The 72,089-nt window shown below is 42.2% G+C and overlaps 1 protein-coding gene across 1 annotated transcript; it reads left to right on the forward strand.

The window, feature by feature from the left end:
• Positions 1-24,305: 24,305 nt before the first annotated feature.
• Positions 24,306-40,385, forward strand: LOC124619715 (cuticle protein 64-like). Its single transcript, XM_047146275.1, has 2 exons — positions 24,306-24,433; positions 40,068-40,385. The coding sequence occupies exons 1-2, from the start codon at positions 24,422-24,424 to the stop codon at positions 40,305-40,307; spliced, it is 252 nt and encodes an 83-aa protein (XP_047002231.1). The 5' UTR covers positions 24,306-24,421; the 3' UTR covers positions 40,308-40,385.
• The last annotated feature ends 31,704 nt before the right edge of the window (positions 40,386-72,089 follow it).

Consider the following 72,089-nt stretch of genomic DNA (forward strand, 5'->3'; position numbering starts at 1 on the left):
TCTAGAAGATGTTAGAAATCAGCAAAAAATTATAACCATGACACTGCTCCAGTTAGATACCGTTAGTTGGTTCAAATGGCTCTGAGCACTATGGGACTTAACATCTGAGGTCATCAGTCCCCTAGAACTTGCAACTACTTAAACCTAACTAACCTAAGGACATCACACACATCCATGCCCGAGGCAGGATTCGAACCTGCGGCCGTAGCAGTCCCGCGGTTCCGGACTGCAGCGCCTAGAACCGCACGGCCACCGCGGCCGGCTACCGTTAGTCATAGTTAAGTTCTGTGCAAATTCAGTACTGTGAGAGCTATGCTTAGGGCCGTAATATTTGCGTTATCCATTTAATTTTGGGTACAAAGATATGGAGTTTAGTTCTTAAAGAGGTGGCTTGCCCGCAGTCGGATTTGGTGGTTTAAGAGAAATTTTACACAGCGGGTTTTTGAAAAAAAAATTGCTATTTAGATATCCAGTGAGATGGAAGAGGATCAGTGTTTAACGAAGTGTTATCCTAGAATGCAACTAATATTCTCCAACTTATATTGTGGTTAATTTCCCAGTTTTGACAGCACAGTGACTGTTTCACGTCTCGGTTGAAGGAACAAAATAAAGAGACGATATTCTGATCTTGTATGTGTTAGAAATGTTGACGTCGTAAACTTGTTATTAACACGTTTAACACTTTTGATCCCCTGGCCATTATTTTATAATCTGCAGAATATGTCGACGAGGTCAAAGGTGCGCACTGGAGATGATATTATGCCATTTGGTCTCACAGCATTTTAAATCTCAAATGGTGTAAATGTGGGGATAACTAGAGAACACACAGCGGCCTTACAACACTGAATCGCTTCCGATGGACAGCACCTCAGTTTTCTTCGGTGAATAGCCATATATGGTTCGCTCTTAGAACATTTATATATAAACTGGTGGGAAACGAAGAGCGTTTTGTTACACATATTGCATGTTCTTCCAACATGTCATTTGTTTAATATCCTGTGGTCCGTATTGCAGAGAGAAACACTGTGAATAGCACGGGAGTTGCGACGACTGTGTATACTGAACAGCACGATACCAACAGTTTCGCATACACAATGGACACAGCTGCGTCCTAAAAGTTGAGCGGATAAATTGCTTTCCGCATACACCGCCTGATGAACACTGGTATCCACAAAAAGTGATAATCCGTGGTAACTGCTGGTTAACCGGTACATTAATCTATCCTAACTAGTGATTATGTCTTTGACGATTAATATAGCCAACAGAATTGCGTTCGTGAACTATACGGAGGCCAACAGTGACGGAAGACTTGATATCCTTAGACTGTGAATAGAAAGACGTGAGATTAAGTTTTCGCGTTCCTTTGACGATGAGGTTACAAGAACGGAGTACAACTCTGGATAGGCAAGGGATAGGAAGGAAATCAACCATGTTCCTGTCGAAGGTAATCTCGACATTTACCTGAAACGATGTACCCAAACAGGGACGACTGGACGGAGAACTGAACCTCTGTCCACCAGAACGCTAGTACAGTGTTGTGATCACCGCGCTCGATAACGATGAATCGAGGTGAATCAGATATTGTGTTTTTTTCTTCATAATACGATGGGAAAATACGAATTCTGTCACTGGCAGGTAAATACAAAATAAGGTAAGTGTTGGACAGTTACTTTCTTCTGTAAATTTTACGTTTTGGCCATAGAAAAAGCCAGTGTTCCTTATCTGTGGATTCCATTTCTTGTGCGAACTACTGAGTCAGCGTTTCAGTGAACTTACTTTTAAAGTCCTGTAATGTGTGAAGTTGCTCGAACGGTTTCCACTTTTCTTGATTCTTTCCTCTCTCTGTCCTGCCTACAGATCTCATACACTCAGCCAAGTGTATAACTGATCTCGTGGATCGCCGCCAACGGAAATCTGGCGTCCACGACGGTGAATTATTCATGAGCCCAGTGAAAGTCTATGCGGTCAGCCTTCCCGGTCGGTCATGACTTCACAAGCAGCCTTACTTCCGGTTTAATTCCATCTCTAGACTTTCAGGCAGCGATAAACAATAAATAAATAAATAAATATATATATGGATTCGAAACATTCATTCGCGTGACGTCTATGGATTCGATGTCCTGATTTCGAAGGGTTATGCACTTTTGCAATTGTGAAACATTTTCGATATCCATCGTTGTTGATGTCTTCTTGTTCTACACTTCATAAATTAAGCATTAAGCGTGCTCCGTTTTCATAAATTGTCTCCCAACTCTTCTTTGGTCTAACAATATCACTTCTTCCAAGCAGTTTATAAGCTAAGGCTAGTTTGAGAAGTCTTTTACCGTTTATCTTTTGCTCATCTTCGCATCAGGTTTCGCGTTATTTGGATATTATGCTTTCAATGTGGATCTACTTGTAGTTCTTGTCGCACTGTTTCGTTTTTAATGTGATCTGTTCTTGAGTAACCTTTTGTTCTTCGTAGAAATTTCGTTACTGCACGTTGTATTGGTATTTTTTCGTATGTACCCAGCATTTACTCCCATCAAGGAGTATTGGAACAGCAACAGATTTATAAAATTTTTCTATCGGTCTTATGGACGGCGGCATATATATTTTCAAATCTAGCCAGTTTTTCATTTATATTTACGCCATTTTGATACCCCAGATAAGTGAAGGACGACACTTTTCTAAAATAAGATTACCCTTAATGATATTAAATCGGATCTGATCTTTGTCACAGAAAGCCATCACTTTCGTCTTTGCTTTAGAAATCTCAACAACGTATGTTAAAAAAGATGATTCGGATGGTACGGGGCACATTGTATATCGTCATATTTTTCTTGCAAAATCCACACGTCGTCTGCATAAAGTAAAGCATTTAACCTTGTGTCTTGTGATATTTTAATTCTTTCTCCTACGTGTTGTCTCCATTTTAGGGTAATAGTTTAATATGGATATTAAAAACAGTTGGTGATATTGGGCATGCTTATCGTACTTCCGCATACGCCCGTCGACTGAATGAAACGGTTTGTCTCGTTCGCCAGAAGTTCGATACCTTCCACTTCCGATTTCAGAATACATTCTCTTTCTTTCAGTTCCATTTTCTCTTTCGATTAACACAGTTTTCTTCTCCATGCTTGTATATGCTTTTCTTCGTACAAAATTCATTATTTTCTTTTTATGTACACGAAAAAAAAATTATGTGTCTCATTAATAGAATAGCCGGCCACGGTGACCGAGCGTTTCTAGGCGCTTCAGTCCGGAATCGCGCGACTGCTACGGTCGCAGTTTCGAATCCTGCCGTGGGCATGGATGTGTGTGATGTCCTTAGGTTAGTTAGGTTTAAGTAGTTCTAAGTTCTAGGGGACTGATGACCTCAGACGTTAAGTCACATAGTGCTCAGAGCCATTTGAACCATTAATAGAATACTCCTTTATGTGTCATATTTTCTGTTATATCATACTTCTGTTAAATATTATTTTATTCTTGGTAGCTCCTGCCTGTCCACTCTTCCAGACAATAAATTTAAAAATTTCATTATTCTACAGAATTATGTGTTCGAACGGTAAGTGGGGAAGGTGGATTTAATTTATTATATTACTGTTACTGTACTGAGACAATCTTCATAATCAATTAAACCGTGTAACAACTTCAAAAAAATGTTGGGAACAGGCCCTATTGTGTAAACAGAGAGATGGGCCTGAAGGAATCTAAAAACAAAATAAATAAATAAATTGAATCCCTTCCAGCAATTCAGATGTAGCCTTTCTGCGGCTTCCCTGAACATGCTGTATCTTTGCTCTCATACGTCGCCCGCGAAAAGAATGAGGCCCATTTTCTTCTGCATTCATTCACCAGTAAGCTTTAGTGGTTATTCCCTGACAACAGTGCCGTTAGCTCAAGTCTTACTTCCCATCCCACTTCGTTCCGTCACTCACCCACAAAGGTACCCATAAAGTTTTACTTTTCATGTCGAAAACATAAACTTAAAGATTAAACTAATGTTTAGCTGCAGATACGGGTTAGACGCCTGGCCACATTGCACTTACCGCTCCAAATTATCGTTTTACGCCGTTAGAGGAGGCAAAACCAATTTCCGCACTGTGCTATTGAACTGGAGGTTCGTGTGGTGAGTCGTTTTATCCATCTGGGGCGATAAAAACCTGCAACAATCCATCTCTAGTTGGTGGAAGGATATGGCGACAGTTCACCTTTGTATAGGAGGCGTGGTTAAGGGGCAGTGTCTTTGACCAGTAACTAACGTCCTGGATCACGAGTTTGAACACAGAGGCTGCTTAACTTAGGAATAAAAATCGTCGACAGTGGTAAACGAAGACTTCCAGCACAAGAACTCGCCTTGTTCTGCCAACGGCATTGTCAAACAGGACGGAGAAGGAGACAGAGGTTTAGAGAACTGTCTTGCAAATGGGACGGGAAACTGCTGTAACAGGCTGAAGAATCAGCAATCATCAACGACATGAGGATTCGGAAGTCAACGGAAACCACTGCCTTGAAATCACGTAATATGTTTCTATAGGACATACGGCCTGTAATTGAAACAGCATCATGATCTCTCCATTGTTAAAAGATTTCGCATTACCCCACCATTGGATAACCGCGAGGGCTACAAAGGGGAAGTGACCGTGAGTGAAAGATGGAATTTCCAACGAAAGGGCAACATTTTACGAGTCGAAGCATATAACGTCAGAAGTTTGAACGTGGTACGAAAGATAGAAAATCTGCGAAAGGAAATACAAAAGAAACAGAAAGGCTCAATCCACATATAGCTGGGGCCACTGAAGAGAAATGGGGAGAAGATAAGGATATCTGATGAGAAGAATATGGAGTGATATCAACAGCAGCGGAAAATGCTATAACATTACGAATAGAAAGGAAGGCCAGGGAGTGAGTTTCTGTGAACAGTTCGGTGGCAGAATTGTTCAGATTCGACAGGAAACCAACGCCGGCAACCGTAGATCAGGAATACATGCCGACATCACAAGTGTATGTTGAAGAATATGCGAATACTGGACGGGTAATACAGTATGTAAAGGGAGATGATAATTTAATAGTGATAGGGACTGGAATGTGGTTGTAGGGGAATGAGTAGAAGAAAGGTTCATAGGGAAATATGATCTGGCAGCTGAAATGAGAAGGAAGAAAGGTTTATAGAGTTCTGCAATAAATTTCAGCTATTAATGGCGCATACTGCGTTCATAAATCACTGTAGGAGAAGTTTTTCTGAGAAAAGGCACAGACACACTGGAAAATTCCAGCTGAATTACGTCTTGGCCAGACAGAAATTCGGAAAATAGAGACTGGATTGTAAGCTGACTTATGTCACAATTTGGTAATGATGGAAGGGAAATTGAAGGTCAAGAGCATCGTTCGGAAGAAAGTGCGGTAAAAACTCGGATACTGAAATACTGAGGAATGATGAGATGCATTTGAAATTCGCTAAGGACGAGAATACTGCGATGGGGAAAAACGCAGTAGTCATTTCAGTTTAATGGATGTAGACACTCTTAAGAGAGGAGTCACATGTTTCATAGGTAGATGTACGTGCAAAGAAAGTACGTGAGAGGAAACACCGATTAACAGCAGATTACTTCATCTGATTGACGAAATAAGAGAGTACAAAAACATTCAGGAAATGACAGAAACACAGAAATAAATCACTTAGGAGTAAACTAAATAGGAAGCGCAGGGAAGCCCAGGCGACATGGCTGCAGGAAAAGTGTGAAGAAATTGAAAAAGAAGTGTTCGTCGGAGAGACTGATTCAGCATACAGTAAAGTCAAAATAACAGTCAGTGAAATGAAAAGCAAATGTGGCAACATTAAGAATACAATGGAAATTCCACTCTTCAACGCAGAGGAAAGAGCTGAAAAATGGAAAGAGTACATCAGAGGCCTACATGAGGAAGCGAAATCGTATGGTGATGAGATAAAAGAAGAAATTTGTGTAGCTTTGGAAGAGATAGGGGATATAGGATCAGAGTCAGAATTTAACAGAGCTACGGAAATCGAATAGCCACGCGCTGTTCGAGGGTGCGCGGTAGAGAAACCGTGCGAAATTCGTTCGATGAACCCTCTGTCAGGCACTTAGTGTGAGTTGCAGAGTACTGATATGGATCGGGATTTCTGGAAGCACTGGGGTAAGTGGTAACCCAGCAACAATTCCAGATGGTCTGAAGAAACAGCTCCAATTTATTTGATACTTGGTTTCAGAAAACGTCGTTCTTGTGAAACGCTACTAGTTCTTCAAGCACACGAAGTAATGAATGTTAACCAAAGGGAATCTGAAATTGAGTCCATATTTCTTGACTACCAGAGAGCTTTTGACACTGGTCCTCACACGTGACGTCTAAACAATTTGCATGCCTATTGATTGTTCCCTCACTTGTGCGACTGGATTCGTAATTCCCTGTCAGAAATGTCACAGGACACAAGTACTTTCGTTGTCTTTACCTATTTTGAGAGACTTTTAGAACTGCAAAAATCATTTTGTATGTGTCTTTGTGTGCGTGTTTCTGATCAGCCTTATGTTTTTTGATAAATAATACAGATCTCTTACACATGGAATTACTGTAAGTCACATCAGAATTTTAAATATTTTTACACGTCTTCGAGTGATATTTTAGACATGGAAATAAGATTGTGACATATGACATAAGCAGATGCGTTTGTGTATCTTTCATAAACAATACATACAATTTAGTTGTGGAAGTACTCTAACTTACGCAAGTACTCTCAACATCTTTAAATATTTTTATCACATTTCAGATATGGAAGTAACATTGCGATACTTGATATTAGCATTTTGTGTGATGAAGCTTTTGTATTTTTGATAAATAATAGAGATATTTGAAATTAGATGATACTGTGACACCGGTATTATCAATATCTTTACGATTTTTAAAATAATGTAGACAATTTTTAGTTTCCTTAAGATGTGATACAGTGATCAAACTGTAATAATTTCCAAATGCAACTTAATCTGTAAGAGAGGGTATTAGTGCCAGAATGAAAATCGTGTGTACTTTTTAGTGTTATAGAAAAATTAATTCACAACAGTAATGTTATATGTATTTGTACTACTACAGAACAAATCTTTACATCTTTTTGATAAAGTATAGAAATATTTTTATTTTGTATTAAAAAACTAGAAACCCGCCTCGATTGCGAAAAAAGCATCTAGTGTTAACCTAGGTTTCGGCGGAGATAACTACACCTTCTTCAGAACAATAAACCCACAAGTTCTTAAGAAGACCTTTGTCAATTATTAAAAGAACGTCATAGCTATACATTTATAAACGAAAAAAAGGAAAACACAAACAGTACATATGTACAAAGTCTAAACCGTTACTTAACTTAATGGTGTAACCTCCACCTCACACCGGCCTATGTTCGATGGGCCATGACCCGCCATAAACTGCAGTTTATCGAACATAGGCCGGTTGAGGTGGAGGTTACACCATTAAGTTAAGTTCAAAAATGGCTCAAATGGCTCTGAGCACCATGGGACTTAACTTCTAAGTTCATCAGTCCCCTAGAACTTAGAACTACGTAAACCTAACTAAGCTAAGGACATCACACACATCCATGCCCGAGGCAGGATTCGAACCTGCGACCGTAGCGATTATGTTAAGTAACGGTTTAGTAACGGTTTAGACTTTGTACATATGTACTGTTTGTGTTTTCCTTTTTTCGTTTATAAATGTATAGCTATGGTGTTCTTTTAATCATTGACAAAGATCTTTTTAGGCACTTGTGGGTTTTATTGTTTTGAAGAAGGTGTAGTTATCTACGCCGAAACCTAGGTTAACACTAGGTGCTTTTTTCGCAATCGAAGGGGGTTTCTAGTTTTTTAATATATTAACCAGGGATTGCTGACGCGCTGCGATGTTGAAGGTTCTTATATTTTTATTTTGGTATAAAGGTTGAATTGTCGAGAGATCAAGTTTCTTCTGTGTGAAACGTTGTCCATGACTGTCTCTGAGTGAACAGTGTTTACAAGAACGTATTTGGGGCATTTTGAAGTTCTACTTGCATATTATGACAATTCTGAGTTTGAGTAATACAACACATTTAAGATCTCACAAAATGCCCTATTTTGAATACGGTTTATTGCGCTGAAATGTCGAAAAATATAACATAGATGGATAAATATGGTGGTGTTAGGTATTAGTTGACTATGGAGATACACCTGAAGCGACATTTTAGATAGCCTTGTACCATGTTTCTGAGCCGTAAATATCGCACCTTTCATTGAAAGTTAGTTTTTATACACATGTGGAACGTAACGACAGCTGGGTACAAGATGAGAACTAATAAGAACCATATTAGCTTGTCAATAACGTTCATTATATTTTTCTTAATCTGTTATCTTCTTCCTCCCTAAATGGTGACTGGTCTACTCGTTTCTGTTTCACCAGCAACATAGCTTTATTTAATTAAACTCTTACTGCATTGCCTGTATACAATGATTTTAGCTGCATGTGGCTTTTCCTTTTACAGAACAGGAATGTGGTGAGTGTACTGTAAGACCTTCGATGCACACACCATCAGATTATTTGACTTGTCGCTCTATGCGAGTGTCAGCAATATGTCTCGTGGTCTTATCGTGGCGTGTTTATCTTCTGCCGTTAGGTCAGAGATAGAAATGCCACTTGCACACTTACAGTAGCAGATTGACGAAGACCAACTTTAAACAGAACTTGATTAATTTTCACACATATTTATTAAAATAATAAAAAGCATATTACCAAACTTGATTTTGGATGCTGTTTACAATTGACAATCTGAAGTCTTGGTACGTTAATCTTATTCTCACATATCTCTGATACTTGACAAAGTGTCTATACATTTATCTTCATGGCTATGTACAGGAATGTGATAATCTTATTAGGCGCAGACTGAAACTTGACTATAGACTGGTACAGGCAAATGCAGACTAATGCAGACTGACTAATCGGAGGTCTGTACACTCGTTATAATACCTCGTGCATTCATGTATCACTGCGCGAGTGTGATCCACGAGGAGAAAAGGTTCTACATTAGCAGCAATCTCATTGGCTGCGTTACATATTAATACGCCGATCGGCGGAAGCAGAATTTGGTCCGTCTCTAAGACAGCGCCATCTCACAGTGCGGAGACGGACGAGCGCTGCGCCTGCGCTGTTGTGCTTAGCGGGGCGCGCTCTATTGGGAAAGTTGTGTACGTGCTGACTACGCGGAACTATGTACACAACAAGGAATAATCAAAATTTTGACGTGACAGTACTGTTGTGCAATTAATTTAAAAATCCATAAACCTGTTAAATTACACATTAATTGCATTCTCCCTGTAGCAGACATATTATTATACCTAATGTGTACTTTGCAGAACAAAAATACAAACAATTAAGATGGGAAAACATTTATTTTGGGTTTTCATTGAGTTTTGGACAAGCTGTGGTACCACGATCGAAAGACACACACTGTCCAGTACAGCTTCATCTCTATGCTAAATCAGCAGTGTCACATGTATTTTGACAGATGTACTAGACATGGAATTACTGTAAGTTACACATGTATTATCAGCTTCTATACATATTTTTGTTACATTTGCGGGTTGGAAATAGCATCTTGATGTTTGATACTCACACGGTATTTGACGAAGTTTATGCGTGTTTGATAAATAGCTCAGACATTTTGCATGTATAAATACTGCAAGCTACATGACCATCGGTAATGTATTTACGATTTTGAAAAAATACTACAGACAGTTATTTTCTTTATTTAGACTGTGGCACGGTAATCGAAGATTATTCATTGCCAAGTGCAGCTTCGCTTGTAATTTGGATGTGTAGTTCCATTTGTGTTTTGTGTAAAGAGCAAATGTTTTAGGACTTTGGCAAATAACAATACAGTCCACTTTCGGTTTTTCTTAAGTGCAGCGCAATGATCGAACTTTGATTACTGCCATATGGGAGATAACAGAAAATAATGGCGATTGGTGGTTGCATTTTAAAGCGAAGTAGATTTCTGATATGTTATTGGCTTTTTATTTCAGTGAGTGTTAAAATACTGGTACGTTATTGGGACAGCTGGTGTAGTCGCTAGAGTTTTAGGTTAGCATGCAGATGGTGGAGGGCTCGATCCTGGGTTGGGGGTGAATTTTATTTTTTGATTTTTTTTTGTTAATTTTATTCTGACATTTCATACTGTAATATACACCGTTTCTTAGGTCATATGTATCCTAAATTTACATCATTTTGTAATGCTAAATACAAGAAATACGTGGTTAGATAAATAAGAAATAGTTGTAACAAATGACCTGCCATCGAATAGAATAACTACAGAAACAATATCAGTTTCCAGATGCTGAAGATGATAGCACAGTACAACAACACAACATCTACTTGTCACTTATACTACGTGTAATACGAGCGCTCAGACGTAGCACGTTAGCAGGCAGTGACAATAATAAGGTCCGTATTAATGACCACATGAGCTTCACAGCAGAATACATTGTCCTCTGAACAACAGACGCACAAAGCGACCTCCCTGCACGTCCAAAAATTGCGCAACCTGCCGGAACATACAGCTCTGGACCCTTCGCAGCAAAGCTGCGTGCACAGTAACAAGAGCAGCATGAAGAAGCGCTACGAATTCTTCCACATTCGTCGGCGAAGCAGAGTACATGCGCTCTTTCAGGTGTCCCCACAGGAAGAAGTCCTGGGGATTTAGGTCAGGTGAACGCGGAGGCCATACGACTGGACATCCACGTCAGAGCCAGTTCCCTGGAAATGTTGTGTACAAATACTGTCTCACATTAATTCGAAAGTGTGGAGGTGCATCATCCTGCTGGGACCATATCGTCTGCCAAACATGTAGTGGAACATCTTCCAGCGGATCAGGCAGATAGTTTGAGAGGAATGCATGATACCTTCGTGCAGTCAGCCGATCAGGCAATATGTAGGGGCCCAAACAGCTGTCGCCCAATATTCCGGCCCAGAAGTTGATACCAATGCGAACTTCATGGTCGCGGTGATACGCGGGTTAACCTCTCACCAATGGTGGGCATTGTGCATATTGAAGACACCGTCACGGGTGAATGCTGCTTCATCCGACCATATTAGGGTGTTCACGAAGTCATCGTTGGCTTCCCGTTGTTGTTGGAACCATTCACAGAACTGAATCCGCTGATGGCGATCTGCAGGATGCAGGTGTTGAATGAAAGAATAATAGTAGGGGTGAAGTCCATGCTCATGCAGCACGTCAACGATCGTGCATTGTGAGTCACGCAACTGCCTTGCTACGCTACGTGTACTTGGCTAAGGTTCGTGGTTTATGACCTCCAGAGTAGCTTCCACAGTAGCTGGAGTACCAAGAGTCTGTGGACGACCTCTGTCGCGTGATGGTGGAAGGAGAGAGTCTGACTCCCAAACGTTCAGCTCCAAACGTAGAAACACATTTTTATCTGGATGGCGTCGACGAGGATATCTATCAGCACATTCACGAGGGGCAACACCAGCCCGGTTATCAGATGCACCAAGGACCAGAAGCGTATCGACATATTCATCGTTTATGTATGCCTTACGTCTGCTACACTGGTTTAGAGGCTTACAATGAGAAAATTCGATACGTGTAAGCAAGTATATTGGGGTCTGTCACGGTCGCGTTATTACGCTCGAAACTAGTCCCTGTCTGGTGGACACCGAATACAGTATAAACACGCCGTGAGGCCTGTGCGTTGTTCCACCTAACGCGCATTACCCCTCTGACAGATATTGTTCCGCCTGATTCATCATGACACCGTTAATTGTGAAATGTTCGGTTTTAAGTTACACTGGTTCCTTAACGGTAATAAACGTGATGTTTCCACAATACCTTCGATAGAGTAATAATAATACACTCCTGGAAATGGAAAAAAGAACACATTGACACCGGTGTGTCAGACCCACCATACTTGCTCTGGACACTGCGAGAGGGCTGTACAAGCAATGATCACACGCACGGCACAGCGGACACACCAGGAACCGCGGTGTTGGCCGTCGAATGGCGCTAGCTGCGCAGCATTTGTGCACCGCCGCCGTCAGTGTCAGCCAGTTTGCCGTGGCATACGGAGCTCCATCGCAGTCTTTAACACTGGTAGCATACCGCGACAGCGTGGACGTGAACCGTATGTGCAGTTGACGGACTTTGAGAGAGGGCGTATAGTGGGCATGCGGGAGGCCGGGTGGACGTACCGCCGAATTGCTCAACACGTGGGGCGTGAGGTCTCCACAGTACATCGATGTTGTCGCCAGTGGTCGGCGGAAGGTGCACGTGCCCGTCGACCTGGGACCGGACCGCAGCGACGCACGGATGCACCCCAAGACCGTAGGATCCTACGCAGTGCCGTAGGGGACCGCACCGCCAATTCCCAGCAAATTAGGGACACTGTTGCTCCTGGGGTATCGCGCGAGGACCATTCGCAACCGTCTCCATGAAGCTGGGCTACGGTCCCGCACACCGTTAGGCCGTCTTCCGCTCACGCCCCAACATCGTGCAGCCCGCCTCCAGTAGTGTCGCGACAGGCGTGAATGGAGGGACGAATGGAGACGTGTCGTCTTCAGCGATAAGAGTCGCTTCTGCCTTGGTGCCAATGATGGTCGTATGCGTGTTTGGCGCCGTGCAGGTGAGCGCCACAATCAGGACTGCATACGACCGAGGCACACAGGGCCAACACCCGGCATCATGGTGTGGGGAGCGATCTCCTACACTGGCCGTACACCACTGGTGATCGTCGAGGGGACACTGAATAGTGCACGGTACATCCAAACCGTCATCGAACCCATCGTTCTACCATTCCTAGACCGGCAAGGGAACTTGCTGTTCCAACAGGACAATGCACGTCCGCATGTATCCCGTGCCACCCAACGTGCTCTAGAAGGTGTAAGTCAACTACCCTGGCCAGCAAGATCTCCGGATCTGTCCCCCATTGAGCATGTTTGGGACTGGATGAAGCGTCGTCTCACGCGGTCTGCACGTCCAGCACGAACGCTGGTCCAACTGAGGCGCCAGGTGGAAATGGCATGGCAAGCCGTTCCACAGGACTACATCCAGCATCTCTACGATCGTCTCCATGGGAGAATAGCAGCCTGCATTGCTGCGAAAGGTGGATACACACTGTACTAGTGCCGACATTGTGCATGCTCTGTTGCCTGTGTCTATATGCCTGTGGTTCTGTCAGTGTGATCATGTGATGTATCTGACCCCAGGAATGTGTCAATAAAGTTTCCCCTTCCTGGGACAATGAATTCACGGTGTTCTTATTTCAATTTCCAGGAGTGTAATAATAATGCATTGAGATAGATACTAAACAGCATGCGGTTACCAGACTCAATGTTGAAAGACATAATTAGTGGGACCATGGTGGTAACACATACAAATACTAACCGAGTTTAGACATTATTGGCAAAAAATGTTGCTAGTACTACTGGTAACGTAAGGCCCTAACGAAATGTAATGGACCTGAACGCGGCAAGAATAACAGTTGACACTAATCTGTGGGACCAGTGGAGGAGCGTACAAAGAAAACATGTTTCGCATCTAGTAGATGAAGTGGGGCAACGTGGAAAGGGCTTCTCTCAATTTCTTTCCATTTCTACGACTGTAATATGAAGGGCTTATTTCAATAGTGTACAAGTCCATTACCTCCACTTTTCTACCTATAATGCTTCTGAAATTAATTATCCAAACAAACAGATAGAAAGGTTCATCTCTTGCAAGAAGCCATATGCTTGAATATTTCTGGTATCTCAGCTGCAGATTTTTCAGCGCTCATTTAATTTAAGGACTCTGTATCTCCCGATGAACAAAAATGGACTTGTACCACTACTGAAATAAGTCCTTCATATGTAAGTTCAAATGTTTTCTAGAGGACCCCCTGCAATCGCTGTTAACGTTTAAGATTCCAGATACCGTACCACCTGGACTATATTTACCAAATAAGAAACATATGCCTGAAACAACGATCGAACCTTCTACCTCCAGGATGCTAACTGAAAACTCTGTCCAATCCACCAACTGTACAGCACGACTAACAACATGCTGATAGAGGTAGTTCCCATACATACAGTTTCAGTGTTGCCAGACTGCCACTCTTTGATGTCCTTTTTCTGCCGGATGTACTCGTGAGACGAAATTTTGTGATAGACATTTATTTATCGCAGGCTTCTGAGGAATCGGGCTGTGAAGCCCAAGTGCAGTGCTCTGTCTTGCATTCTTTCACTATTTATTTATTTTCTGCTCTTTTCTCGTTGTGTTTTTGTTTAAGTTTATGGTTCTTTATGATGTTCCTGAACTGTTCTCTTTTGTTTATATTGTCTTGTGTGATTCCCAGCGCGGTAATGTCTTCTTCTGTTTCAGTGATCCGCTGTGACTTGCTCTTCCTAGTGTTTGCTATGTCAAAGATTTTGTTTGTGAGCCTGTTGTTGTTCTTCCTGCTGATATGTCCATAAAATTTCATCCTTCTCTTTCTGAATGTGTCTGTTATTGTTTCTATGTCTTTGTAGATCTCTCTTGTTGGCCTCATATCCAAATTCATTCACGAAACACTGGTAAAAAATTTTTTTTCTTAATTTTTCTTTCTTGCTTATCAATTTCTGTAATTTTGATTTGATCATGAATCACTTTATTTTCTGCAGCGTAGAGTGCTTCTGGTAGAACCACTGTGATACAATACTTAGTTTTGCATTGACAGAAATAGATTTTTATTGTAGTTATTCCAAATGACCTTAAATGTTTTCTGTAATTTGGGGATTCTTTCTTGATTGGCTGTGGAGTTCAATCCTGATGGATGGATTATCTCTTCCAGATATTTGAAGTGTGCAATTCGTACCACTTACAGGTACTGAGTTGTAATGGGGAGATTATCTTCAGGCATGCTTTCCATGTATTGTGTTCTCTTGTAGCAAATTTGTAGGCCAGTTTTCTCTGAGATTTCGTGAAGCTACTCCAGTGTAAGATTTGCTTCTTCTCTATTGTTGGTTAGAAGGGCAAGATCGCCAGCGAAAGCCAGATACTTCACATTGATTCTCTGCTCCTTTTCACTCCTTGGTTTAGTTCCCTTTATTTCCTTTCCCCTCATACTCACGTTTTTCTCCAGAACCATGTTAAATAACAGGAGGGAGAGATCTTCTCCTTGGCGAACACCAATATCAATATGAAGTGCTTCTGACGTTTGTCCCATGAATTTAACTCTGGAGGTTGTGCTTATTAATGTCTGTTTTATAACTGATCTTGTTTTGCTGTCAGTATTAAATTCCTGTAAAATGTGGAATAATGTTTGCCTACCTATTGAATGATAAGCATTTTCACAGTCGACGAAAGTTACCACATTATTGTCTTTCGGTTCCATATCTGTTCAATGCAAGATCGACCTTTGCAAAACCTTGCCTGATGCTCTCCTTTTACAGGGCTATTACAAATGATTGAAGCGATTTCATAAATTCACAATAGCTCCATTCATTGACATATGGTCACGACACACTACAGATACGTAGAAAAACTCACAAAGTTTTGTTCGGCTGAAGCCGCACTTCAGGTTTCTGCCGTCAGACCGCTCGAGAGCGCAGTGAGACAAAATGGCGACAGGAGCCGAGAAAGCATATGTCGTGCTTGAAATGCACTCACATCAGTCAGTCATAACAGTGCAACGACACTTCAGGACGAAGTTCAACAAAGATCCACCAACTGCTAACTGCATTCGGCGATGGTATGCGCAGTTTAAAGCTTCTGGATGCCTCTGTAAGGGGAAATCAACGGGTCGGCCTGCAGTGAGCGAAGAAACGGTTGAACGCGTGCGTGCTAGTTTCACGCGTAGCCCGCGGACATGCTGGAAAATTGGCTCATGCTACAACTGGCGATCGACAGCGCCGACTTCATCTTTCAACAGGATGGTGCTCCACCGCACTTCCATCATGATGTTCGGCATTTCTTAAACAGGAGATTGGAAAACCGATGAATCGGTCGTGGTGGAGATCATGATCAGCAACTCATGTCATGGCCTCCACGCTCTCCCGACTTAACCCCATGCGATTTCGTTCTGTGGGGTTATGTGAAAGATTCAGTGTTTAAAACTCCTCTACCAAGAAACGTGCCAGAACTGCGAGCTCGCATCAACGATGCTTTCGAACTCATTGATGGGGACATGCTGCGCCGAGTGTGGGAGGAACTTGATTATCGGCTTGCTGTCTGCCGAATCACTAAAGGGGCACATATCGAACATTTGTGAATGCCTAAAAAAACTTTTTGAGTTTTTGTATGTGTGTGCAAAGCATTGTGAAAATATCTCAAATAATAAAGTTATTGTAGAGCTGTGAAATCGCTTCAATCATTTGTAATAACCCTGTATTTGGTCCGCCTTTTCTTCTAGTCGACTTAACAGGGCTTTTGAAACAATTTTGTATCCTATAAGGACCAGTGAAATTCTCCGTAGTTATTTGGATCGGTTTTCGTTCCTTTCTTTGGAAAAGATGAATTAATACACATTTTCACTCTGCAGGTATTTGTTCAGTTTCCCAAATGTTGACATAACTTGGTGAGTTGCTTGTGCAAGATTACTCTCATGTAATTTCCATATTTCTGCTATGATTCCGTCTTCCCTGGGATACTTGTTGTTCTTCTTCAAAGAGTTGATTATTTCCTTTACTTCTTTAAGAGATTGTGGTTTAGAATCAGGCTTAGATGGGGGATTTTCAATACCTAGTTGTTCTATCGGAGGTTCACAGTTGAGAAGTGAGTGAAAATACTTAGCTAAAATCTGACCGTTACATCTTTTGTTGGTTTTCAGTAGTCTGTCAAGTCGGCAAAAGCACAGATTATGTGGTTCATATCCTATCATGTTTTACCTGAAAATTTTGTAAGAATTTCTGGTGTTGTTCTTTGTAAACTGTTGTTCAGATTCTTTATATCACATCTGAATTTTTCTCTTCGTATTGTTTTAGATGAACTTTTCTGCATTCTCAAAAATTTCTGCCATTTTCTGGAGCTTTGTTGCTACTGAAAGCTTTGCATGCCTGTATTCTCTCTTTTGTTGCTTGATCACATGCACTGTTCCACCACCAGTGTTTTCTCATACTGTTTTTCAGTACGTCTTGAAGTCCCTTGCCATTCATTGCGTTCGATTGCCTAATTTTCTAAGGAATTTACCTTCTTGTTGAGTTTCAGGTAATCTGGATCAAATCTGAATGTTTTATTCATTTGTTTTCTTGCGTTAGGTTTAAATCTAATCTTTATTTAGAGCAAATGGTGGTCTGACTCAAAAAGTCTTTTTCTTGTTCGTACGTTGAGTGTTTCTTTGGTATTCTTGTTGGATATAGCGACATGGCTTATCTGAGATTCGCCAAAAGTCGAGTTTGCCTATTCTCATTTTGTAAGTTTGTTTGCAGGTTTAAGGAATTGTGTGGACCTGATTTTAAGATCAAAGTTTTCGCAGAATTTGATTAGTCTTCCACCATTTTTATTTGTTCTCTTGTGATCCGCATGAATCCTAATTATTTCCCTTATTTTTTTCTCTTTACCGAGTTGTCGACTGATATCTCCTAATAGAATTTTCACATGACGAGTAGGGATTTTGTTTAAGGTTTCCTCCAGTAGTTCCCAGAAGTCGTCTATTGTAGTCATTTGTGACAGCATTTGCATTTAGCAGTGTATATGCCTACTATCCAGATTTTATTGAGATTGTAGAGATTCTTTCTGATGTTTGGTGGAAGTTTATTCCTAAATCTATACTTCATTTCTGCATAACAAAAGCGGAATTTTCCTAAATCAAAACGATTTTCACCTGTAAGCCGTGCTTTTTGAATCGCAAGGATTTTATGTGGAATTTTTCCGTCGTGTTCGTGAGCAGTTTTAGTTTACCTACTCTGGAGAGAGTGTTTGTGTTGAGGGGGCCTATGAAGTTGTTCTGTTTTGGTTTTAGAGAATTTGAGAAGCTTCGACTTTTCTGCGCATGACGTTTCTGGTACCCCAGCATCGGATGACCAGGAAAATTCAGGCTAGAGACTCATGCCTGGGGTAGTGGAGTTATTTCCTTTTGTTCCATCATACCTATTCAAACTGAAACTTGTTCTGTGGTGTTCTTCTGTCTTGCTGAGATCAACAGGGGCACATATTAATCGAACCAACTAGGTGAATAGACGCTGACCACTAACAACTGGATTCCAGAACAGACGCTAGTGGATTTTGGCCGTTTCTTCTGCCAGTTCCGCTGTACTAATGATCTTCATCTCCATATTCACTGCCGTTGAAGTCTTCATCGCTATCCCTGGCAAGCGGCCCTCATGAGGTATTGTCAACGGGAACCTGGGTTTTTATATATATATATATATATATATATATATATATATATATATATATATATATATATATATATCTGTGTGTGTGTGTGTGTGTGTGTGTGTGTGTGTGTTCGTTAACTTAGTACACTTTCACTAACGGAGCGGCTAGGCTTAAGATGGATCTGTCGACCAAAGAGTATCACTTAAGATGATGCTGAAAAACGGTGATCAATCTCGAATATGTTGTACAGTGTGTGTCGGCTTTAAAGAGTTCTGACTTATCTATTTCCAAGAAAGGAGGCGTAACTTAAGAGAAGGGAGAGGCGTGAAGATATCATACATGTGGTTGTCACTTGGATGTCGTGGCTACTGTATGAATACGTCTATGGTCGATATTTATGCTCTCAGTGCTGTTCCAGGAGCAGCTTAGTTATGCTAATAACAATATACACTCCTGGAAATTGAAATAAGAACACCGTGAATTCATTGTCCCAGGAAGGGGAAACTTTATTGACACATTCCTGGGGTCAGATACATCACATGATCACACTGACAGAACCACAGGCATAAAGACACAGGCAACAGAGCATGCACAATGTCGGCACTAGTACAGTGTATATCCACCTTTCGCAGCAATGCAGGCTGCTATTCTCCCATGGAGACGATCGTAGAGATGCTGCATGTAGTCCTGTGGAACGGCTTGCCATGCCATTTCCACCTGGCGCCTCAGTTGGACCAGCGTTCGTGCTGGATGTGCAGACCGCGTGAGACGACGCTTCATCCAGTCCCAAACATGCTCAATGGGGGACAGATCCGGAGATCTTGCTGGCCAGGGTAGTTGACTTACACCTTCTAGAGCACGTTGGGTGGCACGGGATACACGCGGATGTGCATTGTCCTGTTGGAACAGCAAGTTCCCTTGCCGGTCTAGGAATGGTAGAACGATGGGTTCGATGACGGTTTGGATGTACCGTGCACTATTCAGTGTCCCCTCGACGATCACCAGTGGTGTACCTCCAGCGTAGGAGATCGCTCCCCACACCATGATGCCGGGTGTTGGCCCTGTGTGCCTCGGTCGTATGCAGTCCTGATTGTGGCGCTCACCTGCACGGCGCCAAACACGCATACGACCATCATTGGCACCAAGGCAGAAGCGACTCTCATCGCTGAAGACGACACGTCTCCATTCGTCCCTCCATTCACGCCTGTCGCGACACCACTGGAGGCGGGCTGCACGATGTTGGGGCGTGAGCGGAAGACGGCCTAACGGTGTGCGGGACCGTAGCCCAGCTTCATGGAGACGGTTGCGAATGGTCCTCGCCGATACCCCAGGAGCAACAGTGTCCCTAATTTGCTGGGAAGTGGCGGTGCGGTCCCCTACGGCACTGCGTAGGATCCTACGGTCTTGGCGTGCATCCGTGCGTCGCTGCGGTCCGGTCCCAGGTCGACGGGCACGTGCACCTTCCGCCGACCACTGTCGACAACATCGATGTACTGTGGAGACCTCACGCCCCACGTGTTGAGCAATTCGGCGGTACGTCCACCCGTCCTCCCGCATGCCCACTATACGCCCTCGCTCAAAGTCCGTCAACTGCACATACGGTTCACGTCCACGCTGTCGAGGCATGCTACCAGAGTTAAAGACTGCGATGGAGCTCCGTATGCCACGGCAAACTGGCTGACACTGACGGCGGCGGTGCACAAATGCTGCGCAGCTAGCGCCATTCGACGGCCAACACCACGGTTCCTGGTGCGTCCGCTTTGCCGTAAGTGTGATCATTGCTTGTACAGCCCTCTCGCAGAGTCCGGAGCAAGTATGGTGGGTCTGACACACCGGTGTCAATGTGTTCTTTTTTCCATTTCCAGGAGTGTATTTTAACAACAGAATTAAAAATGTACAACTGTGCAATCTACACCTTGTAGTGAAAATCGTCACATCATTCACTGTACTACTTAAAACTGTTTTGCAGGAGGATAAGCATTCATTATATACAAGCCAATCTCTTTTTAATTCATTGATTTATATTATTTTTCAGAAACTATAACCTAACTCATATGACATAAATTCACTCTATCAGTTATATAAATAACGTGCACGTAGTGTAACAACCTTATTATATATAAATTATTAGGTGCTTATAAAAGAATGCCCAAGTAATAGTACATTAATTACTTAAGTAATGGCAATAAAGCCAAAACACAGAAATTTAATGTGTAGCTTCATACTAGTGCCTTGCACTTAAAATGAGTCGTTTGTCAATTGCTCATTGACACATTGCTGAAACAAATAAGAGCTGAAAATATTTATTTCGAACTATGTAACTATGCTGATAATCCAAGTCATTTCAAACTAACAATTTTCTGCGTTGCACATTTAGCAAGCTATCAACAACTTGCTGGATAGATGATCTGACCTGTTTCGACGTGTTCCATGTTCTGACGAATTCAGTTCGATAAGTATTCTTAAAATATACGGTGGAGCTTCTGTCTACACCGGAAGACTCTAGAGACATGACCTTTCGCCCGAGTTATCTTTTGCTGTTTTCGGCTCATTCAATGATGCGCAGCGAGAAACATTGCTGTTAGACAGACTCCACCTCTGCTACTCACCGCCAAATCAATGACATGTTTATCCCATCGCCATGAGGAAAAATATTTCCATTTCCTGTGAGTACAGTTGGTACAGGGTATAGCATTTTCGCTGAAGGAACATTACCTCTAAAGACGAATCAAACGTTTTTCTTCCACTCTCTCAATGATTTTCTTGTCCTACGGTATCACCGAAGAGTGTATTGGTCCGATTTTTCGAAATTCTGATCAATGGACATCAACATACACCGCTGGACTAACACCTGTTTAACTGTGAGTTGAGTCCTCCTTTGGAACGCAGTGCAACGCCTAACCTGTGTGGCAAGTTTTAAACAAAACTTTGGAGGTCTGCAGGTATATGGCACCAGATATGTACACAGAGATAACGCAATTCCCATACCTGTAAACTCCGGGCTTCCGGTTTTTTGACGTGTAGCTGGCATCCGATAGCGTCCCAGATGGGTTCCAGAGAGTTCTATCAGTTGATTCTGGCAGACGAGACATCACCCTGAGTTCACTGTAATGCCCCTGAAGCCACTGTAGCATGACTGTGCCCTTGTGGAATGGACAGTTACCATGTTTTATGATGCTACCACTTTCAGGGAAGACAGCAAAGACGAAGGGATGCAGTTGTTCGCAGTATTGTTCAAACTGGTTTTCAACAGCGAAAGCGAGCACATGTAGTGTCCTACGAAGTGGCATTAGTTATAAAGACGACTATTACTACATGCAGTAAGCTTTCTGGTTTAATTCTGACGCTTGCACCGTTGTGTGTTCGCTTTCAGATGGGCTATATCGCAGTTTTATAACTGTATAATTGTACAACACATCAACACCAACAGCACTTGAAAATGGCCTGTAAGTTCGAAATTGGTCAATCGTGTAAGGCATAACTTGTGAAAAACAACCGAGGTGGAAAACTTCAAAGTGTCTTTTGATGTTCGAAATAGCCGAAGTGGAAAACTTCAAAATGTCCTTTAACGTTCAAGGAATCAACAGTTGTCAAGTACCTTCCATTACTATTATCACAGATAACACAGAAGCCTAAGTGAATGTCTGCCATAGCATAATACTGCCTCCACCTACATGTGTCCACGGCACGATAGATGTCTCCAGTACTCGTTCGTCTTCTTGACGGCGTATCTGGACACGAACATTGTCCTGGTCTAACAAGAATCGTGATTCTTCCGATTAGGCGACCCATTTACATTCGTCCACGGTCTAATCTCCATGATTTCTTGTCCACTGTCACCACTAATGACGTTATCGTTGGGTCAAGATATTAAACAATGTACGCTCAGCGATGCGCCTCACATTAGCACTGTCCTAGATCTGCCACACATAGCCACCTATTTTGATTCACATTGGGTGTAAGACTCTGACTTCCACGTTCTGTGATGAGGCACCGACGTTCGACACCTCATCGTCTACTCCTGGTGTAGCTTCCTTGAACTAATTTCGTTAAATGTTCACGACAATAGCACGCGAACAGCCAATTAGCTTCACTGTTTTCGAGATGTTGTTTCCTACGCTCCAGTCCATAACAATCTGCCCTTCAACAATGTCACGTATGTCAGAGGATTTCCTCACTTGCAGACTGAATCATCGATGGAACAATACACCATTCGTCTCTGTTCCGCTTATATAACTTTCCTTGCCGCATCATGTTGCCGGAACGTCACTAGGAGGCATTCAGCGGTGGCGTAAGTAGTGGCCGTAATGTTTTTGTTCACCACTGTATGTAGCTCACCTCACAAGTAGAGGAAGGCGAGCGAATTGCCTTCTTTCATCTTCCTGAATCGTCTCGACCAGACCACAGCACATACACTATGTGATGAAAAGTATCCGGACACCTAGCTGAAAATGACTTACTAGTTCGTGGTTCCCACCATTGGTAATGCTAGAATTCAGTACAGTGTTGGCCCACTATTAGCCTTAATGACAGCTTCAACTCTCGCAGGCATACGTCCAGTCATATGCAGGGCGGTTTCTCGGGGAATGGCAGCCCATTCTTCACGGAGTGCTACACTGAGGAGAGATATCGATGTCGGTCTGGGGAATGGTAGCCCATTCTTCACGGAGTGCTACACTGAGGAGAGATATCGATGTCGGTCGGTGAGGCCTGGCACGAAGTCGGCGTTCCAAAACATCCCACAGGTTTTTATAGGACTCAGGTCAGGGCTCTGTGAAGGGCATTCCATCTCAGGGATGTAATTGTCGTGTAACCACTCCGCCACAGGCCGTGCATTATGAACAGGTGCTCGATCGTGTTGAAAGATGCAATCGCCATCCCCTAATTGCTCTTCAACAGTGGGAAGCTTAAAATATCAGTGTAGGCCTGTGCTGCCATAGTGGCACGCAAAACAACAAGTGGTGCAAGCCCCCTTCATGAAAAACACGACCACACACAACACCACCGCCTCCGAATTTTATTGTTGGCACTACACACACTGGCAGATGACGTTCACCAGGCATTCGCCCTTCCGACACCCTGCCATCGGATCGCCACATTGTGTACCGAGATACGTCACTCCTCACAACATTTTTTCACTGTTCAGTCGTCCAATGTTTACGCTCGTTACACCAAGCGAGGCGTCGTTTTGCATTTACCGGCATCATGTGTGGCTTATGAGCAGCCGCTCGACCACGAAATCCAAATTTTCTCACCTCCCGCCCAACTGCCATAGTACTTGCAGTGGATCCTGATGCGGTATGGAATTCCTTTGTGACGTTCTGGATAGATGTCTACCTATTACACGTTACGACCATCTTCAAATGTCGGCGGTTTCTGTCAGTCAACAGACGACGTCGGCCTGTACGCTTTTGTGTTTTACGTGACCCTTCACGTTTCCACTTCACTATCATATCGGAATCGGTGGACATACGGATGTTTAGGAGTGTGGAAATCTCGCGTACAGAGGAAAGTAACACCCAATCACGAGAGCACGTTCGAATTCCGAGAGTTCCGCAGAGTGCCACATTCTGCTCTCTCATGATATCTAATGACTACTGAGGTTGCTGATATAGAGTATCTGGCAGTAGGCGGCAGCACAATGCACCTAATGTGAAAAACATATGTTTCTTGGGGTTTCCGGATCCTTTTGATCACATAGTGTACCTGCGACAATACGTCAGATAGTTGTGGTTAAATGTACTAGTCTGACTTAAAATCAGATAAGCGATAATTACGTTGACTGACAGCGAAAGAAGTGTAATAAAGTCACAGTGAGGAAACTAATGCCTGTTTCAGTGTTCCTGTAATGTAGCGTAACGAATGAGAAAGAGCCAATAGTATTTTTATTTTTCGATTTCGTATGCTGGAAGACTATCTGTAGGGTGAAAGGAGAACGGCTCCAGTGACCGTAGGTGATATACGCGACCTAGAGAGAGACCAGTTCTAGGAGCGAATAGAGTCGCGGCGGAAGGTCGCCCGCTGTGGCGGTGACCACCGCCCAGAGAAACAGCGGATATAAAAGACGGCTCCCTTCAGACTGCGGCTACAGTCAGTTGCGACAGTAGCAATTTTCTCCACAGCAACATGAAGTTCTTGGTAAGTAGCTGCCGTCCTCAGTAGGAGACTCAAACTATTACCAATAGATTTAAATCACTCAAGGACTTGAGTTGCCGGCCGTTGTGGCCGAGCGGTTCTAGGCGCTTCATTCCGGAACCACGCTGCTGCTACGGTCACAGGTTCGAATCCTGCCTCGGGCATGGATGTGTGTGATGTCCTTAGGTTAGTTAGGTTTAAGTAGTTCTAAGTCTAGGGGACTGATGACCTCCGATGTTAAGTCCCATAGTGCTCAGAGCCATTTGGACTTGAGATACCCTATAACGAGGGGTGCGAAAACCATGATGATGAAAGATTTCTTTTATGGGATGAATGTCTTGTTTAGGTAAGGGCGATATTACATTCCAAACCTCCTCCATCTACATCTGTACTCCGTAACCGAGTATGAAACACATAATTCACGGTAGTCTGATTTGAATTAGTTGGCATCTGACGTTTCAGATCCGAACTTGAGAGTCTGTCATGAGTGGAGGCAACCGCCACAGCCACACGTTTTTCGTGTCAACATAAAATTTGTGTTCATTCTCTTTTTCCTACCAAAAATATCCGAAATTCAACTGTGATATGTATTTATACATTGTCCCTAAGGTTGTCATAATTTGTTCATAATTTTAAATACACCTAGCGTTTTGCTGATGGTTTTGGAGCGAATGAATTTATTCTGTACGGCAAAAGCATTATGCTTATCAAACCATAAATGTATTAACACATTACCAAAAAATCTCGTACTGCAACGGATGTTTCAAAAGTTGGGTATCGCACTGCCGTTTCCTTTTCGCAAATTTGTAGTTATGCAACAAGTAGCAAATACGAAGTTTAAATTCTCTATCTACTAAAAAGTCACATGAAAGTGTGAAATTCACATGTGGTGTAGAGCTGTATGCACGCCCCTGTAGCCGAGGTCATTAATGGACGCTTATGCAGTGGTGCTCGAATCCTAGTAGTGAAACATTTTCACTGTTAGTATTTGGCCACCAGGCGGAAGGGAGGTGATGGCGTATTTGCGTCAATGTCCTGGATTAAATTACACCCTTACGGCAGTTTCTCATGAAGTGAGTGCATCAGACATCGTCGATGGTGATCCGTCACTCTAATGGTGCGTTAAGATAGGCAGCCCCCTTGGAACACTCGAGATGAGGAGGGTAGCCGGCCGATGTGGCCGAGCGGTTCTAGGCGCTTCAGTCCGGAACCGCGCTGCTGATACGATCGCAGGTTCGAACCCTGTCTCGAGCATGGATGTGTGTGATGCCATTAGGTTAGTTAGGCATAGGTAGTTCTAAGTCTAGGGGACTGATGACCTCCGATGCTAAGTCCCATAGTGCTTAGAGCAATTTGAACAATTTTTGAGTAGGGTATTTGCCGGCACCATTCCCATCGTAAATAAAAGCACAAACCAAACACTACATCTACATCTACATCTACATCTATACTCCGCGAGCCACCTTACGGTGTGTGGCGGAGGGTACTTATTGTACCACTATCTGATCCCCCCTTCCCTGTTCCATTCACGAATTGTGCGTGGGAAGAACGACTGCTTGTAAGTCTCCGTATTTGCTCTAATTTCTCGGATCTTTTCGTTGTGATCATTACGCGAGATATATGTGGGCGGTAGTAATATGTTGCCCATCTCTTCCCGGAATGTGCTCTCTCGTAATTTCGATAATAAACTTCTCCGTATTGCGTAACGCCTTTCTTGAAGTGTCCGCCACTGGAGCTTGTTCAGCATCTCCGTAACGCTCTCGCGCTGACTAAATGTCCCCATGACGAATCGCGCTGCTTGTCGCTGGATCATGTCTATCTCTTCTATTAATCCAACCTGGTAAGGGTCCCATACTGATGAGCAATACTCAAGAATCGGACGAACAAGCGTTTTGTAAGCTACTTCTTTCGTCGATGAGTCACATTTTCTTAGAATTCTTCCTATGAATCTCAACCTGGCGCCTGCTTTTCCCACTATTTGTTTTATGTGATCATTCCACTTCAGATCGCTCCGGATAGTAACTCCTAAGTATTTTACGGTCGTTACCGCTTCCAATGATTTACCACCTATGGCATAATCGTACTGGAATGGATTTCTGCCCCTATGTATGCGCATTATATTACATTTATCTACGTTTAGGGAAAGCTGCCAGCTGTCGCACCATGCATTAATCCTCTGCAGGTCCTCCTGGAGTACGTACGAGTCTTCTGATGTTGCTACTTTCTTGTAGACAACCGTGTCATCTGCAAATAGCCTCACGGAGCTACCGATGTTGTCAACTAAGTCATTTATGTATATTGTAAACAATAAAGGTCCTATCACGCTTCCCTGCGGTACTCCCGAAATTACCTCTACATCTGCAGATTTTGAACCGTTAAGAATGACATGTTGTGTTCTTTCTTCTAGGAAATCCTGAATCCAATCACAAACCTGGTCCGATATTCCGTAAGCTCGTATTTTTTTCACTAAACGTAAGTGCGGAACCGTATCAAATGCCTTCCTGAAGTCCAGGAATACGGCATCAATCTGCTCGCCAGTGTCTACGGCACTGTGAATTTCTTGGGCAAATAGGGCGAGCTGAGTTTCACATGATCTCTGTTTGCGGAATCCATGTTGGTTATGATGAAGGAGATTTGTATTATCTAAGAACGTCATAATACGAGAACACAAAACATGTTCCATTATTCTACAACAGATTGACGTAAGCGAAATAGGCCTATAATTATTCGCATCTGATTTATGACCCTTCTTGAAAATGGGAACGACCTGCGCTTTCTTCCAGTCGCTAGGTACTTTACGTTCTTCCAGCGATCTACGATAAATTGCTGATAGAAAGGGGGCAAGTTCTTTAGCATAATCACTGTAGAATCTTAAGGGTATCTCGTCTGGTCCGGATGCTTTTCCGCTACTAAGTGATAGCAGTTGTTTTTCAATTCCGATATCGTTTATTTCAATATTTTCCATTTTGGCGTCCGTGCGACGGCTGAAGTCAGGGACCGTGTTACGATTTTCCGCAGTGAAACAGTTTCGGAACACTGAATCCAGTATTTCTGCCTTTCTTCGGTCGTCCTCTGTTTCGGTGCCATCGTGGTCAACGAGTGACTGAATAGGGGATTTAGATCCGCTTACCGATTTTACATATGACCAAAACTTTTTAGGGTTCGTGTTTAGATTGTTTGCCAATGTTTTATGTTCGAATTCGTTGAATGCTTCTCTCATTGCTCTCTTTACGCTCTTTTTCTCTTCGTTCAGCTTTTCCTTATCAGCTATGATTCGACTACTCTTAAACCTATGATGAAGCTTTCTTTGTTTCCGTAGTACCTTTCGTACATGATTGTTATACCACGGTGGATCTTTCCCCTCGCTTTGGACCTTAGTCGGTACGAACTTATCTAAGGCGTACTGGACGATGTTTCTGAATTTTTTCCATTTTTGTACCACATCCTCTTCCTCAGAAATGAACGTTTGATGGTGGTCACTCAGATATTCTGCGATTTGTGCCCTATCACTCTTGTTAAGCAAATATATTTTCCTTCCTTTCTTGGCATTTCTTATTACACTTGTAGTCATTAATGCAACCACTGACTTATGATCACTGATACCCTCTTCTACATTCACGGAGTCGAAAAGTTCCGGTCTATTTGTTGCTATGAGGTCTAAAACGTTAGCTTCACGAGTTGGTTCTCTAACTATCTGCTCGAAGTAATTCTCGGACAAGGCAGTCAGGATAATGTCACAAGAGTCTCTGTCCCTGGCTCCAGTTCTGATTGTGTGACTATCCCATTCTATACCTGGTAGATTGAAGTCTCCCCCTATTACAATAGTATGATCACGAAACTTCTTCACGACGTTCTGCAGGTTCTCTCTGAGGCGCTCAACTACTACGGTTGCTGATGCAGGTGGTCTATAGAAGCATCCGACTATCATATCTGACCTACCTTTGATACTTAACTTAACCCAGATTATTTCACATTCGCATTCGCTAATAACTTCACTGGATATTATTGAATTCTTTACTGCTATAAATACTCCTCCACCATTGGCGTTTATCCTATCCTTGCGGTATATATTCCATTCTGTGTCTAGGATTTCGTTACTGTTCACTTCCTGTTTTAACCAACTTTCCGTGTCTAATACTATATGCGCACTATTTCCTTCAATAAGAGATACTAATTCAGGAACCTTGCCCTGGATACTCCTGCAGTTTACCAATATTACGTTAACTTTTCCTGTTTTTGGTCTCTGAGGACGGACGTTCTTTATCAACGATGATAATGTCCTCTCTGGTAAGCCGTCAGGTATTTTATCGTTTCGCCCAAGGGGGGGGGGGGGTCCCTCTAACCTAAAAAACCCCCGTGTGCACGCCACACGTACTCTGCTACCCTAGTAGCTGCTTCCGGTGTGTAGTGCACGCCTGACCTGTCTAGGGGGGCACTACAGTTCTCCACCCAATAACAGAGGTCGATGAATTTGCAACCATTATAGTCGCAGAGTCGTCTGAGCCTCTGGTTTAGACCCTCCACACGGCTCCAAACCAGAGGACCGCGATCGACTCTGGGCACTATGCTGCAGATATTAAGCTCAGCTTGCACTCCGCGTGCGATGCTGGTTGTCTTCACCAAATCAGCCAGCCGCCGGAAGGAACCAAGGATGGCCTCAGAACCCAAGCGGCAGGCGTCATTCGTTCCGACATGTGCTACTATCTGCAGCCGGTCACACCCAGTGCGTTCAATAGCTGCCGGAAGGGCCTCCTCCACATTACGGACGAGACCCCCCGGCAAGCACACCGAGTGCACACTGGCATTCTTCCCCGACCTACCCGCTATTTTCCTGAGGCGCTCCATAACCCGCCTAACGTTGGAGCTCCCTATAACTAATAGGCCCGCCCTCTGTGACTGTCGGGACCTTGCCGGAGAATCGGCCACTGGCCCAACAGGCGAGGCATCCTGTGGTGGCTCGGAAACGATGTCATCACCACTAGGAAGCACCCCGTACCTGTTGGAAAGGGGTAAGGCAGCTGCCACGCGGCCAGATCCCACCTTTGCCTTTCGGCCAGGCACGCGCGAGCCCACCACTGTCCGCCATTCACCCTGGAGTGATGGCTGACCGGTAAGATGCTTACTGCCGGAAGACGCAGCGACATCAGGGGTTCCATGTGATTCCAAGGCCACCGAAGTAGGCATAGGTCTCACCACAGTTTCCCCAACGCCACTACGAGCCGACGCCTGCGCCTCGAGCTCGATGAGCCTAACAGACAAAGCCTCCACCTGCCCCCGAAGAGTGGCCAATTCTCCTTGCGTCCGCTCACAACAACCACAGTTCCTACACATGACTATGTTTACCCTACTCTATACGGTGACAAATTCCCAAGATAATCTTCTGATGAGCTACTCTGATAATCAAGAAACACTCACTGAAATACGAGACGCGAAAACTACGCTAGGTTTTCCCAGAAAAACTATTTAAAAGCTAAGCGCAGCAAATAAGTACAAAAACGCTTTATACAAACAGTACTCGCTGCTGCTGGTGCTCTCGCTCTGGCTGTCACAAGACAACTGCTGATTCAAGTGACTAGTGGCTAACGGCCGCGAAACAAACAAAAGACGGTTTTAGGGCGCTTTCTGTTCTAAACGATCAAGAAAACACTAAGAAATCTAACACGAAAACTACGTAAAGTTTTATCAAGAACTGTTAGTTACTATGCAGAGCAGATAAACACAAATAGAATCCCTTCCTTAGTGGATGGTCGTAAGCAAAATGCAAAATAAACGCTTTATACAAACAGTATTCGCTGCTGCTGGTGCTCTCGCTCTGGCTGTCACAAGACACTGTACAAGTTGTCAGCGCAGTCACACATAGGACCCAGATAACCACGTGATACTTTATTACAGGTCGGAGAAATGAAATCGCAAACCACTTCCGCTAGGAGCTTTCCTAGGACGCCGATATAGGCTTCTTGCATCTGCTCCCCCTCATTTTGCACGCTCATTCCTGGGGGTTCTCTAAATTCATGATAGGGACAGTATTGTGTCTAAGAACGTCAAAATACCTTCTTAACTTCAATTAGGATTGCACTCAAGTTGTTTCTAAAAGTAGGCTGGGTTTATCGCCTGGGAAAGTTTACTACTTAAGAATTGGCAGATACAATGCTTCGCTCAGCCGACAATGCCAGATTCTCATTTGTGTACTGCTAGTGGGAACAGTACAGAGATAGATGTGAAATGTTTGGTATATCAGATTGGACTACATAATTATTTACATTAAAATCGAGGATGGCCCGTGTCAAGAAACATGGTCAGTATCCCCTTTTTGTAAGCCAAACTTTTAATTACTATTCTTCCAAGATGTATGTTGGAGGAATTAACATGTTTCCTAATTGGAGTTTGAGTTGGTACTCTGAAGTTCTTCGATACATCCATCATTTCTTCTAACTCATTCCATAGCACATCTTGATAATTTAAGTTACATTCCGACACTGCTCATTTTTCAGAATTTTTTCCGTTCATCGAGACTGTGACATTTCTCACCATGACGAGCAATTATTCCTTTTAAGTCTCTTGTGGAAACATTGTTATCTTTATTTAGAAAACAGATGAGGTTTCACAATAAAGGTAATTGAAGAATCCAAAATAAAATAGCTGACCGAGAATTACAGACATGTCCTCGATTCATTCTATAGTTACTATGCCTAACAATACATCCCACATTTCGTTAATATGCACCACACACAGAATGAAAATCAGGAGCTAACGACTTTGATATTCGGATTACTTTTCACTTGAGATAACCAATTCATAGTAGGGAAGACAAAACTTCATAGTCTTATTTATTTATTTTTAGGATCTGTGGAGATGAATCATTAACCTGAATTGGGTAAGCGTGGATTAGAAATTAAATTGCTGTAGGATGCACAGAAACTTTCTCATCATGTACGTGAAGATATGTCAAGAGAATCTGACGGGGGCAAAGTATGAAAGTTCAAGCCCATTGTCTTAACATCTGTGGTACTTTATTCGATGAAAGTGGTGTGATTTCCAGGTTGAAAGTTCACGAAATTATTGAGCTCGCCTTCCTAGATAATTACGCGGTACTGTTTAGTGTGATGTTTACAGTAAGTACGTCGTGATTAGTTGTGTAAGAAAGTGGGATCCGATCCGGGGAGGCAGCATAGCATCGAGCAAGCACACTGAAAACGGGTTATAGTACATATATGGAGGCCGAATGCTGTGCTTTTCTAGTTGTCTGTGTTTCCTGGCTTGATTTGATTAACTGCTGTCACAAGCTTTATTCTTGATTACCGTCAGTCTTACGATTGGTATTTCAGAGTTTATACGGGAGTCTAGTTTTTAGTATTATGATCTACGGAGAAACTGACTGTCTCGGAAAAGATTCTTAAACGAAACTCCTATGTGATAATGCAGATACAGTCTAGCCTCTGTTACTGATAAATGACATATTCACCGTCTTTGATCTTTAACTGTACAATAACCGCATGGTACGGAGAAATTGCCTCATAGTAGCTAATTACAGGGATAAACGAAATAACATATCGACTGCTGTTCTGGTATTATTGTAGCTCCTAGTGTAGGGTAGCAAACATACAGAAGATAATAAAGTAAAAAAACGACTATGACCACATTTATGTAAGTGCATTAACTCAGTCTTCGTAACAAGAGAATTTTGACGTTTAAAAAGTTTGTAACAGCATTAGCCCATAACTTAAAAATAGAATGAGTTTCACTACAGATGCTTTCAGTGGATGTAATGCTGACAGTCACCGTCACTCTACAGATCAGGCTATATGAGTATTTTAATTAAAAGTACCTTACCGCGAAGCTACATTTCATGTGTTATATTTAATGATGCACTAAACATGTCTCGATGTACTAAACATGTCTTCCATTTAGTAGCTGGTGACCTAATTAAGCAGTTACTTAAAATATAACTACATTGGCGTCAGCATCCTTCCAAGAGTAATGGGATTGCTGCATTCTGAAAGAGGAGGGAACGACTGTTGTTGTGCTCGTAGAATCAATGTGAAATACTCATCAGTGCACATGAATGTCTGAGCCTCTGGTTAGCTGGGGAGTGTAATCGGTTTCGGATTAAATCACTTCATCTGGGCTATTCAGTGCATGATCTTTAGATGAAAGTGTCCATAGGGTGTTTATGTAAACACCAATAAAATACATTTTTAGCGAAATTTTTAGTGAAATCAAGGAGAGCCGGCGATCTTAAAGTAATTTATTAAATCAAAACTCTTTAATTTAAAAAAAGAAATGTTAACGCTTGGACAGCACTTTTCTGTCGTTATACAAATAAAGCACGATAACTAGTTCCGGTTGCTTCCTACAACCATCTTCACATGGTCCAAATCATAAAAAGCGGTGAATATGTAGTATAAGTATCGTCATTGGCTGTAGTCACGGAGTTACATGTATTCGTATCGTGCGCCAACAACGCTATGACGTTGTTGTTGTTGTTGTGGTCTTCAGTCCTGAGACTGGTTTGATGCAGCTCTCCATGCTACTCTATCCTGTGCAAGCTTTTTCATCTCCCAGTACCTACTGCAACCTACATCCTTCTGAATCTGCTTAGTGTATTCATCTCTTGGTCTCCCTCTACGATTTTTACCCTCCACGCTGCCCTCCAATACTAAATTGGTGATCCCTTGATGCCTCAGAACATGTCCTGCCAACCGATCCCTTCTTCTGGTCAAGTTGTGCCACAAACTTCTCTTCTCCCCAATCCTATTCAATACTTCCTTATTGGTTATGTGATCTACCCATCTAATCTTCAGCATTCATCTGTAGCACCACATTTCAAAAGCTTCTATTCTCTTCTTGTCCAAACTATTTATCGTCCATGTTTCACTTCCATACATGGCTACACTCCATACGAATACTTTCAGAAATGACTTCCTGACACTTAAATCAATACTGGATGTTAACAAATTTCTCTTCTTCAGAAACGCTTTCCTTGCCATTGCCAGCCTACATTTTATATCCTCTCTACTTCGACCATCATCAGTTATTTTGCTCCCCAAATAGCAAAACTCCTTTACTACTTTAAGTGCCTCATTTCCTAATCTAATTCCCTCAGCATCACCCGACTTAATTAGACTACATTCCATTATCCTTGTTTTGCTTTTGTTGATGTTCATCTTATATCCTCCTTTCAAGACACTGTCCATTCCATTCAACTGCTCTTCCAAGTCCTTTGCTGTCTCTGACAGAATTACAATGTCATCGGCGAACCTCAAAGTTTTTATTTCTTCTCCATGAATTTTAATACCTACTCCGAATTTTTCTTTTGTTTCCTTTACTGCTTGCTCAATATACAGATTGAACAACATCGGGGAGAGGCTACAACCCTGTCTTACTACCTTCCCAACCACTGCTTCCCTTTCATGTCCCTCGACTCTTATAACTGCCATCTGGTTTCTGTATAAATTGTAAATAGCCTTTCGCTCCCTGTATTTTACCCCTGCCACCTTTAGAATTTGAAAGAGAGTATTCCAGTCAACATTGTCAAAAGCTTTCTCTAAGTCTACAAATGCTAGAAACGTAGGTTTGCCTTTCCTTAATCTTTCTTCTAAAACAAGTCGTAAGGTCAGTATTGCCTCACGTGTTCCAGTGTTTCTACGGAATCCAAACTGATCTTCCCCGAGGTTGGCTTCTACTAGCATTTCCATTCGTCTGTAAAGAATTCGTGTTAGTATTTTGCAGCTGTGACTTATTAAGCTGATAGTTCGGTAATTTTCACATCTGTCAACACCTGCTTTCTTTGGGATTGGAATTATTATATTCTTCTTGAAGTCTGAGGGTATTTCGCCTGTTTCATACATCTTGCTCACCAGATGGTAGAGTTTTGTCAGGACTGGCTCTCCCACGGCCGTCAGTAGTTCCAATGGAATATTGTCTACTCCGGGGGCCTTGTTTCGACTCAGGTCTTTCAGTGCTCTGTCAAACTCTTCACGCAGTATCGTATCTCCCATTTCATCTTCATCTACATCCTCTTCCATTTCCATAATATTGTCCTCAAGTACATCGCCCTTGTATAGACCCTCTATATACTCCTTCCACCTTTCTGCTTTCCCTTCTTTGCTTAGAACTGGGTTTCCATCTGAGCTCTTGATATTCATACAAGTCGTTCTCTTATCTCCAAAGGTCTCTTTAATTTTCCTGTAGGCGGTATCTATCTTACCCCTAGTGAGATAGGCCTCTATATCCTTACATTTGTCCTCTAGCCATCCCTGCTTAGCCATTTTGCCATTTGCTATGACGTTATGTAGTTAAAAACTTCATCGAGAGCGAGCCAGGTCGTAAACCATAATCTCGTAAGGTGACAGTAACAGAGAAATGACCAGCTGCATCAGTAAAAATTCCATCAAATTCCCACTATTTGCAATTGTACAGCAGGTATTGTAGTGAGAATAGTATATGCAACGGTTACAATTGTCGGATATTCCAAAGCCTGGCTTACGAAGGAGTGACCCAACTCGACGTCTGGCCATGGGTGCGCTTCTGGCATTTGACTTTTATTCTCAAACTTGTGAAAATTTTATGAAGATGACTATTTTATACCACACTATAACAGCTGCTGTAAAATTGCAAATAATGGATTCCTGATGCAATTTTTAATAACGCAACTGGCTTTTCACATTCGTCATTGCCGTCACCTTGCAAGATTATGGTTTGCAAACTGACTCTCTCACTATAAGTTTGTAACTACAATTTCTCGTAGTTTTGTTGGTCCACAATACGAATGTATGTAACTGCACGATTACGGCTAACGATGATAGTTTTTACTGCACATTCACCACATTTTTGCAGTTTGGGCGATTTGAAGATGGTTGTAGAAATCAACCGAAACTAGTTATCGTGTTTGATTGTATAAGGAAAGGAAAAACGTGTGGTTCAGGCATTAAAAGTGTTTTTTCAAATTAAGAGAAAATTATTTCATCTGTTTCACGTCTCCTTTCACAATACATGGATGCAAAGTATTTGCTTGCTGAAACGCTGAACAATACCCTCAATAAGACTGCACTGGAAACGTATTTGCTCATACTACTATCAAAAACATGATTATGTTAAAGACTGGCGATCAGTTAACAGCAAGGATGTCAACATACTCGTAATATGCGTGATATAAATAAGAAATAGCTTAATTCGGTAGAAAATTCTAGATGCACGAGAAGATTAGCAAGCAGATAGTAAGAATCTATTGAGTTCACTGTTATCAATATAGTAACAGTTGTACAGTGAAGAATGACACGGTGTTAAAAATGTGTTTTTTCTCTAATGCGGGGAAAAATTAATATCACCCAAATAAATCAGACAGGAAACATTAGTTTTCGTATAAATTACACTATTAGAGCGCTCATTTTGCTTTGAAATATATTTATAGAAACGCCTTAAAAAATTTCAGTGCAGCACTCATCTCACATTCTAAACTGAGTTCATGAGAGTAGAGAATGTCTAATTCAAATGCATTCTGGACCAAAGACACAGAAAAAATTGCAGTGGAGTGATGGACCGTATGGCCTGCTATCTGTTGAAATATTTAGAATTCTGTTGCAATTAAAATAAAAGCTGTTACTATTTAGGTTTTAGTTCTAATCAGATGTGGCGGTGTTCACATTGGAACAATAAGTCTGACGAACATAGCGATCGAGAGCCGGGCCGTTTCAATCGTCTTCTTTGAAAAAGAGGTTAAGTTCCTAGTGACTGAAATATCGTCGCAGTGACGAAATTTTATTTAGGTATTTTCCGGTGCCTAGTCTCTTTTACACATCCCGTGAAGCCTGAGGTAATTCTAAGCACATTGAGATAAAACCCTATCTCTATACGTTTTGTGTGTCTTCCAGCATCTGATGGTTGGGTGGTTGGTTTGTGGGATTGAAGGGACCAGACTGCTAGGGCCATCTGTCCCTTTTTCCAAAAACTTCAAACACCCACAAAGAATAAAAACGAACAATGGAGATGACAAGAGACGACACAGGACAAGAAAGACTCAGGCATAAACCAGACAAAAGGAATTAAAATCACACAGAGTGTGACAGTGGTTGGCCGACGACAGAGACAGAAAAGGAAAAGCCAGCCACCTAGAAACACACTAAAAAAAACAGTCTAAAATCATAGGCCAAAGGCCAGACTCAGCACAAAAAACACGACAAACACTTAGATCAAGTGATAAAAGGCCCCTGCCCGAATAAAACGCAAAACTAAGCCTGCCATGGCAGTGTCATCTGTTAAAAGGGCAGGGAGCGAATCAGGCAGCGCAAACGTCTGCCTGAGCATAGTTAAAAGGGAACAGGCCAACAAAATGTGGACCATTGTCAAAGACGACCCGCAGCGACGTAGAGGCGGGTCCTCACGGCGCAGTAAATAGCTCTGCGTCATCCAGGTGTGGCCAATGCGGAACCGACAAAGGAAAACTGATTCCCTGCGAGTGGCTCGCATGGATCATCCGCCACACATTCGTCGTCTCCTTGAGAGCACGGGGTTTGTTTAGTGTGGTCAGGTTGCCCCATTCAGTGTCACAAAGCGCGAAAACTTGGCGGAGGAAGACTGATCGCAAATCGGTCTCCGGGAGGCCAATGTCCAGAGATGGTTTACTGGTGGCCAAGATGTTCATTGCCCGGTATCCCAACATGGCCTGGGGTCCAAATGAAGGTCACTGAGCGTTCACTCATGTAGAGGGCATAAAGAGACTCCTGGATTAACAATACCAAAGGATGCCTGGGGAATCATTGGTCCAGCATCTGATAAACCCAAGAGGATACATAATGTGCTTAACTTAGCTTACAAGATAATCGAATGAGCACAAAGCTGGGACTATACATCGGCGTTATCGTTTAATACCCCTTCTACCTCCACACAGAAAAGACCGAGATTTGTGCCAGGAATTGTTGGTTTTGCGCCAGTATCTAACTGAAGCCAATATTTCATGTATGGGCTGAGATGAAGCAAGGGCAGTGAGTGAGCTTGCTGAATGAAAATGGTTATACTGCTGCCGTGCTGTTTTGCTGTAGTGTGCTACAATTTTCAATAATTCTTAGCCACATTTGTGGATATGTAGGTGGCCATTAAATAAATTAAAAAAAACGAATTAGGTTTCTGTAGTTATCACACATTTCGTCAGTGAAATATGAAGACACTTTTTTTTTTTTTTTTTTTTTTTTTTTTTTTTTTTTTTTTTTTACTGGTTTGGTTTCAATTCTAGTGGTCAATTTTAGCATTTCAGTTTCTCCATATTGCTGCTTGTAATGTGGAACAACATTTCACTCGATAAGATGTTAAAAACGAAACAAACCCTTCCTCTATTGTTCTGGTACCCTAGACCAGTTCCAGATTTTGTTATGCCTCTATTCTCCTGGCATGACACATGGGCTCCAGATGAAATGTTCCCGCTACCTTGGGAAGCATTCCAATTACTATCGATGTTAAAGATAGCATCGAATAGCAATATCGGCACTTACCGAATTAAGCATATGGTTCTCTGTTGCTGGTTAGGGAATACTTAATTTGCTTCGGATATAGATTTCTTCGCTAGGAAAGAGAATCCTTGGTCTTACTGCAGCTGATTTTCCTATATGTGTATGTTGCAATAATAAACTGCAGAATTATTGAGTCATCGATGATTATTCACGAAAAATACAAAACTTTTTCATTGTCCAATCGTTCCAGCCACACCTGCCACGTGCATTCAACTGCCGTTCCAACTTCCCTCCAAAACACATCTCCCCCAAAGAACAAACAATTTACAAAACACTAACATCTTTGGAAATACACTCCTGGAAATTGAAATAAGAACACCGTGAATTCATTGTCCCAGGAAGGGGAAACTTTATTGACACATTCCTGGGGTCAGATACATCACATGATCACACTGACAGAACCACAGGCACATAGACACAGGCAACAGAGCATGCACAATGTCGGCACTAGTACAGCGTATATCCACCTTTCGCAGCAATGCAGGCTGCTATTCTCCCATGGAGACGATCGTAGAGATGCTGGATGTAGTCCTGTGGAACGGCTTGCCATGCCATTTCCACCTGGCGCCTCTGTTGGACCAGCGTTCGTGCTGGACGTGCAGACCGCGTGAGACGACGCTTCATCCAGTCCCAAACATGCTCAATGGGGGACAGATCCGGAGATCTTGCTGGCCAGGGTAGTTGACTTACACCTTCTAGAGCACGTTGGGTGGCACGGGGTACATGCGGACGTGCATTGTCCTGTTGGAACAGCAAGTTCCCTTGCCGGTCTAGGAATGGTAGAACGATGGGTTCGATGACGGTTTGGATGTACCGTGCACTATTCAGTGTCCCCTCGACCATCACCAGTGGTGTACGGCCAGTGTAGGAGATCGCTCCCCACACCATGATGCCGGGTGTTGGCCCTGTGTGCCTCGGTCGTATGCAGTGCTGATTGTGGCGCTCACCTGCACGGCGCCAAACACGCATACGACCATCATTGGCACCAAGGCAGAAGCGACTCTCATCGCTGAAGACGACACGTCTCCATTCGTCCCTCCATTCACGCCTGTCGCGACACCACTGGAGGCGGGCTGCACGATGTTGGGGCGTGAGCGGAAGACGGCCTAACGGTGTGCGGGACCGTAGCCCAGCTTCATGGAGACGGTTGCGGATGGTCCTCGCCGATACCCCAGGAGCAACAGTGTCCCTAATTTGCTGGGAAGTGGCGGTGCGGTCCCCTACGGCACTGCGTAGGATCCTACGGTCTTGGCGTGCATCCGTGCGTCGCTGCGGTCCGGTCCCAGGTCGACGGACACGTGCACCTTCCGCCGACCACTGGCGACAACATCGATGTACTGTGGAGACCTCACGCCCCACGTGTTGAGCAATTCGGCAGTACGTCCACCCGGCCTCCCGCATGCCCACTATACGCCCTCGCTCAAAGTCCGTCAACTGCACATACGGTTCACGTCCACGCTGTCGCGGCATGCTACCAGTGTTAAAGACTGCGATGGAGCTCCGTATGCCACGGCAAACTGGCTGACACTGACGGCGGCGGTGCACAAATGCTGCGCAGCTAGCGCCATTCGACGGCCAACACCGCGGTTCCTGGTGTGTCCGCTGTGCCGTGCGTGTGATCATTGCTTGTACAGCCCTCTCGCAGTGTCCGGAGCAAGTATGGTGGGTCTGACACACCGGTGTCAATGTGTTCTTTTTTCCATTTCCAGGAGTGTAGAAGATTAATGACTTAACCACTAAAATTAACATAAGTAATTCCACTAAAATTGGTATCAATAATTCTGTCACACTAGAAAAAGCATAATTAAAATTTGATTATCAATTGGCATAAAACCGAAAGTAGACACTAAGATCTGCATATAGTAAAATGTGTAATTAAGATCTGCACATAATTTTCGTAAAACCGAAAGTAGACACTAAGATTTGCACATAGTAATGGGAAGAATAGAAATGGGAAGGTAGTTCCATTTCACAGAGACCACTGGGAGGACCCAGATGGTTTGTTAACCCAATTAATGTGTTACATTATTCGGCACATACATCATCCGTCATTGCGGATCTTTGCAGAGGCCACTAGAGAAGCTGCGATGTTGTGGTGTCATCGAGTGACAGCCGTGTCGTGTCACCTTTCGCAGGTGGTCGTGCTGGTGGCGTGTGTGGCGGTAGTGTCCTGCCAGCAGGAGCTGCACCGCGAGAAGCGTGGATACCTCGGCCTGGGGGCCGGACTGCTGGCCGCCCCCGCCGTCGCCGCCCCCGCTGTGGTCGCCGCCCCCGCAGTCGCCGCCGTCGCTGCCCCCGCAGTTGTCGCCGGACCCGCCATCGGCTACGGATATGGCTACCTCGGCGGTGTTCACGGAAAGCTCATCCACGGCTGATGCGCCTTCCTCTCTAACCAGCTTGTATTGTGTTTCTTCGTTGCTGTGGCCTCATTAAAGCTCCTTTTTGTAGTATAACATACTGAGTTTCTTTGTCATTTTCTCTCTTAAAACGCCATTGTAGCATGTCATAATATCGTGCTTTCCTATGACTAAGGGCTACAATAATGAAGGAGTGCTCTTCTCGAGTAAACCAGAAGTTAACATGTACATGTCAAGTCCTCCTATGCTGTTAACAGTCGATAAAACGCCGCAGTTAAGAGTGCAGTCTAACTGCAACTATAGCTCATAAGATGAATCTATACTGGAGATCTTTATTTAAACTGAAGGTAAATAGTCAAGTTTGGAGAGAGTCTAATTGCGACTGTGCAACAGAAAAGTCCGAAGACTTCCCCGTCAAACTGTGTTACCCTTCTTTACTCTTCTTATATCGACATGGAGGGTCCTAGACTTTGGCGTATATTACTGGGAGTGCAAACACTATGTCAAAAATGTCGTATACGAGGTGTGTTTTTTCAAGTAAGAACCGTTTTGAAATTAAAAAACGACGTACTAAGATATCTCAATAATTTTATTTTTACATGAAAGTCTGTACGTTAATCTACGCACTGACGCCGTTACAGTCTGATTCTTCTTTTTTTACGCTGTGTACTGAGCGTTTAAGATGCCTCCTATAATCATGCGTCCCGCCGACTGAGAAGTACGGGCTGTTATGTCTTAGTGCTGAAGGCCTAAAAGCGATCGATATTCATCGTGAGGTCTGTGCAGTTTACGGAGAAAAGATTATGAGTGATGGAATGGTAAGGAATTGGGTGACAGTATATAAAGATAGCCACACAAATGTGCATGATGAACAACGGAGTGAGCGTCCTTCGGTCGTTAATGAAGGTTTGGTGCATGAAGTGGACAATAAGGTGAGAGAAAACGCTTTATGATTTCCTCCTTGCGGGATGACTTTCCTAATGTTTCTCGTAGTGTTTGTATGACATTGTGACCGGGCACTTTAATTACCGAAAATTGCGCGCGTTGGGTACCGAAAATATTGACGGATGTGCATAAAACCAAACGTTGAATTGGCCTTACTTGAACGGTACCACAACGACGGCGATGATTTCTTAAGCCAAATTGTTACGGACGATGAAACGTGGGTGGCCTGTGTCACACCAGAATCAAAGCAACAGTCCATGGAAGTTGAGCAAGGGCATCGTTTAGCTGCAAGACAATGCCCGTCCACATGTGGCGAATCAGACAAAGATCTTATCACATCTTTTCGATGGGAAACTCTAGATCATCCTCCGTACAGACCCGATCTTGCGCCCAGTTCCTGCACTTGAAGAAACACCTGGGCGGTCAGCGTCTTCAAGACGATGCCAAAGTCAAAACAGTGGTGATGCAGTGGTTAACAAATCAGGCAGAAAACTTCTATGAGGAGGGTAATCAAAAACTGGTACAACGTAATGACAAGTGCCTCAATATTGACGGAAATTATATAGAAAAGTAGATTAAGGTACTAGCTTTTATGTAAAAATAAAATTATTGAGATATCTTAGCACATCTCTTTTTAATTTCAAAACGGTACTTACTTAAAAACACGCCTCGTTAAATAGGGCCGAAATCTAGAATATGTCTTTAGATAAGGTATCTGAGGGTGACAGCCCTCGCTCTGAATCAGAAAATGTGCACTTTGCTGATTTAACGATTTTTTATGTCGTAAGAACATTACCATTAAGAGCCCCTCTGTCCAAAAGTACATAACGTATTTTAGAATCAGAAACTGGCGTTATGTGTTTCATACAACAAGGAGCTAAGGTTTCCGCTAATAACATGGTCAGTAACCTATTATATATACTCTAGTTCGCAGTACACGAACATTCAGTTTGTGTGAAATACTCCAGACGTGAATCATAAAATCACATGTAATCACATCTTCGTAATCACACCAGAACACAAATGGGAAGCGCAAAAGTATTAAAAAAAGGAACACGATAAATTCTACGAAATTATAAAATTCGTTCAACTCATGTGCAACTTCCAGTCATCACTAATTCAAAGTAAATCACATAATCACACAGAATTACGATTAACCACCAATATTATTCAGGAACAATTATACCATGAAGACAGAAAGGAAAACAGATATTCAGCGACCTGCCATAAATACTGCATTGATTGGGTACAGATCTAACATAACTCTGTGATGAAGTGGCTACAAATCTGCTAGTCGTATGGTCCTATAAAACACTCTCTCTTAATGAGAACGTGGGTCTACTGTGGTTAAAAAAAAGTGTTAGGTCACGTGGACTGGGCCCCCAGAAAAAAAGTGAATGATTGACCAAAGCAGGCAACTGAGGCGTCAGTCGAAGTCATTACTATCGATACAGCCTCTAGCGAATTATACAAACGAGTTGTTTTCTCTACAATTAACTCTTATTCTGCAGTTGGGCGTGCGATGATCTGAAACTTCCCGGCTGATTAAGACCGTCCCTCAGACCCAGACATGAACCTGGAAGCTTTGACTTAGCTGCCCAAGCAAGACCCACGCCCCCCTCACAGACCCACTGCTGCCAGTACATTCTTGTCTGCTCAAACATGAATACAGGTTCACAGTTTTAAATCTGTGGGTGAATGGTGTGCCACATACAGGGTGGTCCATTGATCGTGACCGGCCAAATATCTCACGAAATAAGCGTCAAACGAAAAATCTACGAAGAACGAAAATTGTCTACCTTGAAGGGGAAAACCAGATGGCGCTATGGTTGACCCACTAGATGGCGCTGTCATAGGTCAAACGGATATCAACTGCGTATTTCTTTTAGTAGGAACCACCATTTTTTATTGCACATTCGTGTAGTACGTAAAGAAATATGAATGTTTTAGTTGGACCGCATTTTTCGCTTTGTGATAGATGGCGCTGCACTAGTCACAAACATATGGCTCACAATATTAGACGAACAGTTGCTAACAGGTAGGTTTTTTAAAGTAAAATGCAGAACGTAGGTATGTTTGAACTTTTTTTTTCAGTTGTTCCAATGTGATACCTGTACCTTTGTGAACTTATCATTTCTGAGAACGCATGCTCTTACAGCGTGATTACCTGTAAATACCACATTAATGCAATAAATGCTCAAAATGATGTCCGTCAACCTCAATACATTTGGCAATATGCGTGACGACATTCCTCTCAACAGCGAGTAGTTCGCCTTCAGTAAAGTTCGCACATGCGTTGACAATGCGCTGACGCATGTTGTCAAGCGTTGTCGGTGGATCGCAATAGCAAATATCCCTCAACTTCCCCCACAGAAAGAAATCCGGGGACGTCAGATCCGGTGAACATGCGGGCCATGGTATGGTGCTTCGACGATCAATCCCCCTGTCATGAAATACGATATTCAATACCGCTTCAACCACACGCGAGATATGTGCCGGACATCCATCATGTTGGAAGTACATCGCCATTCTGTCATGCAGTGAAACATCTTGTAGTAACATCGGTAGAACATAACGTAGGAAATCAGCATACATTGCACCATTTAGATTCCCATCGATTAAATGGGGACCAATTATCCTTCCTCCCATAATGCCGCACCATACAATAACCCGCCAAGGTCGCTGATGTTCCACTTGTCGTAGCCATCGTGGATTTTCCGTTGCCCAGTAGTGCATATTATGCCGGTTTGCCTTATCGCTGTTGGTGAATGACGCTTCGTTGCTAAATAGAACGCGTGGAAAAAATCTGTCATCGTCCCGTAATTTCTCTTGTGCCCAGTGGCAGAGCTGTACACGACGTTCAAAGTCGTCGCCATGCAATTCCTGGTGCATAGAAACATGGTACGGTTGCAGTCGATGTTGATGTAGCATTCTCAACACCGACGTTTTCTAGATTCCCAATTCTCGCGCAATTTGTCTGCTACTGATGTGCGGATTAGCCGCTACAGCAGCTAAAACACCTACTCGGGCATCATCATTTGTTGCAGGTCGTAATTGACGTTTCACATGTGGCTGAACACTTCCTGTTTCCTTAAATAACGTAACTATCCGGCGAACGGTCCGGACACTTGGATGATGTCGTCCAGGATACCGAGCAGCATACATAGCACACGCCCGTTGGGCATTTTGATCACAATAGCCATACATAACCACGATATCGACCTTTTCCGCAATTGGTAAATGGTCCTTTTTAACACAGATAATGTATCACGAAGCAAATACCGTCCGCTCTGGCGGAGTGTTGCGTGATACCACGTACTTATACGTTTGTGACTATTACAGCGCCATCTATCACAAAGCGAAAAAAGTGGTGCAACTAAAACATTTATATTTCTTTACGTACTACACGAATATGTAATAAAAATGGGGGTTCCTATTTAAAAAAACGCAGTTGATATCCGTTTGAACTATGGCTACGCCATCTGGCGGGCCAACCACAGCGCCATCTGGTTTCACCCTTCAAGCTAGACGAGTTTCGTTCTTCGTATTTTTTTTCGTTTGATGCTTATTTCGTTATATATTTGGCCCGGTCACTATCAATGGACCACCCTGTATACATTGACAGGCCACACATTACGGCTACCTGTTTAACAGTTCACTGGCCCACGTTCACAACACAATACAGCAGTGATCCTGCGTCGAACTGATACGACAAATGGTTGGCAGGTCCGCGGAGGTTATGTAACACCAGCCGGCTTCGCACACCTCACGTAACTCAGGTATACTGCGGACCACTATGCACCAGCTCCACGCGCTCTTCTGTTTTCTCCGATCCAGAATAGCTGAATTTGGTGATGAAGATAACAACTTGTGCTTACCATCATGGGCCTAAAGCGTGTTTAGCAAGGTTCTGCCTTGTGAGACAAAGTTATCCTACTGCAAGACGCCATCGAGGTATGGGATTGCAGGTGGTCCGATCGTGATGCCTTGGTTACAACCACAGGCCCCGTCGTAGCCCATTTGAATGGCCCCCATAGCAAGGTAAAGGCACCAGAGAGGCATTTCTGACGTAGCAGTTGATAATAGGAGCAAGACTAAAGAAAAATCAAACACTTTCATAGGGTTTGTCGACCTGGAAAGAGTATTCGTCCATGTAAAATAGTACAAGATGCTCTAAGTTCTGAGGAAAATAGGGGTAACCTATACGGAGAGACACATAATACAAGAGGAAATAATGAGTGGAAAATCAAGAACGATATGCTCAGATTAAAAAGAGTGTAAGACAGGCATGAAGCCGTTCGCCCTAGTGTTCAATCTGTACACCGAAGAAATAATGATGGAAATAAAGCCGGCCGAGGTGGCAGAGCGGTTCTAGGCGCTACAGTCTGGACCCGCACGACCGCTACGGTCGCAGGTTCGAATCCTGCCTCGGGCATGGTTGTGTGTGATGTCCTCAGGTTAGTTAGGTTTACTTAGTTCTACGTTCTAGGGCATTGATGACCACAGAAGTTAAGTCCCATAGTGCTCAGAGCCATTTGAACAATTTTTGATGGAAATAAAACAAAATTTCAAGAGTGGAATTAAAACTCAAGGTGAAAAGATATCAATGATAAAATTTGCTGGTGACATTGCTATCCTCAGTGAAAGTGAAGAAGAATTACGAAATCTACTACATGGATTGGACAGTTTACTCAATGCAGAATATGGATTGAGAGTAAATCGGAGAAAGACGAAAGGAATAAGAAGTAGCAGAAATGAGAAAATCGAGAAACTTAACACTAGGATTAATTGTCACGAAGTATTTGAAGTTAATAATTCCCCTACCTAGGCGGTAAAATAACCCATCACAGACGGAGCAAGGAGGACATCAAAAGCAGACTAGCACTGCATTCCTGGCCAAGAGAAGTCTACAAGTATCAAACATAGGCCTCATTTTGAGGAAGAAATTTCTGAGAATGTACGTTTGGAGGACATCATTCTGTATGGTACTGAAACATGGCTGTGGGAGAACTAGAACAGAATAGATATGAAGTGTTCTAGGTGTTGTAGTACAGACGACCGTTGAAAATTAAGTGGACTGATAGGAAAGGAATGACGAGGTTCTGCGCTGAGCCGGAGAAAAAAGGAATATATGGAGAATGGCAGAATATCTGTTAAGCCATCAGGGTATAACGTCCACGGAAAGAGGGAGCTGTAGAAGGAAAACACTGTAGAGGAAGACAGAGAGTGGAATACATACGGCAAATATTTAGGACATGTGAGGCAGATACAGCTCTGTGGCAGCAGCTGCAATTGGTAATTTTGGTTAAGGCTGTTCAATATATTCGGAGTGGTTGCTAATACGCAAAGTGTTGCAGTCAGTTTATGCACATGGTGTCTGAATCGCGACGGCTATTATTCGTTAATTCCGCGTTGTGAACTTGTGGTGATTTGCACAGATGATATTTTGGTTACATGCGTGATATTTGTGTTTGTCGTGAACTTCAAGCTAGTTACGACATCATGTCTTGATCACGCAATCCGAACCATTATCCACTGAGTTCCAGAATCAACTCATACGATTTAGGTCATTGCATTTTTTGCTAGTGGATTGTGTAGTTACTGAATTTGTCAACTTACGTTACACATTTGCCTATTAAGGTAAATGGCTCATTTTGGTGACTATTTGTTGCAAAGGCAATATACACTGTTAAACTATATTTATTGTTACACATTCTTATATCTTTCAGTAATTTATTGAATACTGATATACAGAGGAGTCCAAAAAAATGTATCCACTGTTTAAAACTCCATAACTGGCAAACTACGTGACGGAGTTGTCTTATCTTTGGTAGTGCAATAGTTTGTAGTTCCGGCAATCGCCACACAAGCGTTGTATTTCGTTGTCTTGTTTTGTCAGATGACAGTCGCCAGGTAGGCAGAGTTTTGTTCTTACTTGCACCTAGTTACTCGAGTAAACGTGGCTGGCGCAAGGAAGTCAGTTTTGAAGTGGTATTTTAAGTACGAAAACATTATTGAGGTTCAACGGCAATGGCGAAATGAGTACCAAACAGAGCCACCGACACGTTTAACGATTCGTCGCATTCGATACAAATTTGAAGCCGAAGGCTGTGTTAAAGATGCACACAAACAACGATCTGGACGACCTGTAACAGTAACAAGTCCAGCTGACTCCCGTCGTGTCAAACAATTCACTCGCTCACCACAGAAGTCTGTGAGACAGTGTGCCCGTGAAATAGGAGTGAGTCGCTCAAGTGTTCGGCGAATTTTGAAGACAGCAGAGTGGAAGTGCTACATCCCACGATTGCTACACGCAATGAACGAGGACGACCCAGATAGTAGAATTGAGTACTGCGAGTGGTTTACTAACATGGTGCGCAAAGATGAAGAGTTTGCAGAGATGATTGTGTGGTCTGATGAGGCACCGTTGAAACTCAATGGTACAGTAAATCGCCACAGTTGCATCTACTGGCCGCCGAAAATCCGAACGTCCATGTACACAAAGCCGTGAATTTACCAGGAGTAAATGTAGGTTGTGGGTTGTCTTACCGGGGCTTGATTGGGCCATTCTTCTTTGACGGCACAGTTACCGGTGAGGTGTACCTTCAGAAGTTTCCGACATCCATTTTACCTGCCATCCGAGACATGTATGGAGACGGAAGAGTTTACTTTCAACAAGATGGTGCCGCAGCCCTCTACCAAAATCGTGTTAGGGCGTATCTCGACGAAAATCTATCAGGAAGATGGATAGGCCGTGGAGGTGCTGTGGAGTATCCACCACGTTCCCCAGACCTAACTCCTCGGGACTTTTACCTGTAGGGAACACTAAAGGACGTCAATTATCGACGAAAGCCACGCACACTGGATGAACTTCGAGAATCCATCGTACATTCATGTGCAAATATCCAACTGAACACGTTGCAGTCAGTAGTTCGTGCTGCATTCGGCGACATCGTTTGTGTGTAGATGTTAATGGTGACCATTTCGAAAACCTATAGTGATATCTTTAAGTTGGACTTTAGGCTACACTTTCACCAAAAATCAGACGACTCCGTCAATTAGTTTGCAAGTTACGGACTTTTAAACAGTGGATACATTTTTGGACCCCTCTGTATAATGTGTAGATTACGTGTTACAGAAATTATGTTAGTATATCACTTCAGCAGAAATGGAGAAAGGAGGAGTTGTCACATTCACCAGAAACCATCATAAATTTTGTATTGGACTGTATTTGAAAGCTTGTGCAACAGAAATATAATTTCACAATATTTTGTTCACAATAGTACGTGTGTACCAAATAACTGCATGCAAATTTAATGTGTTCATACATCACCTTTGTGCTCTATTGGCCGAATAAACAGCGACAAATAGATGAGTAGAGTTTAATGACGTTTTTAATGTAGATTTTCTAAAAACTCCTCAAATAAGAAGTTATTACAATCACTAATACTATCATTTAAATTAAATCCAAATGAAAACTTCTCAGGTGGGTTAGAAAATTGCTCAAAAACAGCCATTGATATATATCTATACTCAAAAGTCTAATGGACTAAATTATATTACATAACCAATAGTCTCTGCCCTCGCAGTTGTTTTTGTTAAATTTTAATATGAGTATTAAACAGGATGCAAAGTCTACTAAATCTGAGTTCAATAGGAGAGCCAGTAAGCCAAAAATTGATTGTATTTTATCAAACTCCTCAATAATACAGTTTCCATGGCACGAAAAGAATACTTTGATTAATAATGGTCTTAAATTATTTGGAAACTATTTTCCCCAAAACTAACCTAGACTAAATCAGAGTCTACAAAGAAGCCTTGGATTACTCAAGAAATAAATGTATAACGTAAGACAGAAAGGCAACCCCTTCTGCCAGTTAGAAACAGCACAGTTATTTGTTGCTATAACTCATTATAAGACATTCTACAAAGTATTAAAGGTAGTAATAAGAACATCAAAGAAAAAGCATTATGAGCAAAATATAATCTCACCAGATAACTAAATGAAGACAGTCTTGCGTACAATGAAGGAGAAGCCTGGCAGAACCAGATGTGATGAGGAGCATATAACATTAAGAGTAATTGATACCTTAGTAAGAGATGTGTACAACGTTGCTCAAGTATTCCATAGCTCTTACTGAACGTATGGAATTCTCAGGTTAATTACTTTGATTTAGAAAGCAACACTCATTTCCAATAACTTGTGAGACATACGAAGGTTAACCACTAATAAAATTCAATAGAATAAAACCCTAAGGAATTTATTGGAGTCCATCTCCATCTACTCAGTTAATGAATTCCTCATCAGACCCACATGATGCTTACATGTTACTAATAATATGAACTACTGCGAGTGTTACACGCACTCTGACATCTGTAAAGCTTCTGGTCATTAATGCAATCACTGTTAATCAGTATTGTAAAATGATTTTTCTGTTGGAGAATACATGGTTGTATTTGCCTAGGAACTATTGTATGCAACTCAGTGGTGATGAGCAAATAACTGCAGATGATTATACAATTCGGATTTCTCGGCTTTTTCCCACGTTAATAGTAAAAAGTATCTACATCTACATCTACATCTACATTGATACTCCGCAAGCCACCCAACGGTGTGTGGCGGAGGGCACTTTACGTGCCACTGTCATTACCTCCCTTTCCTGTTCCAGTCGCGTATGGTTCGCGGGAAGAACGACTGTCTGAAAGCCTCCGTGCGCGCTCTAATCTCTCTAATTTTACATTCGTGATCTCCTCGGGAGGTATAAGTAGGGGGAAGCAATATATTCGATACCTCATCCAGAAACGCACCCTCTCGAAACCTGGCGAGCAAGTTACACCGCGATGCAGAGCGCCTCTCTTGCAGAGTCTGCCACTTGAGTTTATTAAACATCTCCGTAACGCTATCACGGTTACCAAATAACCCGGTAACGAATCCTGTTCTTTGCACGCAGAATCACAGGTGCAATGGTGCATAAATAGACTCGACCTACCAGCTGCTGCTGGATCAATACATCTGCTAGATACCATTTACGGCTCTACAGATACAACGAGTCTAGAAGATTTATCATTTCTTATTACTGTTCTACAAGCTATTCGTGAAAACAGGAAGAAACTGAAGATCAGGCTAACATGGATTTATTTCACAATCGTTAGCAAGTGCTTCATGACATGTTTCCGATACCCTGTTCTTAAAGAACACCTGCTGTTGATTTCATGAAAACCATAATAATCTGGTTACAATCTTTATTTCACCGTTGTTAAGGCACCATTGTCACTGCATAGTGGCCAAAACTGTTACTTAAAATTGTACTTTTAACAGTTCAGTGGCATTTCTCCTTACAGTTTTCAGAAGAAAATTTTGGATTATGTAGTAACACACATACTTCAAACATCTATAGGATTTGAGACATGAATATTCGAAAATTCCTGTAATACTATTCAACTAGGCTCATCATACAGGTCAACAGACATCCCTGCTATTCACTAATACATTCAGTAACTATTAGTGTGACGTATATAGCACAAAAAGATACTTGATATAGACATATCTTACCGTATACCTAATTATTTTGTAAGGATTTGTAAACGTAACTGACAATTACTGATAACCGGCATATATGACTTATATCAGGAAATAACTTCAACATCGATTACTGATGACTAAAAATAACCATGTGGCACATATCCAGTAAGAGTCCCTGATTATTTAGGATAAAAGGCTGTACTTGCCATACAGTTCCTCTAACAACACTTACATGCAAACTGTAATTTCTGTTGTTGTCATTATTGATACTCAAGTTGCCGACTTGAGTATTCCCACCCAAAGACTACCGATTTCTGTGGTAACAAACATATAAGGGATCAGCATTCAGTGGAACAGACTTACCAGGCAAGTTGTACAGCCAAAACATTCAGCATTCGTACCTGGAGAGACATAGATACAATTTTAAACGATTGACGCCGTTGCATTTACAGTCTCGCTTCAGTGAACTTTACTACGGTGTCTTTGTGAGAAAAATAAGTATAAAAAAGACAAGAAATTGAAGTAAAAAAAGAAATGTTACTTGAAGATAGATATTGGCACTTAAGTTTACTGAACGCTGTTAAGATTGATTAACATGAGGACTGCAAGGTCTGACTGAAACCTACAGTAATTACTTTTCTTACTTTAGAAACTTTTAATCATTTACCTAATACAGAATTTATTCAGTACTCAAGCAGAGGCAATGCAGCTGCCACATCATATTGCAGAAATTAGTATGGGTAGGATAATGGGCGAGTTTCAGTTGCTGTTGAAATGTTTTAAAACTGTATTTTTGTGGGGGTCCACAGCCTCAACGTGTTTTAAGAATGAAAACATACTCCAAGTAGACTGCATTCTTTTATCACCCATGCAACTGGCCAGTTCCCACAGTTGGCCATTTTGAAGCAGATATCCTTAGCTTCCAGCTTCATTTCACATTGTAATACGTCACTGTTGAAATAGCGTATGTATGATAAACCTGATTCACGTTTCAAGTTTCCATCCTTAGTTGATGCCCCAGTTGCTGAAATAGCCCAGATGGCAGAGGTGAGAAATTAAAAAATGAAAAACAGTGGTGGGGCAAAATCTTAAATTTAATATTGGAAGGTGAGGGTGGTAGGAACCTAAAGAAATGAAAGATGGCGTTAGAGGGAAATTTAAAAATCCGAGATGGCGGGACAAACTCACTTGTGCTGTCTAACCCTACCCCTTTCACGTCCCCCTTTCCACGTTCCTTCTACCTCTTCTCTTTCCATCCAGTCTCAAAATAGAGACAGCCACTCACACGAATTGCATAGAAACTGAACCTAATCCAAAGGTACACAGTATTTCCTGAAAAATTACGTAAACTTCATTGAACTGGTGTCGTATTCAGAGATATTCCGTTCTGAATTGCGTAAAATGGTGTTATGAATTGCGTAAAATGGTGTTATGATCAAAGATATTAGCGTCTGGACAGAATAAATCGTCGCCAACACACACACGTTCTCCAACCCCCCCCCCTTTCCGCCCCCCCCCCCCACACACACATACACATACTGCTAAACATTCTTCCTCTGTAAACACTATTTTGTCTTCTCATTATATTTCGCCCCACGTGTGTGCACGCAATATTTCCACATCTGCTTCATCATCGTCTCTATGATCTATGCATTACAGTAAATTTCTTCTCTCACACGCAACATCGAAGAAATTATGTACAGCTCTTCCACATTTGCCTCATTCATCTGATTTATGCATACAGATGGTCGAGACTGCTGACGAGGTTATATGTTCCTTCGTTGGTCTTTCATCACCAACACTATATCTTGATAGAGTCGTTGTATCTGGAATTCTTTGTGAAATGCCTGGGTGTCTATGTACTTCTTGTCAGGTTGCAACGAACAAGGAGTTTATTGTAAAATTACCGATATATTGAAAAATATCTATTGGTAGTCATACTCGACTATTAGTTGCTATCTGACTTCCGTTGGCTCTGTTTAAACGCGCGGCTATTCCCCTAGTATCGTTTGCACCGAAATTACTCTCTAATTATTCAATAAAAATATGGTGATTGCTAGCTACGAAATCAATAATGCGGTGATTAGCATATGATACCAAATTAAGATTTATTCCGAAAACAGGATGAGCAATATTTCTAGCCTAATATGACAATCCAATACACTCGCTAACCTAACTAGCCTATCATTGGCACAATGCACCCTCTTTTCCTAACTATTTAAGTCAACACTGAACCCGCAAGTGACTCTATTGAAGTTCTGCCTGAACGGACACAGAGAGCGCCAGTCAAAGAGCTAGCGGAATACAAACTTATTTAGAATTACAGTGCTCTACTTTGGCTGATGATTGCTCCGTGTTGATTACGACGGTCGGAGCAACCAACGTCGTGATGCCGTCTTTCCCGTGAGTGAGCTTGGCTTTAATCTCCAACGTGGACGGGGTTTGCGTCCGTAAACTCCTGTACGTAAGTGTTCTATTGCGGAGTCCGTCACGAGTCAATACTCAAGCAACTTGCACATATGCCAAGAGTAGATGGTCGACTCAAGTGCGCGGCAGCAAAGGTACACTTCAGATTACATATGAACACCACAAGTTAGTACAAATCTGTTTCTCTCCTCAGAGGAACAGATAATACTACGTGTGTGGAGTCGTATGCTCTACACTATTCAATCTGGGAGAGTAACCACTAGACTCACTGCCGGTAATTTCTCCAACCTACTTCTCTCCACACTCTCCAAGCACGGCAGCCAGACACCGCGACTGCTCTAGTCCACTGCAGACCCTCGAGTCCTCCTTCAGAGTTTTTGCAAACCTGGCCATACTTCGCCGCATGGATCCGTGCGCGTTGCTAGCCAATCACGACAGAGACTACCATGTATCCGTGCGCGTTTGTACCCAACCACGACACAGAATTCTCCCGCGGTTACTGTTGCCGCCAAACTTTTAGTATGTATCTCTACTCGGTCTGCGCCAATCCCGTCACAGTCTTCCGCAAATTTTCCACTGTGGAACGAAATCGCGTCTCTCTCTATCGCATATAGCTCGTTCTCACTTCTTGTTGTGATGGCCCAGACTCTCCCAACGTCTTCGGTGGTCTGAAGTGCCAGCCGACAAAGGGGTCCGGCCACGGCCATCTGTTGGATTGACATGACGTAAACACCTTCCTTAGGGGTTACGGCCGTGTTCCAGCCTCTGCGGCCATCTCGTTAGTTTGACATGACACACACAACTTCCTTTTCTGTGTCCATTCTCTCCTATCGGTGGGCCAATTATCAATTATTATTCGGTGTATTAGTACTGATTTAGCATCATGTAAGGTGCAAAATCTGCTAACTTACAAGGTATCCCACTTTCGAATAGAGCATCAGCTTCAGTTCTGCAACCAGATAGTGGACACCTTCTATTAGTTGACTTCTTCTAATAGGTTCAACGCTCACATCGACTGTTGTGAAGTGGAAACACAAAGCAACGACCACGGCAAAATAATCCCCAGGCAGACGTCATATACTGACGAGCAGGGAGCGTCGAGCACTGCGGATGGTGGTTGTCAAAAGTCGTATGAAATCATCAGAAGGAATAATTTGTGAGTTCGAAAATGTTTACAACAGTCCAGCTACTACAGTGACAGTGCGCGGGGAGTTGACAACTGTGGGGTACAATGATCGAGCAGCTGCTCGTAATCCACACATTTCTGTAGACAGCGCTAAGCTACTCGAACATTTGAGATGGTGTAGCGCCACGCCTCTGGATAGGGGCTGACTGGATGCGAGTGGTTGGGAGTGACGAATGACGCTCTAGCCGATGACAATACAATGGAAGTTTCTGAGTTTGGTGAATTCTTGGAGAAGGCTACCTGCCATCATGTTTGGTGCTAACAGAGAAGTACGAAAGAGGTAGTGTTACGATATGGGGGTGTTTCTCGTACCTAGGGTATGGTTACCGAATTGGGCTGAAGAAAACGCAAAATCTTGAAGGACAAGAACACATTATATAGCGTTGTGTACTGCATACAGTTTCACTTTGATAGTTTGTAAGTAGGCTGTTTAGGTTTTTCTTTTGGTAACGCCCCGTAGCGCTCTGTATGAAAATCACTGACTGTGCTGTGTGCAGTCTGTGTCTGGTTGACATTGTTGGAGTATTCGCTGTTGTAGTGTTGAGCAGTTGGATGTGAACAGTGTGTAGCGTTGGGCAGTTGGAGGTGAGCCGCGAGCAGTGGTGGATGTGGGGAGAGAGATGCCAGAGTTTTGAGAGCCGTCGATCTGGACGTGTGTCCGCCAGAAAAAGGAAATTTGTAAGACTGGATGTCATCAACTGATATATATATATATATATATATATATATATATATATATGATGACATCTGAACACTATTAAAGTAAATACATTGTTTGCTCTCTATCAAAATCTTTCATTTGCTAACTATGCCTATCAGTAGTTAGTGTCTTCAGTAGAATCTTTTATTTAGCTGGCGGTATTGGCGCTCGCTGTATTGCAGTAGTTGGAGTAACGAAGATTTTTGTGAGGCAAGTGATTCATGAAAGGTAAACGTTGTTGTTAGTCAGGGCCACTCTTTTGTAGGGATTATTGAAAGTCAGATTGCGTTGCGCTAAAAAAATTATTGTGTCAGTTTAGTCACGAACGGAATAAGTAAAGAGAAAACTGTCTGAGTACGTTGAGTTTTGCTCAGCTGTTTGTAAATCAAATAACGTGAGAGGTTTACTAGAACAGTAATTCATAATTTTACAAAGGGGACGATACAAGTGCACACTGCCATAAAGTAGCATCAATGAAGAAACGGTTTAAGGACAATGACATTCCTGAAGTGAAAAGGCATGCTCATTGTACAGTGGAGCACCTTTGGTGTTAGACAGAACACTGACTTCTTTCTAGACGCCAGTGTAGAATTCGTCGCTTCTTCAGGTTTCGGCTTTTTCGGAAGAATATGCTTCCATACCTCCACACACAGAGCTCAAGCCGTCACAAACCGAAGGATGGACACTGGTAGGTGTTTGAATACCTTCGACTAGATAATGTACACTTCGTGGCATAAAATCTTATTTGTTTGAAAACCGTGTCGTAGTGTCCGATGTTGACTGTAAGGCACTTTTAATGGCATGCATCTTTTGTCACTTGGTGTGGTAGCTTCAGTTTCTTCAGTTATGCTTCACTGTCTTTCTTTTATTTATTTTTTTATAATCCAGTGATCTACAAGCTATAAAATTCACCAAAGTTCTTAAACTGATCTAGCTACTCATAGTTTTTATTTATTTTTCTGTTTAAAGCCTCTCTCTTGAGGTACTTGTAATGGTAGTTCTGTTTATTTATTATTTCTTTATCAAGATTTTTAATTGTTCTAGCCACGTTCCTTACAAACACTGAATGTCACTACTTGTTAGTATACGGAATGATATGTAAAGCTCAACTGATTTAAGGACGAGCGTCTAAGAAAGGATCTCAGTAAAGGTAAAAATATTGCCCTACGACGTTAATAATCTAATTTTTATACGAATATTTCAGCACTCTGAAATATGTTTAGTGCTGTAAAAACATCGCACAAAGATTCTGGTAATTCTTAGGGATGCACCACGGAAATTTTTGAGCGGTGATGGTGTAGTAACCATCTACTGCGCTACAAAATATTCGGCATAATTTGATTGGAAACGTATCTGCTTACCCGATAACAATTACTTCTCTGTATTAATTTGTTTACAAAATTATGCAGCGCCCTTCCGGGACGGCCTCATGAAATTTAATCGTTCAGTTAAAAAAATTCATTCCTTTTATAAGTACCCCGTGCCTCCCAAATGCACAAATGACTGGTAAATTAATTATTTCACGAAGTCGAACCTCCATGATTCTTCATGATTTTAACCAACATGTTCGCCAGTGTCAGCGATTTTATTTCTGATGATTACTTGTAAGGAAATAAATAATCCATGATGCGTTGCTTTTATACTATGTTAGTGCATTTTACCGTGTTTACATGTGAGGTTTGAAAGTGGATCTCCATGATATTCACTCTAAATACTGTCATGCAAATTTATTGCAGAACTGATGTGAACAGCAAGTTAAATAAACAGATCAACTACCTCGTTTCTTAACCTTACTTAGATTAGATAATGCAGATTGTCGTATCTCTATGATGACCTTTGCGATCGTTTAATTTACGCTCACGTCAGGTGATGTTTAGATACAGTGTAATGAATCCTGAAAACTTGTTTTGGACGTCCAAGCTACACCACAGATTTACTCTATTTGCTAGATATGCCAATTTCCAGCAATTTCCTGTGTCGCAGATATGTTCTCACACTTATCTTCGAAGCATTGGCTTACATAACATGATAGTATTTCTTGATGACGACGACTATTGTTAGATTCTTTGAAGTGTAAGCAATGTAACTCATACAGTAATCAAAATATCCACGGGTGTGCTGCCGGTCTATAGTGTCCAACGGGCACAATATTTCGGCGATCATACATGTCGCCATCATCAGGTGAACTGACGGACTGAGCTCCTGTGAACGTGCCGGCACGGAGATCCGTACGCTATGGCTGCTCAGAGGGAACTGGGTTCGGTCGCGGCGGCGGCCGATTTAAATACCCTCCGCCCGCGGCGCGCTCCCTCCGCCGTCCGCGCCCCGCGCCACGGTCGCGCGGTGGATCAGATTGCGACGGCGTCTGAGATGACGTCGGAGTGATGGCTCTGTCCGCCGTGATCGTGACAACTATACGTTTGCTTGATTTACTCTTGATTAACCCGATCGCTGGTTCCCAAGCCTTGCTAAGATTGTAGCCACAGTCACGGTTTATGAGGTCGCCACTGGTGCGAATTTCGATGGCCTCTCTAACAACGCTGTCCCAGTATCTCGACGTCTGTACCAGAATCCTCGTGCGGTCATATTCCATGGCGTGATTTTCCGACAAACAATGTTCAGCGACCGCCGACTTGCTCGGATACATCAGACGAATGTGCCTCTGGTGTTCACGGCATCGATCCCCGACGGTACGCATCGTCTGACCAATATACGACTTGCCACATTGACACGGAATCTGGTACACGCCGGCCTTCCTCAAACCGAGGTCATCTTTGGCGCTCCCCACCAGCGCACGAGTTTTATTTGGAGGACAAAACACAGTTCCGACCCGGTGTTTCTTCAGAGTGCGAGCGATTTTCCCCGAGAGTGCGCCTGTGTATGGAATAAATGCAGTGCCTACCTCCTCCCTCGGGACTTCATCCATCTCAAGACTACGCACACTGATCTGTATTTGCACGCACAGCTGCCACCACCCTTCACAGAGGAATGGGGTACTTAAAACTCTAGTACATAGGGCGCGCACTATCTCTGACGCAGAGAGTCTACCCCAGGAATTGGAACATCTGAGAACTGTATTTCGAAAAAATGGGTACTCAGAGTGGCAGATTCAACGTGCTCTCCGCCCAACCACTGCAGCACAACCTCTTGAGATGGATGAAGTCACGAGGGAGGAGGTAGGCACTGCATTTGTTCCATACACAGGCGCACTCTCGGGGAAAATCGCTCGCATTCTGAAGAAATACCGGGTCGGAACTGTGTTTTGTCCTCCAAATAAAACTCGTGCACTGGTGGGGAGCGCCAAAGATGACCTCGGTTTGAGGAAGGCCGGCGTGTACCAGATTCCGTGTCAATGTGGCAAGTCGTATATTGGTCAGGCGATGCGTACCGTCGAGGATCGATGCCGTGAACACCAGAGGCACACTCGTCTGATGTATCCGAGCAAGTCGGCGGTCGCTGAAAACTCGTAGACCGTTGATGAAATTATGGGCACCATTGTGTTATTTCTTTTTAATCTGAAATAAGGTTCAAAGTATGATCCGTTACAGTCCCCAAATAGATCTTTTGTATGTCTTGTCATTGTCTCAAAGAAAATTTCCAGGCTTTGGCTATTTTTTGCTCATTTAAATGAGAATCTAGCCTTAATGTTGTAACGCTGGAGTTTAAGCACTCAATACATGTGCCAAACGCAATTTCATTTATTTATTAACAATATTTTTCACAATTTTAATTCTAAATAATGAGACTCATAAAAATTCACAATCGACAACTTAAATAATAGACGGAAACTATCTCAAGAAGGCCTTCGTATAAAGTTTCAAGAAGCATCTTTAAATGACGATTCTAGGAATGTACTACAACCGCCAACTTATCATTCGCATAAGAATCGTCAGGGAGAGGTTAGATTAATTACAGAAGACACAGAGGCATTTAAACAATCATGCGCCCAATAAGTGAATGGAACGGGAAGAAACCGTAATACCTTGTACAATAGGACTTATTCTCAGTCATGCACTTCACAGTGGTTTGCAGAATGTTGACTTAGATATAGATTCAGATGTTTGCTTTAGTTCTCCTTTAATCTAACGGTACCAATTAACAACAGTTAGTAGTCTTATTTCGTTCTTTTGAATCTCGAGTGTTGGAATAGTGCCCTCTGCAGGGTGAAAGGAGAATGCCTCCAGCAACTGCAAGTTATATACGAGGCCTGTGGACAAACCTGTACTACAGAAGAAACGCAAGTGTTTACGTCCTCTGGCGTCGCTGGCTTGCTCATACAGCAGGAATGTGGCGTCACCGTATTGCCAAGCTGCCGCGAGGCAACAGCCTGGGACATTGACCAACATTCTGTGGTTCGAGCCAATACGGTGAGGCAACAGCTGGACCTCAGTAATCATTTGTAGCACTCAACCATGTTTATGTCGTACTGTCTTCTCAACTCAGCATTTCCAGAAACAATGCTTTCGTCTTCATGTTGGAAAAGATAGCTCACGTAACACTAAAGAAACCTACCAACAATAGTGTATGCGGCATTCATAACATAAAATGGAATAAAACACATTGGACTGTGGATCCTCGAGTTTCATTTAAATCGTCGACATCTGTATTAGGCCATTCAATATCTGAAAGCACACTCAACCAGGCCGTGCCATACTGCCCTGCTTGGGTGTAGTGATGCTACGGCCACTGACAGGTGTTGACTTAAATATAGGACTAGGACCCCCAGTTCAATGTGATTTCATTCTATTTTATCTTATGAATGCCGAAATTATTATTTTTGGTAGCCTTTTATGTAACACCCCATCCATTGATTGTCCGATTTTTGCGTGTGTTCGCCCCTCACAAACAACTTACAGAGAATTGGGAGTGGAACTGTACGCAAAAATGGATAAAGCTAGATTTAAATGTGGCCCTGTCACCCCTAATTAATCTGCGGTGGTAGTGTTGACGATAAATCACATCTGTTTTTACTTCCAAACACGAACGATCACGAACACTTAGGGTGTTCAATAACGTCAAACACATACACAAAAATAAAATAAAGCAAAAGGGTGAATTCAGAATCAACTACTGAAGGTAAAGGCTCTACTGAATCACAATAATTTTATTATAACCTTCAGATCAATGCTGAATAAAACACAATGAACTATTTACAAATTATCGTCCTAACTGGCATTGGCAGTAACTGCGTTAAAATTGGTCCAAAACGCGATCTCTTATAACATATATACGAAGAACCAGTACACTCCAAAGTACCGTGAATCCTCTGTGGAAACAGCAATTGCGCGTGATCCAACTATTTAACGTTACTCCTAACACAGGCCGAAACGGGAGCGAACTCACCGTAATATTCCTGTTGTAGCGGCGGTCTCCGACGGCGACGGCTCGGCCGTGCGGTCGGCGTGTGACGTCTCGGAAAGTACAATCCAACATTATTCAAACACCAGACTGCTGTCCGTAAACTTCTCTAATTGCGACAATGATTCCGTCAGCAATCAGCTGGCGCGGCTAACGTCCTCTCAGAGCGAAATACCAAGAAGGGAGACGGCTTGGGTAACGTCCTCTCAGTACGAGATCCCACAACGGAAGACCTTTACCGAGAGTATAGGAAGATCGCTCTTCACCTTTGTTTTCTCACCTCAACCTTTAACGAGCGAATCACATCACTAGAAGCTCTCAAAATACCCAGTTTGCCAGTGCCGACCAATGTACGGCCTGGGAATAGAACTCTTTTCCACAATTCTTTTATTTCTACAAAATTTCACAAGTAAACTCCGCCCTCGCCTGCTGGGAAGAACCACAGCTGTAGGCAATAACACGTTTACTGGAAGTTTTCTCCCAAGAGACCACTCGAGATTCCCCATCGTAGCGAACACAGATTCTTGCATCTTGCATTGAAAGTTTGTTATTCGGAACTCCTGGCCTGCCCCACTTGAGTTACTCGAAGGCGTAAAATTAGTGGGACATAGGCGAGAGCACGCACAGGAAAGCCTATCCAGCTATCCACTGCTCTGTTTTGGTAAACACCTGAACACCTGCATCCGCTCGTCCATCAGAGGTTGGCGGCCGCCGTGGCCCCTCTAAACGGATCACAGAAATCCCCCAGTTCACCATTCATACCATCAGGCTGTGGCCTTCAGCGGCTAGGCGGGGACGTAGCCGAGCTCTGTCTATCGTACTGCCTTTCGGCAAAATCTTATGATTACAAAATCGCGAAATTCTCGCGTGCCGATGCGTTTCCACATAGATTTCCTACACTGTAACTTAGAATATTACTACAACAAAACCTAAAGTGTCTCGTTAAATGGACTGATGTAAGGTGCAAGGCTGTTGCCACCTTACAATGGAATAAAACACATTGGACTGTGAATCCTCGATTTAAATCGTCAACATCTGCATTATGCCATCCAACCTCTCAAAGCACACTGAACCAGGCCGTGCCATACTGCCCTTCTTGGGTGTAGTATGCGGTGTGTTATGTTACGGCCATTGACAAGTGTTGACGACTTAAATATAGGACTAGGACCCAGTTCAATGTGATTTTATTCTATTTTATCTTATGAATGCTGAAATTATTATTTTTGTAGCCTTTTCTGAGTGTATTAGCTTCATGAGCTGTTTTAATGCCTGATGATGAGAGGACTGTTTCTTTAAATGAGTTGCTGAGCTGTGCGTAGGACAGAGAGGCGGCTGAATGCTCCCAATTACTACCGTAAAAACTTGGCGATCATTACGTCACGAGTGTAATGGATGATATTAAACTGAGCCTTGGTCATTGTACCCTGTTGATTATATATCCACGTGACACACAACAGTGGTATCTTGCACACAGTCAGTCCTAGACAGCGAGCGGGAATTCAAATCAGTGGGTACTGGGGACGAAAATGAACCGTCACATCCTCCCTTCCCTTAGATAAAACCTTACGGGAGGGAGGGAAGGAACAGTGAATCACTCACAAGGTATATTAGCCTTTGGGTACAGCACTGTATCATCCTATGAAGGTTATCACAATCCACCTCTAAATGCAATCCTTTTACTCACTCCTGTGCTTAGAACAGCATCAGATTCTCATTATATGGCTAGTGACAACATTCAAAGCACTTAGGAGACTAGCTCTCTAATCTATACACAAACCACTTCGTAAGTAACCACTTACTCAAAAGATTTAAACAATTTATTTTCACTGGTAGTATCATGCTCCTGAGTGGCATACTTTATGAAATTTGTACCCGAAATAGTCTCTTGGTCTTCCGATTCCTATGAGCAGGATGACCAGCGTCAGAAAACGCAAGACATGAAACAGGCACACAAATCTCAGCAAGAGTTTTCCCTTTACCTTATCCTGCCCCTGGCTTAGTGCTGTAAGCACTGTCACCTGACTTCAACAATATCGGCTTCCTCCCAGCATTGTTGCGGCGCTCGATTTCTCATGAGCGAGTTTAAGATTGCTCCGTACGCAGTTCTAGCTATCCCGACTGTGAATGGCATCAACTTTCTTGGAAAACAAATAATTCAACGTCCATAAATTTTACAGCAGAGAATTAGTTATAAAGGCAAACATTAACGTGGCCAGAGTTTGCCTGTGGATCTCATGCGTGGCGGTGTCAAAAGCATATCCCAACCAGGGCAGGGAACTGGCCCGATGCGTTTTATCCTCACTATGGGAGGCAATGAGCGCCAACTACGCTTGTTGTTAACTCTTTCAGCAAAAGATAGATTAGGATAAACCACCATAGTCGTGGTATTGCTAATGCCGACAGCGAAATACAGGTTCCAGAAGGACGCCGATGTAATGTTCAGGGCATTACCCACAACCAAGACCCTACAGGCCAAATGTAACAAATACTGACTGGAGAAATTTCATGATAACACTGAAGGTAGTGACTCGCAGCAGAGTCAACCAACAAAACGCTTAAATGCGTCCACACACAAAAGCATGTACCTGTTCCCCTCTCATGAATGTGGACAAGGACCCACGTCACCAATATACAATCTTTCCAAAGGCTGACTACTTCAGGTGACATAAAACACTGCCGGGTATCAATCACTAGTTTTCTTATAGCACACTTCTTGCAGGTAAGAACTTATTCCGTAATTTGTTTACCTATTCCCTTCAATGTATAGTATTCCCTGACCCTCTGGTCTTAAAGACACCAAGAAAGGGCGATGTTACAAGCAGATCTTGACGTTTTCAGTGATTAATAACACAGCCAAGACCTCTAATTCACATATGGAGTACTTTGCTGCAACAGGTCAGAGGGCTCACGATGCATAAGGAACAGGACACGCTACACCACTTTCCTCCTGTGGTAACACGCCTGTAATCCCTACCGTCAATGCGTCTGATTGAACGATGAACTCTTTATGAAATTGGACGTTGCTAGTACTGGCCCAATGCCCAATGCATTATTCAGACTTCGAATTTCCTCCGCTTTTTTCCTGAGATCATACAGTGGTGACACCAGCTGGGAAAATTACAAGTTTTTCTGAAAAACGCGATCACGCACAACAAATAATGCAACTGATTTCGTAATCCTTAGGAGGTGGAAGTGACTGAATACCTTTAGTATGGCTCTGATCTAATCTGATACCAGTAGCGCAAACTAAGTGCTCCAAGAATGAAATTTCGGATAGCGCGAACTTCACTGCTATGGCTTGACACCGAACCAAGCCTTGCGAATACGCTCTAGTACTTTATTAATATGTTCCAAATGTTCATCGAAACTTCCGCTCAAAATTACCAGGTCGTCAAAGTAGCGATAAACGCTACGGAACTTAACATCAGGGAAATGTCTAAACTCCTGGACAGCACCGCAGGCCCCGTCGGCAACCCAGATGTAACTCTGTTGTATTCGTAGAGGTTCCACTCAGTGGTAAAAGCCGGCACAGATTTCTATTCTTCAGATAGAGTAATATGATAATACGCCTGATTCAGGTCGAGAGTAGTACAAATATTTCTTTCTGAAACCATTCAAATCAAATGCGCAGGTTGGCTAGTAGTATCGACTGAAGAACTATCGTTCTATTCAATGCACAGTAGTCTGTCGCAGGATGTATACCGCCTTGTGCCTTGTGGATTGCCGAATACTCCCTGCCTAAGCAGTTTGATTGGCAATATTCATATGCTTTATGTGAGGTGGGGAGAACCGATATGGGAGATGTCTTACTGGCATATTGTCAGTGAGTTCTGTCTTATATTCTTCACCTTTCACTTCACGCAAGTGATTGGACAAGATATAAGGAAGCTGACTACATACTTGGCACAGCTGGCCAGCTTGTTCAAGAGATGAGTGATGAAACTCATGATCTTGCTTGCTACCCTCACTCGTCATAAGCACTCTTATTAAATGCAAAAGAAAATTTCCCTCTCCTCCAATCTAGAATCTGTCCAACCTTATGGATAAAATCGGCCACTAGAATGTGAAACGTCCCCTTAGAAAAATGTATACCGGACTGTGCTTAACCTGACACACAATATTTTGTTAGCGCAACGCAATCTGACTTTCAAAATTCCCTACAAAAGAATGGCCCTGACTAACATTAAACTATACCTTTCACAAATCACTTACCTCACAAAAATCTTCGCTGCTCAAGCTACTGCAATACAGCGAGCGCCGCTACTGCCAGCTAAATAAAAGATTCAAACTATGGAAGGCACTAACTACTGATAGGGATAGTTAGCAAATGAAAGATATTAATAGAGAACAAACAATGTATTTACCTTGATATCATCATATATAAATATAGCAGTTCATGACAAATTTCAAAACTCCGCCATCTCTCTCCCCACATCCACCACTGCTGGCGGCTCACCTCCAACTGCGCAACGCTACGCGCTGTTCACATCCAGCTGCCTAACACTACAATGGCAGACAACATTGCAAACTAGCCACAGACTGCACACAGCACAGCCAGTGATTTTCATATTGAGCGCTACGTAACGTTGCCAATAAGAAAACATAAACAGCCTACTTACATAGAGAAAACATAAACAGCCTACTTACATAGCCCCCATGCTCCCCACAAAAAATTTTACAAATATTTTTTGGGCAGTGGCCAATAATGGTTTGATAAAATTTTGATAATTGCAATAACAAAGAAATCAAATGCACACACTTATTGATACAGTGTTGGTCAAAAGCTAAAATTTTCTCACAGTCCATAAAGACAGTCCTCATCATTCGTCACAGTAAAATTGCAGTGTTTCTCTCAGTCTGAGCAGTAAAAGAAAATGCACACAGAAGTAGTGGATTTCCATGCAGTCTTGAAGAAGTAGTGTTGTCCTTCCAACAGAAAGACAGTGCTGACTCTTGACATGCATACAGGTAATGGGCCACAACAGAGCAAACCCACAGCAGAGTCAGTCGAAATTTTGAAGAGTATTGGTAGGTAGGTCATCACAGAGTAGACCCACTGTAGTCCTGGTAGAGATTACAGTATAGGGGTGCAGACCCACTGCAGTCCTTGTAGAAATAATGGTATTGGTGAGTCATCAAAGGTGTAGACCCACTGTAGGCCTTGTAGAGACGGCCAGCAGCCATCTGTTGCGACTGTGCAGAAGCACAATCACCATAGAAGAGTCTTGCAGAGAATATAGCAAGTCCATAAACCACCACTAGTGCACTCAGAAAGTTTTTTTTCTAATTGTCCTTGGAACCAGCAATGCTGTTATCCAGTCCCTTTCTGAATCATTAACACACGTGCAAACACTATCAGTCCCTACTTCTCACATATTGTCCATATACTATGACCAACAGAAAAGTGTGCAGTGAAATGTAACTTACAAGTTACTTAATTGGATGAACTGGTGTCAATTACAATATTATAACATGAGAATACAATTACAAAGGTACAAAATACATAATTAAAGAACATAACAATACAGATAACATTCGTGGTACAGGCTTTACAAAAGAATCGAACTAACATATACATCAGTGTTACAGGAATTATGACATAAGTAAATACATAAAAGATCAGAATAACTTTCGAAACATCAACTTCACACATGAGCATTAACACAAAACAGAATAAATAATGTCTAAACATCTTTACAAAGTAAATAACACATTATTAATGCCAATTGTATTTGAGGATAACAGTATTCCTCATCATAGTGAATGTAACTTAGTATTAGAAGAGAAAAAAGTTCTATGAAACAGTACACAGAGACAGGAAGAAAACAAATACACAAGGGTACACAAACACATAGTGGGATAACACAAAAGGGAAAGGACAGGGTTTGTTTTACTGCAATATTTTGCATGGAGATCTCCCTTTGTTCATCATTATTCCCAAAAAGTCCTATCTAAGCCTGCTTTCTGTATTCTGTTCATATTTCTTTCAAAATAATTATTTATGATTGTACAATACTCATTTGGGCCCAAATCTTTTTCATATAACTTCGCAATGCATTCTTTACCTATTCTCCATAGTCAGTTTCTTATATAGTCTACCCCCTCTTAAGCTAACTTAAATCTACTGAGCTCAGATGCTAAACTAAGGGACGAGGCAATGCAGCAGCACATAAAACAATTAATATAAACAGCAATGGAAAAAAACGCAGATTTGCGAAGCAAGCAGCATTAAGAAATTGGCAAAGCAATTGTAATATTACAACTAATCTAAGGCAATGTGCAGCAAACAATAAAAATAAATCATTAGTAAAACTGGCTTAACAGAATAATGTAAAGTCAAATTCAATAACACTATACCTGGCAAACAGCAGCAACTTATACCTAAACATGACATAGCCCAAGCAGAAAAAATAGTGCACTAAAGATAACAATGCAGATAAGGGAAATGTATAATCACATCTTAATGTCTAAGTAATTAAAGTGGTGCACCACAACAACTTATTGTAAAAGAAATATTACCATGTACTTGAAAAGAATATTATGTATGCAGTTACTGTTACTAGTCCCTTCTTATTGTTCTTTCCTTTCCAAGTGCTCCTTTTTTGAAGAATGTGGATCACAAAATTATTATTTAATAGATCTGTTGACAGAAAGTGTTCACATTAGCAAATGCATTTAATTTTATTTTATGAAACCAATGCTGCAACACAGCTGGAAAACAGGTATCAAATGAAATAAGCAATTACGCAAACCAAAGCATAAAAATATCATTCAATAGTCATGTGACATTTCATAAGTTAGTAGAAATTCTCTCAACTCTCGTAGAAAGACGCTTGTCGTAATCAGGTGTGCAGATGTAAAAATATTTCTCGTCATTTCATTAGGCATTTCAGTAAATATCATAAATTACGAGCTCCACAGTATGCTTTCAACAAGAAAATGTCAATAGCGAGGATAATGGCCTCCCCTTTTTTTTTCTACCTGTGCTTCCGGAAAGGCACACCCTAATGGCTTGTTCTTCAGGTGTCTGGCACAGCGGTGTGCCGACGACGCACGTGTGGGTGGTCACTTAACTTTCTTACGGAAATATTTACGACAGCAGTTTCTGCTACAGTGACAGTCACATATAAAAATTTCACAGGTCGAGAATTTACGTTGCAAATGTGTAGAAACAAAATCCTATGAATATGACAGTGTCCAAAAAAAATTTTCTCCGGCATTGTGATACATTCACGCATTTACACACATTTCATAACACTTAAAGTACGATTCTTGGTTTCCAACATCCTGTTTCACAAGTCAAGAGTCCCTAACTTCTATTCATTATTCATATACACATAAACACGTAATCACATTCCTCATATATGGTAGCATCATCTTATTGACATAAACATACCTCAACAGCATAATACACATCGTCGTCGTAAAAATAACATCATAACACCTCAGTCAAATCTCAAAAAGATTGTAGCTTTCTGCAATAATTTCAAACCATAAAAAATATTCTCTGCTCATTTCAATAGTGTCATCTGCCTCAAACGTACTTTAAAAATCATGATCTCATACCAAATACATCATTCAAAGCTCTCATAGTATCACAATGGTTCTGAAAAATGTGAGCATTTCTCAAAGTACAGACAAAATACAATTTCGTAAGTGTGAAGTTATCCAACTGTGTAATTACGTAAATATCTGTCACTGATGTAGTAAAAACGTTTGTCTGTCTCAGTTAAATGATCAGATAGCTGTGTAATTATGTGTTGGAGAAATATGGTACCGATGTGTAAAGTTGTATAAGCAAATACCATATTAGCTAGGGTTCCTTGTGGTTGCCACACACATGATACACAAAGTAAGCGTGTACCCCCCTGAGGATTAATGTAATTATACCCTCAGGTGTTACAGATTACAGCAACGGAATGAAATGTATCATGGAAAAACTTCGTATCATTGTACTTCAAATATCTTAAAAAATAAATGTTTTAAGTACAAAATTAATCACTCAAATGCGTGTCCTGTAGTGCTAAATGTGCGTCTTGCTGTAAGATAATTCTGTGGAAGTGTCGTAATTATCGTCCTCCGAAAGCTAAGTTCTGCAGAAGTCAATGTACTTACCCCATCATAAACGAAAGTGAAATGCTTTGTGTATAGATATCGTAATTATTATGTACATTACTGTGATCAAGAAAATACTATACTGTAAAGTATTGTTGTGCTACGAAAAAGGCCCTCACATTGTAGCTTACTACTAAAACATGTTTTGCTTTCCAGAAGAATTCAGAAAAACTGTGCGGATATAAAACAGATACACCGCAAAAGCAACATTGTAAATTGTCACTCATTAGTAGCGTCGTGATATAATCGTGTATCTGTCAAAGAAACCAAATGCTAAGTCATCATTAATTCCACAGAAAGTACTTTAAATCCAGAATGTATTTTCAAGTAAACCAAAATGTTGCATTAAAATCTCATTAGCATTACTGGTAAATGTTCTAAGTATGTGAGCCTTATAGTCGTTACGTAATCGTGCAACTAACAAGCAAGAATGTACAAATACAACACTGTGTCGTCTGTTCACTATAACAATGCATTCGTAATTTCTGTTTCAAAATGTTCCCTAGGTTCTAGACTGGATATTTAACTTCAAACATTGTTGCATGTTACCAGTTTCTTAAGTCTGACAAAGCATACTAGAAATGTGAAGTGAAAAACTTTATGGCAAAGACTAAGTTAAAAAGCAGATTATCTTGCAATAAACGGTTTTACATGTGAAATGTGGTGCAATCCTGTACTCTTCACAGTACTCAGAGTTTCAACTTGAACGTAATTATCATGCGGTATACGTCGGTAAAGAATACTGGAAATTTTCTCAAGGTTAGCTATGTTATTTTTCTCTGATCCAGCCAGCGAACGTGGCTGCCTGCGGTGCGAGTCATTGTCTGTTTCTTTGTTGGCGCGCGTCGTTATTGGGATTTGGAGGTCTAACTTCTACAAATTCACCTTGTCGAGAGGGCCCTGCTCTGTTTGAATCCCGCCAGTTCTGGTTAAAATCTGGTATGTTGTAATGATTATATCGTCTGTCGTCATGTCGGTAGTTCCTGTAGTTTCTTTCTTGTCGGTCACATGGTGGAGAATTTCTCCCTGAATCGTAACTGCGCTCTGGTTCGTTGCGTCTAAAGTTATTCTGTCTCCCTTGATAGTATTTATTTTGGTTCCCATATTGTCTGTTTCTCTTATTGTCTCTGTGATAGTCATTACCACGGAGAGGTGATCTTTCCCTGTAGTTATTACTACTCTGCCAACGGTTGTCATACGGGTGGTGTCTGTTTGTGACAATAGCCTTGTCGTGTCAAGTTATTACTTCTTTCATCGCGGAATTGCGACGGATGTGACCTGTAATTGTTGTGTTCCTGGTTTCGCGTTCCGCGATTGTCAGTGTAAATTTCTAATTCTTGTAAGAGTCCCTGAAATGCTTCAGTGTCGTCTTTGCAACGTCCTGCCAAAATAATATGTCGTAAATGTTCAGGCAGTTTGATTAAGCAAATGCGGATGAGTTCTGAGGGTCTGTATGGGTTTGAAAGATACTGATTCTTATGCAACATGTCTTCAAAATATTTCATAAGACTGGAAAATTCAGATTGTTCGAAACGTTTCATCATTATGATGCTATGTTTTACTCGGTCTTGTGTGGCTTGAGACCAATATGCTGAGAGGAAGGCATGGTAAAACTCTCCTTCACTGTGGCAATCGTGAATTACCGATCGCATTCTTACAGCTGGTTCATTCTCCAAGTAGCCACACATAAATTCTAATCTGTGTTCTAACGACCAGTTGGGAGGAAAACAATGCGAGAATTGATGGAGCCATGCTTGTGGATGAACTTCGTTGCCAGAATTCTTAAATGTTTTTAATTTACTTGTAGTAATGAACAGCTTATAGTCAAAATCATCATGTCGGCGAGTCGCATATCGGTCATTGTTAGGTCGTATCGGCCGTTCCATCTCAAAATTCGGTGCACATTGCCAATTTCTTTCATAACTTCCGAAATGCCCTGTGTTATTATTTTGTGGCTGTTCCGTATTTCTGTGTCCCTCTTCCCGTATTGGGGCGCGAGTATCCTCTGAAATACGTAATTCTTGTATTACCTGTGTCAGCTGATCTTGTACTTCCCAGATTTCTCTTTTGTACTGTGTATTGATTTGATTTTGATTCTGTTTGAATTTTCTAATTTGTTCATACTCTTCTGTGTCAGTGAAGGCTACAGGTCTTGTGTTAGTGACCTTATCCGAAAGTTCGGCTACTTTCTCTGATAGTGAACACATTTCCTCGGTGTGTTTTTCTGATCCAAGTTTCAGAGTGTCCATTTGTGTTGAAATCGAATCTACTGTGTCCTTCAAGTTTTCCTGAGTTTTTGCAAGTTGCGTAACCGAATCGGTAGATGCAACTGAGTCAATATTAGCTTGCAAGGTGTTGTGATTTTCATGAACAATAGTTTGCAGTTCTTTTATGGCTGCTTCATGATTCTGTAATGCATTTTCATGACGCGAAAAAATAGGTTGGAAATGCTCACAAATTTGTGTTTTTACGTCATTACAGACTTTTTGACATTTCGATTCGATGTTATGTAACTCAGTAGTTAAATCTTCACGTGTTTGTTCAAGCGTGGTGTGAAGATTTTGTTCCATTGCGTCTAACTGTTGCTGTGTTTGTCTCTGGTGTTGTTCCATTGTGTTAACTTTTGAAGCTTTTGCTGTGTTTGTCTCTGATTTTGTTCCATTGTGTCTAACTTCTGAAGCTTTTGCTGTGTTTGTCCCAGTTGTTGTATTAATTGTAATAACAATGCATTGGTGTCTGAAACATGTTCCTCAGTGCTTTTCGGCAGTGAATTTGCACCGGCAACATTCACATTTTGACAAGCGGAAAATGTGTCTTGACTCATTTGAGAAAACGGTGAGAACCCAAAACCTGAGTCTACAGTATTTGCAATATTGTGTTCTGTCATTCCCGATTCCCGAGGCGAGCTGTTGCCGACCGATCGATCGATAATGCTTCCCTGTTCACTACCTGTTTCACTGTCTACACCATTATTTGACGCCCGCTCCATTTCCCTATGCACAGTTACCAAATTACTACTTTGAACATTAGTAAATTCATTACTCGGCGGCGCTGATAAGCTACGCTCATCGTCACTATTATTTCTCAGTTTACTTTGGAGCCTAGTATTACGTTTTTCACACGCCATTATTGCCACAATATTTCACACGATAACACAGAAAAGCACAATTTGAAGAGCAAAAATAAGAGAACACATTAACGTAGCACTGAAAAAATATCTAGTTAATTGCAGCTGCGAAATACTTGGTGCAAATCTACATGCATGCCACAACTGTTTTACTGTACAACAATGAAAGACTGCAACTACAAAGGAGATTTTCTCTACAATTACGCGCTAGCAATAAACAAAAGCTATACTAATTACACAAACTACAGGAAAAAATCAGAAGATTCCAGTGAGGTATCCTGGCAGGGTCACCATGTGAAATGTCCCCTTAGAAAAATTTATACCGGACTGTGCTTAACCTGACACACAATATTTTGTTAGCGCAACGCAATCTGACTTTCAAAATTCCCTACAAAAGAATGGCCCTGACTAACATTAAA

The sequence above is a fragment of the Schistocerca americana genome, chromosome 6, assembly GCF_021461395.2.
Source record: "Schistocerca americana isolate TAMUIC-IGC-003095 chromosome 6, iqSchAmer2.1, whole genome shotgun sequence".
NCBI classification, from domain to species: Eukaryota; Metazoa; Arthropoda; class Insecta; order Orthoptera; family Acrididae; genus Schistocerca; species Schistocerca americana.